This window comes from Ornithodoros turicata, unplaced genomic scaffold (assembly GCF_037126465.1).
Source record: "Ornithodoros turicata isolate Travis unplaced genomic scaffold, ASM3712646v1 ctg00001378.1, whole genome shotgun sequence".
Classification (NCBI taxonomy): Eukaryota; Metazoa; Arthropoda; class Arachnida; order Ixodida; family Argasidae; genus Ornithodoros; species Ornithodoros turicata.
The window spans coordinates 1-57,602 of record NW_026999576.1 but is presented as its reverse complement, the minus strand read 5'-3'; the positions used below and the strand labels follow the sequence as shown (position 1 = coordinate 57,602).

Genomic DNA, 57,602 nt, shown 5'->3' with positions numbered 1-57,602 from the left:
TGATGTTGATATCCAGTCTGTCTAGTAGTTTGCGGGACCAATACCCCAGCACCAGCCGATGATAGAGTCTCGGCAGCAGGTAGTACCGTAGCACGACCAGACGCTGCTGGGGCTTGAGAGGAGACTTCTGGATCCGCAAAAGTAGGTTGGACACTTCCTGGGTCGGTGGTGTTGGGCGGCCAGTCAAGGTGAAAGGGACTCCCAAATACTTCCATGTATACTCCGGGCCAGCAGCTGCTACGTTCTGCCCGGCAACTTTGAACAGGGATGTTGAGTCGACTTTCATTTTCTTGTCTCTCCCGGAGTATACCATGGCGACTGTAAATGTCTTGGCGGGGTTGATGTTGAGTCCCCGCGCTGCCAGGAAGGTAGTGGCCTGGTCTAGGCGATGTTGGAGCCCGACGGGGGAGGACGCGACGAGGATGAGGTCGTCAGCAAAAGCCATCGAGTCGAGCGTCACCTCCCCCACTCTGAATCCCGTACCGTCGCCGCCCCGTTTCAGGAAACCATCCAGAACGAGGTTAAATAGCAGTGGCGACAGAGGGTCCCCTTGGCGGACTCCTGTTGTGGGGTGCACTAGACGAGAAGATGCTCCAATTCTTAGCAGTGTGGGCGCATCCCGGTATAAGTCCTTGATGTACTCGATGAAGTCCTGGGACAAGCCCGCCTCCGCCGCCGCTATGAAGATCGCCTCTCTCGTGACCCTGTCGAAGACCTTGGCCAGATCCGTGATGGCCACAAATAGGGATCTACCCTGAGATTTCGCCTCAGCAATAATGGTCTTCAACAGGGTCACGTTCTCTACACAACCGTCCACGGGGATGAATGCTCTGTGACGAAAGTCAAGGTCCAGATGTGCAGATAGTCTTCGGGCCAATATCCGATGGTAGAGCCTTAGAATCACTGATGTAATAGTGATAGGTCTGAAGTCAGTGGGCAGCGAGGCATTGGTCTTCTTGGGGACGAAGGTTGTTCTTGCATTCCTTAAACAGGTTGGAATGGTCCCCGCTACGGCCAGGAGGTTTAGCAGTACTCGGAGCACGGTCATTGGTACAGCTCGTAGACTTCTTGCTGTAAAGTTATCGGGGCCCGGAGCTGAGTTAAGTGAAGGCATGTTGCTCTTTATCTCCTGTGCTGTGATTAAATATAGTGGATGAAAGGTCGGGAGTCGAGGGGTCTGGGTGGGTTCAGGATGCGAGGCTGGCACACTCGTTAACGTCTCTTCCCAGGCGTCCAGGGAAGCCCGCTCGTCCTCGACTGCAGCTTTCGCGTAACCATCGAGGACCGAGCGGGCACAATCAGACTGGCGGCGTCGGAACAGGTTCTGAATTCTATAGAACTCGAGCCGCTTAGCTTTTCTTCGGCTCAAAGGGCGCTGCTGCCGCTGTAGAGGAACGGCCCCTGGGACACGTTGTGGGGGTTCTCGCCTGTCCGGGACGATGAAGACGTCTGTGATGTAGTTGTTCAGTTCCGTAGCCACATCGCTACCGGTCGCCGCCTGACGGGCAATATCAAATAGGCGGGCCGCTTGAAACCCGTTCGGCGCTGGGCGACTAGCCAGTTTTCCCAGTTCTGTCAGGATCACGTGACTGCGACTTCGGTCAGGAACAATCGGGATGTTCTGGGGTGCCGGGACCTGCAGGACCACGTTAGTACTAGCATCTTCCGGATGATCTGCGGCTCCCGTCGTCAGGTCAGGATCAGGAGCGTCCCGTCGTGGATCAAGGTCGACTGCTTCAGAAGGGGCCCCAGCTTGGGCCACGTCATCGCTAGTTCTTCTTTGGGTTTGCTGGTCCTCCAGAAGGCTGTGGACCAAGTGACGGTATTCTTGCCTCTTCCTATGACACTTGATCGCTTCTAAGGTCCTGTCCGGGAACAGAATTTGATCTACCGAAGGCAGATTATTCTTACTTCCGCCTATCACTCGTCTTTGAACGGATTGTATTTCAGAAACATGGTGGGTGTCATACTTGGCAGTGCTTTTTGTCATTTAGCTACCGAAAGCAGATTATTCTTACTGCCGCCTATCACTCGTCTTTGAACGGATTGTATTTCAGAAACATGGTGGGTGTCATACTTGGCAGTGCTTTTTGTCATTTAGCTACCGAAAGCAGATTATTCTTACTGCCGCCTATCACTCGTCTTTGAACGGATTGTATTTCAGAAATATGGTGGGTGTCATACTTGGCAGTGCTTTGTGTCATTTAGCTACCGAAAGCAGATTATTCTTACTTCCGCCTATCACTCGTCTTTGAACGGATTGCATTTCAAAAACATGGTGGGTGTCATACTTGGCAGTGCTTTTTGTCATTTAGCTACCGAAAGCAGATTATTCTTACTGCCGCCTATCACTCGTCTTTGAACGGATTGTATTTCAGAAACATGGTGGGTGTCATACTTGGCAGTGCTCTGTGTCATTTAGCTATGAAAATGTTTATTGACCCTAGTCCATAAAACACATTCCTCCCGTTAGGCCGGAGTCCACCTTACATAAGTGGCCGTTAGCCGCGACAGACCACGCTTACAAGAAACCTTCGTCCCTGTGGGCTCCAACAGTTTTAGCTCCTACTGGCGGGAGCTCGCCGTACATATTTTCTTCGTCCCGACCGGGCTCAGACAATAATTAAACTCCTACCGGGCGGGAGCTCGCCGCACAGAATCTTCGACCCACTGGGGCTCGTACAATGCTATAAAAGCTAAGAGCGACCGGAGCGCATTCTTCAAAGATTTCGCAGGGCTAAGCCGGGCAAAGAGCTGCAGAGGTGGTACGCGCGGTGGAACTCTTGAACGTTCGCCAAGCGAAAACTGTGCCTTCTAGGGCCATAACGGCCGCAAGCTTCAACGCCGACATGGAAAGGCCCAGGTAGCGCAGATCCGCAGCTGACTCCGAAGACCAGATCCCTCTGAAGTTCATGGTTGCAGATGTAAACATGACGGCCGTGGTAGGCAGGGCAGAGGCACGAAGCCTGTCAGCAATTTCCTCGACATTATAAACAGAAGCCTTCTGTCGGTGAAGGGCGTTCAACACCCTGCCACATCCCACAACCTGAACATCAATGACCCAGATGGCGTCGGGTCGGGAGGCCACAATGTCAGGCTTACGTAAACCCATAGTAGTTGGGATGTGCCGCTCCCTCTGAACAAACCAGCCCTTGGCACGTAGGCTGGTGGCTATATGTCTAGCAACTTTGTCGTGCCTGCGATGCCTTGCTGCATTAGTAGCAGGGCAGTGTTGTACCGCGTGCGCTAGTGTTTCAGAAAGCAGATTATTCTTACTGCCGCCTATCACTCGTCTTTGAACGGATTGCATTTCAAAAACATGGTGGGTGTCATACTTGGCAGTGCTTTGTGTCATTTAGCTACCGAAAGCAGATTATTCTTACTGCCGCCTATCACTCGTCTTTGAACGGATTGTATTTCATAAACATGGTGGGTGTCATACTTGGCAGTGCTCTGTGTCATTTAGCTACCGAAAGCAGATTATTCTTACTGCCGCCTATCACTCGTCTTTGAACGGATTGTATTTCAGAAACATGGTGGGTGTCATACTTGGCAGTGCTTTTTGTCATTTAGCTACCGAAAGCAGATTATTCTTACTGCCGCCTATCACTCGTCTTTGAACGGATTGTATTTCAGAAACATGGTGGGTGTCATACTTGGCAGTGCCCTGTGTCATTTAGCTACCGAAAGCAGATTATTCTTACTGCCGCCTATCACTCGTCTTTGAACGGATTGTATTTCAGAAACATGGTGGGTGTCATACTTGGCAGTGCTTTTTGTCATTTAGCTACCGAAAGCAGATTATTCTTACTGCCGCCTATCACTCGTCTTTGAACGGATTGTATTTCATAAACATGGTGGGTGTCATACTTGGCAGTGCTCTGTGTCATTTAGCTACCGAAAGCAGATTATTCTTACTGCCGCCTATCACTCGTCTTTGAACGGATTGTATTTCAGAAACATGGTGGGTGTCATACTTGGCAGTGCTTTTTGTCATTTAGCTACCGAAAGCAGATTATTCTTACTGCCGCCTATCACTCGTCTTTGAACGCATTGCATTTCAAAAACATGGTGGGTGTCATACTTGGCAGTGCTTTGTGTCATTTAGCTACCGAAAGCAGATTATTCTTACTGCCGCCTATCACTCGTCTTTGAACGGATTGTATTTCAGAAACATGGTGGGTGTCATACTTGGCAGTGCTTTGTGTCATTTAGCTACCGAAAGCAGATTATTCTTACTGCCGCCTATCACTCGTCTTTGAACGGATTGTATGTCAGAAACATGGTGGGTGTCATACTTGGCAGTGCTTTGTGTCATTTAGCTACCGAAAGCAGATTATTCTTACTTCCGCCTATCACTCGTCTTTGAACGGATTGTATTTCAGAAACATGGTGGGTGTCATACTTGGCAGTGCTCTGTGTCATTTAGCTACCGAAAGCAGATTATTCTTACTGCCGCCTATCTTTGAATCGTCTTTGAACGGATTGCATTTCAAAAACATGGTGGGTGTCATACTTGGCAGTGCTTTTTGTCATTTAGCTACCGAAATCAGATTATTCTTACTGCCGCCTATCACTCGTCTTTGAACGGATTGTATTTCAAAAACATGGTGGGTGTCATACTTGGCAGTGCTTTGTGTCATTTAGCTAGCGAAAGCAGATTATTCTTACTGCCGCCTATCACTCGTCTTTGAACGGATTGTATTTCAGAAACATGGTGGGTGTCATACTTGGCAGTGCTCTGTGTCATTTAGCTACCGAAAGCAGATTATTCTTACTGCCGCCTATCACTCGTCTTTGAACGGATTGTATTTCAGAAACATGGTGGGTGTCATACTTGGCAGTGCTTTTTGTCATTTAGCTACCGAAAGCAGATTATTCTTACTGCCGCCTATCACTCGTCTTTGAACGGATTGTATTTCAGAAACATGGTGGGTGTCATACTTGGCAGTGCCCTGTGTCATTTAACTACCGAAAGCAGATTATTCTTACTGCCGCCTATCACTCGTCTTTGAACGGATTGCATTTCAGAAACATGGTGGGTGTCATACTTGGCAGTGCTTTGTGTCATTTAGCTACCGAAAGCAGATTATTCTTACTGCCGCCTATCACTCGTCTTTGAACGGATTGTATTTCAGAAACATGGTGGGTGTCATACTTGGCAGTGCTCCGTGTCATTTAGCTACCGAAAGCAGATTATTCTTACTGCCGCCTATCACTCGTCTTTGAACGGATTGTATTTCAGAAACATGGTGGGTGTCATACTTGGCAGTGCTTTGTGTCATTTAGCTACCGAAAGCAGATTATTCTTACTGCCGCCTATCACTCGTCTTTGAACGGATTGTATTTCAGAAACATGGTGGGTGTCATACTTGGCAGTGCTCTGTGTCATTTAGCTACCGAAAGCAGATTATTCTTACTGCCGCCTATCACTCGTCTTTGAACGGATTGTATTTCAGAAACATGGTGGGTGTCATACTTGGCAGTGCTTTGTGTCATTTAGCTACCGAAAGCAGATTATTCTTACTGCCGCCTATCACTCGTCTTTGAACGGATTGTATTTCAGAAACATGGTGGGTGTCATACTTGGCAGTGCTCTGTGTCATTTAGCTACCGAAAGCAGATTATTCTTACTGCCGCCTATCACTCCTCTTTGAACGGATTGTATTTCAGAAACATGGTGGGTGTCATACTTGGCAGTGCTTTGTGTCATTTAGCTACCGAAAGCAGATTATTCTTACTTCCGCCTATCACTCGTCTTTGAACGGATTGTATTTCAGAAACATGGTGGGTGTCATACTTGGCAGTGCTCTGTGTCATTTAGCTACCGAAAGCAGATTATTCTTACTGCCGCCTATCTTTGAATCGTCTTTGAACGGATTGCATTTCAAAAACATGGTGGGTGTCATACTTGGCAGTGCTTTTTGTCATTTAGCTACCGAAAGCAGATTACTCTTACTGCCGCCTATCACTCGTCTTTGAACGGATTGTATTTCAAAAACATGGTGGGTGTCATACTTGGCAGTGCTTTGTGTCATTTAGCTACCGAAAGCAGATTATTCTTACTGCCGCCTATCACTCGTCTTTGAACGGATTGTATTTCAGAAACATGGTGGGTGTCATACTTGGCAGTGCTCTGTGTCATTTAGCTACCGAAAGCAGATTATTCTTACTGCCGCCTATCACTCGTCTTTGAACGGATTGTATTTCAGAAACATGGTGGGTGTCATACTTGGCAGTGCTTTGTGTCATTTAGCTACCGAAAGCAGATTATTCTTACTGCCGCCTATCACTCGTCTTTGAACGGACTGCATTTCAAAAATATGGTGGGTGTCATACTTGGCAGTGCTTTGTGTCATTTAGCTACCGAAAGCAGATTATTCTTACTGCCGCCTATCACTCGTCTTTGAACGGATAGTACTTCAGAAACATGGTGGGGTGTCATACTTGGCAGTGCTTTGTGTCATTTAGCTACCGAAAGCAGATTATTCTTACTGCCGCCTATCACTCGTCTTTGAACGGATTGCATTTCAAAAATATGGTGGGTGTCATACTTGGCAGTGCTTTGTGTCATTTAGCTACCGAAAGCAGATTATTCTTACTGCCGCCTATCACTCGTCTTTGAACGGATAGCATTTCAAAAACATGGTGGGTGTCATACTTGGCAGTGCTTTGTGTCATTTAGCTACCGAAAGCAGATTATTCTTACTGCCGCCTATCACTCGTCTTTGAACGGATTGCATTTCAAAAACATGGTGGGTGTCATACTTGGCAGTGCTTTGTGTCATTTAGCTACCGAAAGCAGATTATTCTTACTGCCGCCTATCACTCGTCTTTGAACGGATTGCATTTCAAAAACATGGTGGGTGTCATACTTGGCAGTGCGTTGTGTCATTTAGCTATTGAAAACTTTATTGAAAAAGCATTCCCCCGAGAGGGCGGGGGTCCCCAAAATACAGACGACGTTCCTGTGGCCACAGGGAATGCAAGAGAACTACAAACAATAAGTGCGCGCTACAGAGAACACACGCGACGGTAGAACGCGATACAGGCGTCTTCAGAACGCGATACAAGCGTTCTTGTTCATCCAGGATCTTGATGGTTGCAATCTTTAGCTGTCCCTTGGTCACACCCAGGCTCAGGAGAGAGGAGGCAGACTCGGATGCCCAGAGACAGGCCTCCCCAGCTCCCCGCATTTGCGGCAGTAGAAAAATAAAATCACGTCACAGTCACGTGGTATTACACCGTCAGGCATCATAGTTGATACCCATTGGCCGAAGGACATTGCGCGCTCCGCTATTGGTTGGCAAAGTTTCAAAGGAGCATTCTTTCGCGGGCTGCCTGTCTGGCGGGCAGTTACGAGAAGAGAACGGAGAGAAGTGGCAGCGGCGTCTCGCGTCACGACGATGTCAGTTGACACCACGGTATGATGGCATTGTTCAAAGAGAAGTCCCAGATTTGTTCGTGTGTCAAAGTGACTCAGCGCATGTTGTGATGTTTCCCAACACAAGTATCCTACGTACGAACAGTCTCTCGAGTTCAGAATGCAGCTCACGCCTGAGGAACACTTGTGAGCGCCGTCGCATTTTCAAATGCAGTCACAACGGAGACAGGATTCGGTGTCCGTGCGACAAGCATTGCCCGCTTCGTTGAAACCTTCGCACTGCAGCCAACGAAAGGAGATGCTAACCGTGAAATCGCGTGCACTCCTGTGATCGTCGCTTACTTCTGGGAGTAGTGTGTGTGTTTTCGTGTTCGAACTTGGTCAACGAACGTAACGATTTGGACTCTGTAGGCACGGTGAATATTTGTGTCAGATTATTGAATCAGTACGATGTTTCAAATAAATGTGTATTTTGTCAAAAATTTGCCTAGTTGTTCTGGAATACTGAATAACAAGCGTCGGGCATGAAAACCAGTAAAAGTAAAAGCCGATGGTAGCCAGTACTGGCCAGTACCGGGCCGAAAGGCGAGCCAAACTGAGAGACTCCTGATTGGCCGAAAGGTAGGCATCATAGTTCATTTTCATTGGTTGCATGTCCAGTGTTGCCTGAATTATCTCAAACTATGGGCTCTATGGAGAGCTGTGGGAGCCTGCCCAGAGACCCCGAAAGGAGGCCGTCGCAGAGGTGAAGTGGACGGGCGTCTCGGGAGGAGAGGAGGCCCTCAGCAGGTCAGCGATCTCGGCGGTGTCGTATACAGCTGCCTTCTCCCGATGTAAGGTGTTGAGTGCTCGTCCACAACCGACGATCTGGACATCAACAACGTGGACCTCATTGCGACCATACAGAATGAGGTCGGGTTTGCGTAGGCCTCGAGAGGTGGCAAGGTGGCGCTCACGTTGGACGTGCCAACCTTTCTTTCTTAGGCAGGAGGCGAGGTAAATGGCCACCCCATCGTGGCGACGATGCCTGGAGCCGTTGGACATCGGACAGTGCTGGACTGCGTGAGCCAGGGTCTCAATGGCTGCGCAGCCCGCACGGCACCGGCGGTCTTCCTCAGGGCGACCTCTCGATGACCGGGACCTGGTGGGGACCACATTGCCACGGACTTTCATGATGTCTATGTAGTCTCTGCCGGTCACCAGGAAAGATCCGTCAGTCACCCAACCGTGGACGAAGGGGACGGCTGCGGCACCTCGAAGACCTCTGCCGTCCACACAGGTGCTGAGTTTCCTCGCCCAGTACGAGCGAACCTGAGCGCCGGTCCTCAGCAAGATGCCATCCCAGGTTGTAGCTCGACGAGCCCAGGCACACTCGGAGCGGATAGGAGGAAGGTGAAACGCCCGAGCAGCGGCCTCCCAGGTGGAAAGGGACAGGCTCTCCAAGCGCGCCAGTCGAAGACGAGGTACCTGGGTGATGAGCGCTGGAACGCCAAGGCCACCGTCCCGGTGAGAAGCATGGTAAAACGGGACAGGTGTGTCGAGGGGGAGTTTGAGCCAACGCCGCACTGCTGCCCGGGTGAGGACATCAAGCTCGTAGAGTAGGCGAAGTGAACAGCCTCCCAAGACCAACCGATGGAGCAGGCGCGGTTGGATGAAGCTCCGCAGAAGAACGAGCCGCTGTTGAGGTTTCAAAGGGGCGCTGGTGGTCCTTGTTAGCAGCGTCCGGAGCTCCTCCACAGGTGCAGAGGGTCGGTGACCAGAGGTATTAAACGCCACCCCCAAATACTGCCATTCAGCCGAGGTTGTGGAGGCCGGTAGAACCTGGTCGTGGAGCCGGAACGGCACGGAACGGACCACGCACTTTTTATCCTTTCCGGATGCCACCAGAGAGAGGGTCCTACACTTCGTGATGTTGAATAAAAGTCCACGTGGTGCCAAGTATGCCTCAGCTTGGTTGAGGAGCTGCTGGAGGCCTGGCTCGGACGAGGCTAACAGCACTAAGTCGTCTGCAAAAGCCATGCAGTTGATGCTGACGGATCCTAGGGGCACACCCACATGCTGAGGAAGACTCTGGATGAGGCCATCCAATACAAAGTTGAAAAGGGCCGGGCTTAAAGGGTCGCCCTGGCGCACTCCACATGTGGGCGAGATGGCTCTCTTGAAGGCGCCGATCCTCATGGTCGTCCGAGAACCCAGGTAGAGTCGCTCCAGGTACGAGACCAGGAGAGCCGGAAGCCCCGTTCTCCTAGCGGCTCCAAGTAGTGCTCCGAAGGTGACGGAATCGAATGCCTTGCGCAGGTCCAAGGTCGCCATATACAGGGAGCGGCAGCGACGGTGAGCTTCTTTGATGATGGTGTGGAGAATGAAGATATTCTCCGCGCACCGGTCCACTGCTGAGAAAGCTCTCTGCTGCTCCGTGAAGGGGCAGGCCAATCGCAGGCGGCTAGCGAGGACCCGGTGGAAGAGCCGCAGGAGGACCGGGGGGATGGTGATAGGCCGAAACTCGCCTGGGCTGTTGGGCAAGGGTACCTTGGGAATAAAAACAGTCCTTGCTTCGTGGAGGTAACAGGGCACATCACCAGCCACAAGGAAAAGGTTCAAGATGACCACTAAGAAGGGCCTTGGGACGGCCCTGAGGTCAGTGAGAGAGACACCGTCAGGCCCAGGAGCAGTTGATCCCTTAGGAAAAGCCGCAGCGATTTCATCAGCGACAATGGGCTCGACGAGGTCGGTGATCTCGGGCTTGGCAGGAGGTTCCACAGGTTCTTGCAGGTCGGGTGGTGCAGGGGCCATGAGCCCAGACCAAAAGTCCAGGAAGGAAACGGGGTCACCCGGAGGCTCGGCGGGGGGCCCATCAAGTACGTTCCGGGCGCAGGCGCGCCGATTCTTGCGAAAAAGGTCCTGGGTTTTCGCATATTCCATGCGCCGTCGGCCCTTCCGGGTGGTGCGGGCAATCGGGCGAGGCCGAGGTCCAGTGGCGCTCACTGGCTTGTGTGGGAGCAGATCCCGTAAGAAGGAGTCGAGTTCGCGTAGAAACCCGCATCCCTCGGCCGCCAGCTGGACAATGGCTCGAAGAGAAGCCTGTCGCGGACCAATGCCAAGCTCCGGGAGGTAGTTGACCAGAAAACCTTTCAGAAGCCCCAGAGGTGAGGGGGGGGGTGCTGCGCAGGAGGCGGGTAGTCGTCCGACAGCTCGGAGACGGCAGAAGTAAGGGCGGCCACGGTGGAGGCCCCAAGGGGGGACGCCACGGGAGAAGATCTTGCTTGAGAGGCCACTGCTTCGGGAGAAGATGCTGCCTGCGAGGCGGCAGCTCCGGACAAGAGGCTCGCAGGAGAGTCCGCGTGGAGAGGAATAGCCAAGGGAGACCGGCGCGGCAGAGCATCAGTCCCCGGAGATCCCAGAGGGATATGACGAGACGTTATCGGAGAGGCCGCGCGCAGCATCTCCAGGGCCGCAGAAACCCTGGCACGGTGGTTGGCTGTTCTGCGGATGCCCTTTATTCCTTCCAGGGTACGCTGAGGGAAGGCGTCGACGAGGCCCATGTTGACAAAGCGGGAGCCCGCCAGGGTGAGCTCGGCCTCTTTGAAGGCCAGAAGTTGCAGTTCCTCTTCACTCCAACGCGGGCGCGTCCTTGTGGTGTCGACCGCCAAATCCGCCTCCCGAGGGTGGGTGCGCCGCATGTGCTGTCCAAGACCGTTGGATGTCCGGAAGACTCTGAGACATCCTGGAACCAAACACTGGTGCTCCGCGGCTCCTGGGAGTTGCATGTCGCTCGATGTCCTGGCACTAGAAGAAGACGATGTCCTGGCACCAGAAGAAGGAACATCCTCTGCTACTGGTAGACTTCCCGATGAGGAGGGAAGCACTAAGTCCATTCCGGGGTGTCGCCAATTGTGATGGGCCCGTAAGCCTTGTAACGAGGCGCAGCGTCGGCCACAAATAGAACACACGAAGAAGATCACTGGGTTAGTCACGTGATCAGCACTCGGATCACCCATGGCATTAGTAGGAGGGGGTACAGATTCAGCTTGAACCTGCCTGCGGTGGGTAAGTCTCTCATGCTGCGACCGACCGCGCTCAGTCCGGAAAGATCTCTCACAGATCACACATAAGGCCATGATGGCCCAGGTCCGTCGCCAACTAGGCTGTTGGGCCCACAACCGCGGCGGCGGCGGAGCAAAAACCACACTTGTTGAAAACCGCGCCAACAGAGAGGCACCGAGGGCAAAACTTCGGCGCTGAGCACGTCACCACCTGATTACCTGAACCGACTTTAGCCACCTGATATGCGAGATATCAGGGCCCGGGGGACACCACGTGGAGGTATCGGTCAGGATTGGCCCCCCAAAGCAGATAGCAGATTATTCTTACTGCCGCCTATCACTCGTCTTTGAACGGATTGTATTTCAAAAACATGGTGGGGTGTCATACTTGGCAGTGCTTTGTGTCATTTAGCTACCGAAAGCAGATTATTCTTACTGCCGCCTATCACTCGTCTTTGAACGGATTGCATTTCAAAAACATGGTGGGTGTCATACTTGGCAGTGCTTTGTGTCATTTAGCTACCGAAAGCAGATTATTCTTACTGCCGCCTATCACTCGTCTTTGAACGGATAGTACTTCAGAAACATGGTGGGTGTCATACTTGGCAGTGCTTTGTGTCATTTAGCTACCGAAAGCAGATTATTCTTACTGCCGCCTATCACTCGTCTTTGAACGGATTGTATTTCAGAAACATGGTGGGTGTCATACTTGGCAATGCTTTGTGTCATTTAGCTAGTTCTGTAGGCACAGGGACTCGCTACGCGGCATTTTAACCACGAAGCTTCCGCCCCCGGCCATGATTCGTGCACTTGATGGTGGGGAAGTACTCAACCCTGAACTAACCGGGACCCCCGAAGGAGATAAACTCCAGGAGGATCCCAGCACCCCAGTCACGGGCCGGCCACAGCCAGCAGGTCAGCAATGCTGTCTTACACCTTATCTCCAGTGGGTAATGCCAGAGGGCGCCCTCCGCAAGGCTAACCCTCCAACATCGCCAGCGCCCAAGAAGCTGGGTTACAGGAGTCCGCCACCACTCCTTGCTATAGGAGCCATACGGTCCTAGTTGAGGACATTTCCCCGGCTTTAGTTTCCAAGGCTACCGCCACAGGGGCCTACCATCAAATCCGCACGAGGCGGGAGCCACCCGGTACTTGTCCAAAGCGTGCCTGTATGGAATAATCCCAATAGAGCATGGCAAGGATTCAACCCCGCCTCCCGCACTACCGCCTGTCACTTGTCTTTGCTGGGATTGTATTTCAGAAACATGGTGGGTGTTATACATGGCCGTGCTTTGTGTCATGTAGCTATTTTTTTAATAACTTCTATCTTACAGGGAAGATATACCCGACACATAATAATGCACATAGCGACATAACTCGCTATCGAACAGTGAGCACCCAACCGCGCCACCCTCTTCACCCGTTTATCACGGCGGTCATACGGTGGAAGACTTTGTATGACCGAACTTCACCTTGCATCGCGGTGACAGTCAACATTTTTAAATCGTCGTCCTTTAGTCCCATTTGTCGAAGGGTCTCCGCACTCTTCTTGGCCCACACTCCTCTAAATGAAAGCGTTACACCAGCAACCGTTGGCACCTCCGCAGGGTAATGCGGCTCAATCTGCGATAGCAAATCGTCTCTGGTATACTTCAGTATCTTGTGTTCGTTAGCCAGATCAAGCGCAGTACCGGTGCCAACTATTTGGCCGTCCAACACCATAGTCTCGTTACCACGCCGCGCCACCAGGTCAGGCTTGAGGCTGCCCTCCACCAAGCTGTAAAGTCCTTCTCTTGCTGTCTGCCACCCGACCTCTTGTAGACTTTTATTTATATAAGCCATTACGCTATCATGGCGTCGGCATCGGGTTCCGTGAGTTCTATGGCAGACTTGCAGGATGTGGGAGAGAATTTCATTCGCCCTGCACCCCGCACGGCACAGGACGGTTGGTTCGCTCTGGCCTCTAGTTGATCTTGTGCGGCATGGCAAAGCATTTATCCTAAGTTTCACCATGTCGATGAATTGCCGACCGGGCACTAGTCTCGTCCCTTCACTTAGTCAGGTATGTGCCTGGGGGACATCGCTTGCAGTTCTCATGGCCCGTCCGTCGTTGGAATTGTGGAGCTGAGAGGCCCAAAACTGCTCGAGTCTGCTTTTAGTCGCAAGGAGATAGCCATGGTAACGGGAGGCCCCCTTTGCTCTTGCCAGCGTCTCCTTCATGTGATGGGATGATGGCTACGCGAACAAGTGGGGTCGTGGAGGTCGTCAGTCCCTGGAGCCTTCGACACTGCAGGACAGGAATGCCAGTCCGGAGGTTAGGTATTCCAAGTCCCCCTTGCGAGATGGGCGCGTAATAGAAGCACATAGGCACATCGTGGGGGAGCTTCAACCACTCGCGCACTGCAGATCTCACTCTAAGATCAACCTTTTTAAGCAGCCCCAACGTCCAGGCGCCTAGGACCAATCGATGATAGAGCCTTGGCAATAGATAATGTCTCAGCAGGATTAACCTCTGTTGCGGTTTCAATGGTGCCTTAGTAATCCTGTGTAGCATGGCGTCAATATCATTCGTTACAGGTGCTGCCCGACCGCTGGCCCTGAATGATACCCCAGGATATCTCCACATGCATGATGGACCTTGAGAAGGGATCGCCACATTTCCCGCCATGAACCTCGTCTCCATGTCAATCTCGAGTTTCTTTTCTCGTTCTGATTTCTGAAAGCAGATTATTCTTACTGTCGCTTTTCACTCGTCTTTGAACAGATTGCATTTCAAAAACATGGTGGGTGTCATACTTGGCCGTGATTTGTGTCATTTAGCCACCGAAAGCAAATTATTTTTACTGCCGCTTTGTCGGCGTGGGCCAGGCGAAGGTTCCGCGACCCAGAAATAATCTGGACATCAATGATGATGGAGTCCTCAGCACGAAATGCGACCACGTCCGACTTCCGAATTCCCTCTGTTGTGGCTCTCTAGTTACGTCCCATCCTGCCTGCCGGAGACGACCACATAAGTATCCTATTACATTATCGTGGCGTTGCACCCGCAGTCCGTGGGTTCGGTGACACTTTTGCAACACGTGCCCAAGGCTTTCCGAAACTGGTGTCCTTGACCCTAGTAGTAGACATCCCGCCCGGCAGTCCCGAACGTAACCCCGGCCCCTGGCCGTACGGGCCCTTGTGGGTATCGCATTGGCTCTGATTCTCACTGCGTCCACAAACGCCGATCCACGCATTAACCTCGTATCATCAGACACCCAGGAATGTGCCATCGGAACCTTCGAAGCATCACGGAGAGCTGCTCCGTCGCAGGACTCTCTGAGTCGACGACTCCAGTATTTCTTCATATCGTTTCTCGTGCGTATCTCCATACCATCGTGCCTGACTAGGTTCCGGACTCTTTGAAGCTCCATTTGCAGTCGTGATGTCGCTACGGCTTCTCGGATCGCTGGAATGTCCGATGACTGCATACGTTCGAGCCGTTGTAGGCGTAGTCGAGGGATTAGCAGTTCCATCGCTGGGACACCTAGACCCCCATCCGAGACTGCCGCATGAAAGAACGGTACTGGTGTATCGTGAGGTAGCTTTAACCAAGACCTCACCGCCGCTCGGATGCGTAGGTGCATGTCTCTCAAAAGTCCTTTGGATAGGCGGCCGAAGGTGAGGGGGTGGTAGAGCCTAGGCAGTAGGTACTGCTTCAGTAGTAGAAGTCTTTGTTGAGGCTTTAGTGGTGCTGATGTAAGCCTTTGGACCATCAAACCGAGGCCACGATCCGGTTGAACTCCAATACCTTTCACGCTAAATCGAACGCCCAGGTATCCCCATTGATCGTTCCAGTCAGAGACGGGGATGCTCGCCCCATCCAGCGAGAAGGCGATGGGCGCGACCTTGATCATCTTTTCCCTCCCAGAGGGTACCAATGATAACGTCTGACAGTTGGCCAAGCCAAAGTGGGGCCCCCTGGGATGGAAATACTCCACCGCCCTGTCCAATAGAAGCTGTATCCCTTGGGGAGTGGAGGCAACGAGGACAAGATCGTCTGCAAAGGCGAGTGCATTTCAACGCGCCTCCCTCAGCTGGTATCCAACGGCCTCAGGTAGCGATCTCAGGAACCCATCCACGACGATGTTGAAGAGATGGGGCGAAAGGGAGTCACCTTGGCGGACCCCCCGTGATTGTACTACTGTTGCTTCGATGGCTCCTGAGGTTAAGGTCACCTCACCCTGATATGCTCGATGCAGATAGTTCTGCATTAGAGGCGGGATACCCACTGCTCGCATGGCATGTTGGATTGCTGAGAAGAAGACGCTGTCAAAAGCCTTCCTCAAGTCGAGCGTCGCCAGGTATAGAGGACGCAGACGCTGACGGGCCTCCATAATAAGAGCGTTTAGTAGTGTAACATTTTCAGCACAGCCATCAACGCTAATAAACCCAGTAAACCATAAATGTCCCTGGGATGACTGCAAGACATCCTTACCAGGATATGTGGACTACCTGTGGACGTCCACAATCATCCCGATAATGTCAGGGTGGACATCCCATGGATGGTAAAACAAGCATCCATATCATGTCACTGGGATGTCTTTCAGAGACATGATCTGGTACCTTGTTGGGACGTTTTTTATGTTATGCTAGGTGTATATACTTTGAGCAATACCATGATGCAAATATGTGGTTCGGCTTCAACGTTTATTGGTGCACTGGCTGAGTACATTAAGACAGCTTTTCATAAAAATACTCTCGAGTAGAATGAATCAAAAGAAAGATAGGAAACTACAATAGTACCACAGCAGCGAGGAGCTTATACATATGCTGGGTTTATAAGCACTTTTTGCAGAATGCAGACAAAAATATGCAGGTTGTGTAGAGAACAAGGTTAAGCCACATTGTACTACATAGCATGTAACCAGAGTAGCAGAGGCACAGCCGTGGTAACACACGTTTATGGGTGTGTTCCCTATTGACGAGTGATATCAGGTTTGATGTGACTGGGGACACTGTCTTGATGCTCATGTTAACACGTGGAGCTGCTCTGATACTAATATTAACAGAGCTGTTCAGGCTCATGTTAACACTAGAGCCTCTCTGACGCTGATGCTAGCATGAGGGCTGCCTTAATGCTGATGTGGCATTAAGGCAGCATGTGGCTGAGTTACATTGATGCTGGTTATGGCAATCTTGAAAATGCTGCTGTGTGGCCAGCAACGGCAAGCTATTCACCGCCCCACCCCCTCGCTCTCTACATGCTTTCTGAAATGTTTTGCGAAGTATGCCACTCATGTCTGGGGGAGATGATAACCCGCAAAAACCCACCCGAAACAGTAGTACAGTTGTAGATATAGCAGCAAGAAATCAGTTTATTCACCACTCACGAGTACGTACCTCTGAAAGCATCCCCATTCATCATCAACACACCTGAGCATTCGTCTCACACAGGCACAAAATTCGCAATGATCGGACGATGAACAACAATGAAAAAAAGAACACAGATTCTCACTTCCGGTCCAACTTGTCTTTCTCAAAGCATTTGGAAATCTTGTAATGACGTGCATGAGTCTCCGCCACATTAAACGCAATGCTTGCGGCTTTCTTCCTGGTGCACGTTGCGCCATACACGCCTAATATGCAAGAAATATCTTTTCAGAAAACACGATGACAGCATAGCCATGTGTAGTAGGTGTCAAGACATATACACACCGTCTGCACAAAGTCGCACACATGCAGTTTCATCTTGCGTTCCATCTCCCTGTCGTTGGTCGCCTGCAAATGAAGTGAAACCTACAATGACAATGCATGGCACAGCCGAACATATTATTTCACAGTTATATTGATTACACATCTTACACGGCGAAAATCCTGATGGCGAAGAGCGATTTTGGCTTCAGATACAGGGCCGCGTCCTCACGTGACATTTCAAACGAGCCTGACTGGTCTGCTGTGGGTTGGCAGAAACATTTCCCCTTACGGGCTGTTTCACAGACGTGTTGCTAGAACGATGGCATAAACTGGGAACGACAGTACAAACCCTCTAATAGCTGCAGACTTAGCGGAACAATAATACGCTCGAGATCATGGGTATCACTCGCCACGATGAGAAACGTCCGTTAGAGCGAAAGCAAAGCGAACCAGCGTCAAGCGAACAAAACTGCGCATGTGCGACTGACAGCGCTGGCTGGTTGCATGGTGAACAGACAAGGACGTGGGAGTTCGTGTTGGCATGCAGCCAATGCAACCATCGCGGCCCAAGAAGCAAAAATAGTAAACTGTACACAATAATTTTTGTCAGTTTACACTGAAAAATATCGTATCGCGCACGTACCTGGTGTCATGCATATCTAATTCCACTGAAGTGACACTCACCCCATATTACGTCCAGAGCAGAATGTCAAGATACAATTCTCAGGATGTCATGCAATTGACAGCCTTTGCGACACTACCTATAGATGTCCTAATGATGTTTAAATTGGACGAGGACGTCTGGAACAGATGAGGACGTCCCTGGACTTTTTATGGTTTATTGGGAACCCTCGCTGGCGGGCATCTAACTGTAGTTCCACAGCTAGCCGTTTTCCCAGGATTCTGTGCAGGAGGCGTAAGAGTACCGGAGCCACCGCTATAGGCCTGGAGTCTCCATGTCCCGTTGGGGCTTGCGTTTTCGGGATAAGCATCACCCGAGCTCTATTTAGGTAATCTGACGCTTCTTCTGTTGCCATAACCAGGTTACAGATTATGGCCAACGTCCCCGGGTGACAACGCCTCAACGCCATTGGTGTAAATCCGTCAGGGGCGGGTGAAGAACCTCTATCTGGAAGAGCTGCACTCACATCTGCACAGGATATGGGGGTCTAGATGTTCATTAAGGGCGATGTTTCCTGGGACAAGTCCATAGAAGGTGGTGTGGGAGAGGTGAAGACTGCGACCCAATATCCTAAAAAGGATGCATCATCTCTTGGCGGTACCTTTACATCACCATCCAATATACGATGCGGCAGGTGCGTCGGTTCTTGTGGTAGAAAGAGCTTTTGCAAACTCGCGTCGCCGCCTTTGCTTCTTTCTCTTTGCTGTTGCTGGTCCTGGATTGCCGCTGTGACCCCGTCGTGGAGTAGGTCTTGGTGGTAGAGCAAAATACCTTGTCAGCAAATGGTTCAGGATATCCATATAGGGCTCCCCTTGCAACAAGAAGGCAACCACAATACGGAGATCCGCCGTCATGGGGTCCGATGGAGGCAATTCATCGACCAAGTCACGGATGGCTCCCACGAAAATGTTGTCAGGAGTAGAGGGTACAGTATCCTGCTCGTCGCCAGACCATTGTTGCAGATCTTCATTTCCGGGCAGGGGGGGGGGGCACTCATCTCCAGAGGAGACGGAGTAACTCCGTCCTCTTGGGCGACCAGGTCCAGTTCCTGGGCCTGGTCCTCTTGGTGCTGGCTTCTGTACCTCTGCTCAACCTCTTGCACCAGTTCCCGATGAGCCGCAAACCGTCGTCGTCCCTTGATCTCCCCTAGGGTCCTGGGCACACCCCTCCCGCGGAGGACGTCGTAGATAGCTTGATTTATGCTGGCCAAGGAGGCCCGATTACGCAGGAGGGAAACCTCCGTTCCGCAAGCAATCGACATTCCTCCGGTGTCCACCGTGCTTTTTTCCTGTCTACGGTGATAGCCCTATTGTAGTAGTCTGGGTGTCCTCGACGAATATGCTGTCCTAAACCATTGCTGGTTGTGAAGCTTCTTGTGCAGTCCTGCACCGGACAGTAATGCATATCTGGAGCCGCTGTGGGGTGCAGGGCAGTCGGGCATTCAACCTCCTCTGGAGGCGGAGGGGGTTCCCTAGAGCAGCCGGGAATTTGCTCAGTTGAGACGGCTTGAAGAGTTGTAGATCCATGTGTTAATCGCTGTCGGGTTTGAGATGTCGCAGCCATAAGGAGGCTATCATCTTCATCCGCACCCTTCCTTGAGAGTCTCTGAGACCTGGGTTCTTCCTGTCTGTCCTCTGTGTAATAGGTTGTGGCAGATGTTCCTGGGTTAACTGTAGTCTCAAAATCTGGTTCGCCCTGCTGGGACGGTGGGGCTATGACCCCACGGAGTGGGCACCAACGCCGATGCTGGGCCAAGCTCCTCTTGGATGGAAACACTCTGGTGCATCCTTGGTTGTCGCAACGATGGCCCTGAAAAGGGCCGCGAGCAACAGCACCCCTCTGGGTAGCAACAGGAGCATGCTCAATAGCAACAGAATCAACGTGAGGCAAATTTCGTGTGTGGGCAGCTGGGACCCCAACTGCAGCGGCAGCGGGGTCTTGCTCTCTAACATTCTTCTGACTTTTCGTGCCAACTGAAAGCAGATTATTCTTACTGCCGCTTTTCACTCGTCTTTGAACGGAATGCATTTCAAAAACATGGTGGGTGTCATACTTGGCCGTGCTTTGTGTCATTTAGCAACCGAAAGCAGATTATTCTTGCTGCCGCCTATCACTCGTTTTTGAACGGATTGTATTTCAGAAATATGGTGGGTGTCATACTTGGCCGTGCTTTGTGTCATATAGCTACCGAAAGCAGATTATTCTTACTGCCGCTTTTCACTCGTCTTTGAACAGATTGCATTTCAAAAACATGGTGGGTGTCATACTTGGCCGTGCTTTGTGCCATTTAGCTACCGAAAGCAGATTATTCTTACTGCCGCTTATCACTCGTCTTTGAACAGATTGCATTTCAAAAACATGGTGGGTGTCATACTTGGCCGTGCTTTGTGTCATATAGCTACCGAAAGCAGATTGTTCTTACTGCCGCTTTTCACTTGTCTTTGAACGGATTGTATTTCAGAAACATGGTGGGTGTCATACTTGGCCGTGCTTTGTGTCATTTAGCTACCGAAAGCAGATTATTCTTACTGCCGCTTATCACTCGTCTTTGAACAGATTGCATTTCAAAAACATGGTGGGTGTCACACTTGTCCGTGCTTTGTGTCATTTAGCAACCGAAAGCAGATTATTCTTACTGCCGCCTATCACTCGTTTTTGAACGGATTGTATTTCAGAAACATGGTGGGTGTCATACTTGGCCGTGCTTTGTGTCATATAGCTACCGAAAGCAGATTATTCTTACTGCCGCTTTTCACTCGTCTTTGAACAGATTGCGTTTCAAAAACATGGTGGGTGTCATACTTGGCTGTGCTTTGTGCCATTTAGCTACCGAAAGCAGATTATTCTTACTGCCGCCTATCACTCGTCTTTGAACGAATTGCATCTCAAAAGTATGGTGGGTGTCACACTTGGCCGTGCTTTGTGTCATTTAGCTACTACCTGGATTTGTCACGAAAGCGAACCTTCGGGCTGAAGGTGAGAGAACACACACCCTACTATCGCCACAGTCGGTCTCCTCCAGTAGGCCGCCAACTCATAGTCGTTTCCTTCGCCTTTTGCCAGGAACCAGTACCCCACCCAGTGGAAAGCAGGGCCAGTTCACTAGGACAATACCGAGGGTACTCCGACTTGGTCAAGGCGCCATCGCATACCCGGACATCCGCATGTATGAGGCCACACCGGCTTCGCCAACTACACCGCTCTCCGCATTCAGCGGCCAGCACCAGAGCTCCCGCCCAGAGAAAGGATGGTCCACTGGTTTTGGAGGATGTACTTCGACTTCGACAGCTTCCGTTCCAACCCTTAAGGTGTACTCTGATGCGTCCAGCCGGTTCCAACTCTCCGCAACCGGGCCCGTATCCATACTCGGGGAACCATGGTCTGTGCCCCTTCGTGGCATCGAGACTGTGTTTCCATCGTTTCCCACAGCAATGGAGCTAAGGACGCAGAACCATCGTGATGGAGACGTCCCTCCATAGGTCCGCACCCAGGCGAAAATTTGAGCTGGGAAGTCAACTGGTACCAGCTCGTTCCCAGTTCGCGCCAACTGGTGGTCAACTGGAACCAACTGGTACCAAACTGGTGGCAGCTGGAAAGTGAACTGGTACCAGTTCAAGCTGGGCTGGTGGCAACTGGGCACTTCGTGGTACCAGTTCAAATTGGACTGGTAGCAACTGGGAAGTGAACAGGTACCAGTTCAAGCTGGGCTGGCGGCAACTGGAAACTGAACTGGTACCTGTTTAAGCTGGGCTGGTGGCAAGTGGGCAGTGTGTGCAACCAGTTCAAGGTGGAATGGTGTCAACTGGAAAGTGAACTGGTACCAGTTCAAGCTGGACTGGTAGCAACTGGAAGTCAGGCGGTGCCAGTTCGAACTGGACCAGTTTACATATTTGGGGGAAGTTTCGGTTTCAGTGCCAGGACAGGTTAATATGAAGATTGCAAGATGAAGTTATAAAAACGATCAGAAAGTAACTTTATTAGTAGAAATAATCATATTTCAATTTTTGGTAAAGTTCGTTAGTGTTAACGAAAGTTATTTTGGACCTCTTATAGTTGTATTTTGTGCGTTCCTGCTCGCGCGATGAATCATGCGTTTAATGTGCAACGGTCGCTTGCTTAGCAGCATGCTTGTACAGCGATTTTTGCCCGTTATGTTCTTAGCGTGATGTGTGGCATAGGCGTTGGTTTTATAATCTAAAGGATTTGTCTGCAAGTCCCGCAGGGGGCACCGGCTTCTGCTGGTGTTTGGTGAGTGGCGCCACCACGGACCCCAGCCCCCAGTCCTAAGGTGTTATCCGTACCGTGCCGAGGGGATGAAAGGCGAAGGGTAGAAGCCTTGAACGGTGGCGGTCGGGGTCTTGGTCAAACCCCGGCCGATGGGTTTCCTTAGAACTCCGGGAGCTTCCCATGTGTATAGGTATGAAGCATGGGTGACAGTATCGGAATACCTATTACCTAAATATTCCATGGGTAAAAATTCATTAAACTCTTTGATCGGGGGTGGTAAACGCCCCCGGACCGATGTTCCAGTACTGACATTCAATGTCTTTCAAGGCAAATACATTGTCCTTCATCGTGAAACATCTGAGAACGAAGAAGCTGTGCCACTTGGAAAAATGTCACCGTTCTATATTGAGAAGGCAGTGGCAAGTGTGTCAAAGAATGTAACAGAAATCAAACGCCTCAGATCAGGTGACTTGCTGCTTAAATGCACCTCTGAAAGTGACTGCAAACGAATAATAAACGCCAGTGAAATGATGGGTACGAAAATATCAGCAAGTTTGCACAAGAGCCTCAACAGTAGCCGAGGTGTGGTGTCACTAAGGGAACCGATTGATGTTCCACCAGAGGAAATTCTCGAAAACCTGAAAGATCAGAACGTGATAGATGTGAGGAAAATAAAAATAAGGAAAAACAATGAATACATCACAACGCGTAACATTGTTCTAACATTCGACTCTCCTACTTTACCTGAAAGGCTAAAGGTGGGATATCTGACAACCGAAGTGCGGCCATATATTCCCAACCCACTCAGGTGCTTTAAGTGCAACCGCTATGGCCACCCTTCAGATGCATGTAGAGGGTCGGCATGCTGCGCCCGCTGCAGCAAGCAGGACCATGACTCTAAACAGTGCGAGGGGCCGGATCACTGCGTCAATTGCGCAGGTGATCACCCTTCGTACTCTAGATCTTGTCCCAAGTGGAAATTTGAGAAAGAGGTAATGCATATTAAAGTAACACAAAAGCTGAGCTACCCAGAAGCCAGAAAGAGAGCTTCACCTGTATCCTTCCAGAAATCTTTTGCAACAGTGCTCAAAGAAAAACCACGAATGGTCTCATGTTCAACACAAACATGTATCGAACAATTAGCTCTTTCTCACATACCAGCTTCTCCTGCAGTAATAGCTGCAGCCTCTCAAACCTCTTCGGTGGCGTCTTCCTCGCAGGCGCCACCTTCGTCATCACTAGCCTTGGAGCCTAGGTCCATGGATTGTGATGACGACTTGAGCTCGCAAGGCTCTGTCACGAGCGCGAGCCCCAAGCCCCAAAGGAAACTCAAGGGCAATCTTTATGGGAGCAATATTTCCCTCCCCGATATATCGCCACAAGAATTGGCTGCCGTTCGGAAAAAAGTTCCGAAGCAGCCAATAACGGGCCCAAAGAAGAAATAAGTACTTCTTTGAGCAGCCCCAAACAAATGGATAATGCTGCATAATTCTACCGCTCAAGAGAAGTTTGCTGTGCACATCTTTTTTCTCCTTGTTATTGCCATAATTATGGGAGATAAGCTTCTACAATGGAACTGCCGTGGGCTAATTTCGAACCTAGATGATGTGAACGATCTTTTTGACAAGTACAGTGCAGCATGTTTCTGTCTTCAAGAAACATATCTAAATACAAACACACCGAATCCACTGCGCCGACATAACATTTTCCGAAAAGATCGATCACATGCATCCCGATCATCTGGGGGTGTAGCAGTCATAACACGAGCTTCTTTTCCGACAAAAGAAATTCACCTGACTACAAACTTGGAGGCTGTAGCTGTGCAGATGTGTCTAGACAAAATCGTCACCATCTGCTCAGTTTACCTTCCACCATCAGAAACATTCACACAAAGAGACATTGAAGATTTGTGCGCCCAGCTACCAAATCCTTTTAATCTTGCAGGTGACTTTAATGCCCACAACCCGCTTTGGGGCAGTACCAGAACTGACACAAGAGGAAAAATGATAGAGAGATTTCTGTTGACGTCCTCGATATGTCTCTTGAATACGGGAAGATCCACGTACATGCATTCATCTACTCAATCCTTCTCAACCCTAGATCTCACTTTTTGCACTCCATCTCTATTTCAAGATATGAAATGGACTGTACACGAAAACCCACTTGGGAGTGACCACTTCCCAGTGGTGCTAACATATAAACATGCCGTCACAAGCCTAATGACACGTCCTCCCAAGTGGAAACTTGAACAAGCTGACTGGAAGCACTTCTCAGAAAAGTGTGACCTATCACTGATTGCTTTCGATAGAATGACGATTGAGGTAACCAATGATCTTGTCACCAGCGTAATCCTTGAGACAGCAGAGCAATCGATACCACGATACCAGGTCGCCTTGGTGGAATGATAACTGCGAGGAAACTCGCAAGCTCCAAAATCGGGCATGGGGTACATTTCGGAGGTACCCCACGGCACAAAATCTGTTAGCCTTTAAAAAGGCAAGAGCGAAGGCCAGATGGACGAGGAAGCAAGCTAAACGATCCTCCTGGCAGAGCTTTGTAACGTCTCTATCTCGTAATACCCCAACTAAAGTGGTTTGGGATAGGCTTCGGAAGATAAGAGGCGACCATATCAGTCGATCTGTCCCTCTTTTACATGTAAATGGAAAAGCCTGTGACAGCCTGGAGGAACAGGCTAATGCTCTCGGGCATCACTTCCAAAGCGTATCCAGTTCTTCCCATTCTACTAGCGAATTTCTTAAACTTAAACAAATGGCTGAAAAACAAAAAAATACCGCTGCACGGGGTGATGCTTATGCATATAATCAGCCTTTCACCATTGTAGAACTCTCACGCTCCTTACTGTCTGCAAAAGCAACTGCTCCAGGTCCAGACCGGATCACATACTCAATGCTTGACCACCTGTCTGAGAAGTCGAAGTCATGCTTGCTTGGATTCTTCAATTAGGTTTGGGCACAAGGAGTACTACCTGCACAATGGAAAATTGCCACCATAATTCCTCTTTTGAAACCAGGAAAGGAATCCTCGAATCCATCAAGTTACCGGCCTATTGCTCTTACAAGTTGTATTAGCAAGACGTTTGAGCGAATGGTCGGTAGCCGTCTCATTCATATCCTAGAAGAAAATAATTTAATATGTCAATTTCAGTGTGGTTTCCGAGCGGGGCACTCCACTACGGATCACCTCGTTCGTTTAGAAACAGCTATCCGGGAAGCTTTCGTGAGAAGACAACACTGTTTATCGGTATTCTTTGACTTAGAGAAGGCTTATGACACTGCTTGGCGTTACGGCATTCTACAAGATTTATATTCCTTTGGCATTAGGGGTCGTATTCTCAAGTGCATTTCAAACTTCCTTGAGAATCGAACATTTAGAGTTCAACTGGGCACAATACTATCCCATGATTTTGTGCAGGAGAACGGCGTCCCACAGGGATCCGTACTGAGTGTTATCCTATTCCTGGTTAAAATAAACTCTGTAGCCAGTGTAATGCCACCATCTATAACATACTCTGTTTACGTAGATGATATACAAATCTCTTATTCGTCTACGAACCTGACAATATGTGAGAGACAGATGCAGTTGGCTATAAATAAGTTGGTGAAATGGTCTACAGAGAATGGCTTTAAGTTCTCACCAGAGAAAACTGTATGTGTTCCTTTCTCAAGAGTTAGGGGTGTTTTTCCTCCACCAACACTGAAACTGAATGGGCATGACATTCACGTAAGAGATGAACACAAATTCCTTGGTGTTACATTTGACAAAAAGCTCACCTTTTTGCCACATCTTAAAAACTTGAAGGTCAAATGTGTGAAATCAAATAATATCCTTAAAATCCTTTCTCACAAGTCTTGGGGTGCAGATCGAGAGACGCTGCGTAAGGTCTATATTTCGACAGTACGTTCGAAACTAGACTATGGGAGTATAGTTTATGGATCAGCTCGCCCATCTGTTTTAAAAATACTGGATCCTGTACATCATCAAGGACTTCGGCTGATAACTGGCGCTTTTAGAACGTCACCAGTTGAAAGTTTATATGTTGAAACTTATGAATATTCCTTGACAAGACGGAGATTTTACCTCGGGGCATTTTACGCATTAAGAATACGAAGTCATCCACAACACCCTGCACTGCCGTGTGTTACAAGCACACGGTTTGAACAGCTCTTTATAAACAAACGTTCAATTGTTCCACCCCTCTGTATGCAACTTAGGGATGAGAGTGAGTCTCACAATTTCCCTTATTATAATTGCCTGGTTGTAGGACGTAGTAAGAGGATCCCACCATGGGAACCACCCCTAAGGTCTGACATTACACTGACCAAGTACAGGACACATTACACTGCCACGCCTGTACTACAACAAGAGTTTGAACATTTGAAGCGAAGCTTTGGGCATCATGTTGAGGTGTACACTGATGCGTCAAAGTCTAGCGCAGGAGTGACATGTGCCATGGTTTCGGATACATGCACAAGGTCCCACCGTATAAAAAACACTGCATCCATTTTTACAGCTGAAGTATATGCTATTATTCTTGCACTGAACTATATTCTTGAAGGCTGCATAAAATCAGCAGTTGTGTACACGGATTCCCTCAGTTCCCTTAATGCTATCTGTAGCATACACAAGCAGAATAATTTTCTTATGCAGCGAGCGCAATACATAGCCCACACGATAAACAAGAAGGAATATTCTGTAATCTTATGCTGGGTGCCCAGCCACATTGGCATACAGGGCAATTAATTGGCAGACAAGGCTGCTGTAGCTGCAGTTTCTACTGATGTTACTCCATTTGAATTACCCTTACAGGACATTGCATCTGCATTAATGAAATCAATTTATACAAACTGGCCAAACTTCTGGGACAGCCAAACACATAACAAGCTCCATCTCGTTAAACCGAACATCCAAAGACACGAAGAAGGTTCAGAAAATCGCCTGCTGAGTGTTGTACTATCAAGGCTGCGCATAGGACATACATTCATCACTTATGGGTTTTTACTTCGTGGAGAGGAGCCACCCCAGTGCAAGCACTGTGGTGAACTTCTCTCTGTCATACACATTCTCATTTCATGTCCTCATTATGAGGCCCACCGTCAACATCACTTTAGAGGTTTTTATGCATATCATTTGCCTCTTCACCCAGCCCTATTGCTTGGTGATGAAGCAATAATCCCTTTTAAAAGGGTTTTTCAGTTTTTAACAGACATTGGAATTTTAAACGTTCTGTAGTTTTATATTGGCAGTATCGGACATCGTCATATTTTATCTCACTTGTTGTATTTAATTTTATGTAATCATATTACTGTCATCGTTTCGGCGCATTATGACCTTTGTTGTCGATGCGCCAGTAAAACTGGAATCATCATCATGTCTGCAAGTTACGACAGTGCGACAGTACAATGAGCGCCAGCGGCCGGGCGGGTGGGTGTTATAGGATTACAGTTCGACTATAACTGTGGAGACCGCTTTATATCGTGAGTACTATATGCTTAAGTGCTTTTCCCTTGTGCACCATTTAGAAATATTACTTCCACTACAACCGCTTCTCTTTGTTCTACGTCACATTCGTGGCACCTGCAAGTGTATGCCGTTTTACGAGTAACATCCGGTTTATGTTAACGTTACCAGCAACTTTTTTCATTCATGTTTTTTTTTTCGTTCATTCTCGTGTTTTAGATCATTCGCACCACGGATGTTGTCGAACTAGCGTAGTGCGCAGAGTACTCATTGCCCCCGAAAGCCGGCGAATCTCTTAGTTGAAAGGTCCAACTACTGCACAACGGAAATGTTGAGAGATTCGCGTACTTTCCCGTGCTCTCAACGGGACTGCTCAAATTGAGTGACTGTTCAGGCACACACCACAATTACATGTTGCAATTGAATGCATATTCACTTGTGCCTTTTCAACTTTCCAGAAACCTTAGCTGCTGGGGCTCAAAGGAAAATATCGATCCATCGTGTGCTATTAAGAACATCTCAAATACTTTGTTGAATGATTCAAGATGTCCACAAGGCAGTCAAGCAAGGGACCAATCAATCATGAAGTATTATCTATTCCATGTAACTCTGTAGTTCATCCAGTGCTATAATTTAATTATGTTATAGTTACGCTATATGTACATTAGAATGTGTGTAATGTTTGACTACAAATAAAATGCAATTTTGCATTGCAGTTCTTTGGATCTGCTGTTGCTGGGAACAGCGATTCTGCAAAGGGGCACCAGTTACATACAAGCTAACCTCTGTCCGAACAGTCCGCTCTAAGTGAAGCCACTTCAACCAGTCCCAGCTCAACAATGAGGTTTGCAACCAGTTCCAGTCGGGACTGCGACCGGTTAGAAACCAGTTGGGCCAACTGGTACCAGTTGAGACTGGGACCAGCCAGAAACCAGTTGGGCCAACTGGTACCAGTTGATCGAACTGGTCCCTGTTCGATAACACAGTTCGCCCAGTCCCATTTGCAACTGGACCAGTTCAACTGGGACTGGATGAGCTGTGTTATCGAACAGGGACCAGTTCGATCAACTGGTACCAGTTGGCCCAACTGGTTTCTGGCCGGTCCCAGTCTCAACTGGTGCCAGTTGGCCCAACTGGTTTCTAACCGGTCGCAGTCTCAAATGGGACCGGTTGCAACTGGGACTGGGTGAACTGTGTTATCGAACAGGGACCAGTTGTCGCAACTGGTAGCAGTTGATCTGGGGCCAGTTGAACTGGTCCCTGTTCGATAACACAGTTCAACTGGTACCAGTTCAAAAAAATTTCGCCTGGGCAGTGAGTGTACTCCGCCTCGACCGTGCCTGTTCCTACCCGAAGGCGTACTGAGACATAGTGTCAACATTTCCTGCTCACCGCAACCTGGACGGCCATACAACCAACCGGACCGGCCCGCTCCAAAAGCTCACCGAGAGTACTGTGACGGAAGTGACTGTCCTTGTGTTTCCCCAATCTCCACGCGCACCTGATGCTGTTTTTGGAGTGGGAAAAGGGTGCACCCCGGCCCCGGCGAACCGGGACTTCCCAGCAGTGCTGGTAGACCAAGGCCAAGCCAGGGTCCTTGTCAAGGGTCCTTGGGACCCCGTCTAACGGCATTTGGGGCAGCTCTCACTGCGGCCTGGGCCGACTTATCGGTAGGTGGGCCTGCATCCGCATATTACAGCCTGGGGAACCCAGGAAAACCCCAGGCGGCTCCACCAGTGCTCGTGCGCCTAGCGCCACGTAACACAAGTCCTCAAACGGCTCAGGATGATCAGGCTCCCTATAAGAGCACTCGCCGACAGATATGCAACATCACCTTTGCTTAGTCCAAGTTGCTTGGCTAAGGCCCGCGCGCCCTCTGACGTCATCGAACGAGCGCCCGGAGCGAATCCATAGGACTCAAGCTCTTTGCCCGGGAAACATTCCTCCAGTACACTGTACTTTTCAGCCTTCTCCCGATTACGATCGGCGAGAGTCTGAGGGTTAGAGTCCCAGGCAATGGCAACGTCAATGATACGGACCAGGTCTTTCTCTACCATCACAATGTCTGGCCTAAGGCGTTGCCCTTTGGCCTGGTACACCTTTTCCGTAGTTATAACGGCTTCCGGGTTCCTCTTTTCGATCAAGCGAACGAGCTGGCGTTCGATGTAGTTGTGTCTCTTTACCCTTGACAAGTGTGCACTTGGGCAGATCTGCAGAATGTGCTGGGGCGTTTCCTCCTCCTTTCCACACCTTTGGCACAGACGGGCCGTTGGGTCTTGCGAGTGTTTGTTGCTAAGCACTCGCGTGGGATAGAGGTTAGATCGTAGTCGCAGGCCGCGGATGCGATCACCATCCGAGAGATACGGAGTATCCAGTACGGAGCCACCCGTTGCCGAGTGTATCCCGTCGTTGGGCGAACAGACCCGAAGTCTTGTATTGTCCGAGCACCCTCTCTGTGCGGTCTGCTTTGGCTTGCACAACTGTGGAGTTGAGACTCTTGGCGGCAGTGATGCCGTGAGGAACCCCTAGCTTCTCATGGAGTTGGAGGGGGATCACCCTATTTGATTCCTTGTCGGACGTGCACCCTTTTCCCGCCCGTTTTCCCATTGACGGAGAAGGCAGTCAGTGTACATATCCTCGAGCAAGCGCATGATATGCTCTGGGATGCCCTTTCCCCTGAGGGCTGCGAATAGGGCTTTGTGACTCACTGAGTCAAATGCCTTGCTGATGTCGAGCGCAATGGCATACAGGCTCTTCCTCTGCTTTACGCCGCTACCATAATATCCTGAAGGAGCAGCAGGTTCGTAGACGTACTACGGTCTTCAGAGAAGCCCGCCTGCAGATCATGGAACCGCGTGCCCCGGGTTAACCTCGACAGCACGAGTTTGAAAAACAGACGATAGATCAGGGAAGCTACGGTAATCGACCTGTAGCCTCCTCCTTTCTTAGGGCAGGGCCCTTTAGAGATGAAGACCGTCCTGGAAGTCTTGAACTCGGCTGGTACCTTCTGGTCTCGCAGCCAGGAGTTGAACACCATAGCCCACACTCCTGCTGGGACGCGTATGATGTCGTCCAGGGTGACTTTGTCCGGACCACTCGCGGACTTAGCGTTCATGAACCTGATAGCCGACTCCACCTCTACCTCGGTCAGTTGGCAGAAGTCAACCAGAGCAATTTGCACCGAGAACAGGTCTCTGTCCACCGGTCGAGATTCCGCCGAAAAGATGGGGTCGTAGACCTCATGCAACTCGTCAAGCGAAACTGCCTGGCCCTCGGTAGTTTGTTCGGCCAGTAAGCTATCCCGCAGGACCCCCGGGCCTAGGGAATAGAGCTTTTCGTGCAGCCGGTAGCGCGCGCGCCGCCGCTGCGATGCTTTTTGGACTCTTGTCTGCATGATCGTTTTGGGTTTTGCGCTCCTGTTTCCCCTTCTTTCTGGGTTCCCACCCATGACGTTTCAGTATGTCAAGTACATCTTCTGCCCCAATGGGGCCGAGAAGTACGTCTCAAGCAGTTGCTGGTCAAGACCAGCGTTATTCAGGACGTCCAGGATTTCTTCTCGCGGGAGGTCTGCCCTCACCTCTTGCATGGCATGTGCAATCGGGTCGGATACTTCCGGAGCCCGGAGGGCTTTTTCAGCCTGTTCCCGGAGTTCTTTCAGTTTGGCTTTGTACCTGGGATGCTTGCGGGCACAAGCAATAGCTGCATGACTACGGGTGGTGAAGTGCTCGGCGAGACACTTGGTGGGAAACTGAACCCCTTGCAGATCGAGCTCTAAACTTGCTAGGGCAGCTACCTCCGAATCTTTCCAGACCGTTTTCCTTGAGATTGGGGTGGTGTCCCTCAGCGCTTCGAATGTCGGATCCATGATCTCGAGTGAGGGATCCAAGATCTCCTAATATGGTGTGGGTTCCTGTGTTGCCGTTCGAGCCGTTGCCCCCTCAGGTACCGACGTCGTGGTTATAGGATCATTGATCCCACCGGGCCTACGCTGCAGGCTTGTTCCGGTGACCATCCCCGAGTTGGGTACACTCAGACTGGGTGCTGCAAAGACTGCCGTAGGGATAGAGACATATTCGGCATCTTGAGATGACTGGCTTCCACTTGGTGTGACGCCGGCGGACTGCATCCCAGGAGTACTCGCTGTTGCGAGAAGTGACCATTCCGAGACCTCCTTAACTGTACCCGTTAGGGCAGCCGGGCCTAGGTCTCTGGGAGGCTTTGGCGCAGGCAGGGCGTCTAGAGGCGCGGATGGTCTGACCTGGTTCCTGGGATTACCGGACGTTTGGTTGCAAGCTAGCCCCGTGCTTGTCCATGGGCTGTTGAGACCGGCCGCTTTAAACCAATCTGGGACCCTCTCTTTCCCTGGTTCTCCGGACGGAGCCCCTGGGGCGCCTCTCGACGCAGAGGATTCCTCTGGTAATCACGGTACACATCTCGACTTCCCGCACGCACCTTTCGGTGTTTTCGAGGAGGGCTGCTGTCACCAAAGGGCACAAGTCTACCCCTAGACTGGAGCCCAGCACTCGGTAGTTCTCCTGGGGTAGGGCGGCTACGCCGACCCTCCTTGATGACACGACCCGTGCATGTACCAGGGCTGTTGGGTCCCACCAAAAGAGTAGAGACCCGACTACCCGCACGCGCCTTTCGACGTCGTAGAGGTTCGTGTCGTCCAGGGTGTGGCTGTACAGGGGCCACTGAACTCGTTGTACTGGGACAGTCTGAAGGTTCCCTTACGGGCACCACCGGCTTCACACCCAGTTCCACCGGTTTCGCTTTGTTGAGGGAGATCCTTCCAGGTGTGGGTGAGCATTCACGGGCACTCACAAGTGAGGCCCCCCATAGTGAGGCTCCCCAGTCAAAATCATCAGACAATCCTCGATCTTCAGACATGAGCGTTACTTGGATCCTTGGGCTCGTTGGTGGCCTTCCCGCGAGGGGACTACTAGGCCCCCTAATGTGTGTAGTGCAGTCCGTGCTTGTACTTGGGTTGTCCGGATGGGCTGTTTTGAACCAATCTGGGTCTTCCCTGGACTCTGGCTCCCACAAAGGAGTGCCCGAGGCGTCTCTCGACGCAGGAGATCCCTCTTGGCAGTCGCAGCCAGATGTCAAGACATCCAGATTCCCCGCACGCGCCTTTCGACGTCTAGGAGATCTGCACTCAGCAGGGTAGGGTTCCACGACCGGGACTCCAAGTATTAGACATGGGGAGGCCCCGTAGGCACCTCGAAGAGGCGCCCCATATAACGAGGCTCCCCAGTCATCTTCAGCGGCATCGTGTAGCATTCTAGGATGCTTCGGGGGGACGCGGTCCCGTCCTTGGGGACGCTCGAGAATTGGCAGGTAAGAGATTGCAGTGGTCGGTGATCGGAGAGACCGAGACGTGGCAGCCTCAGCGGCTTGACTCATGGGCGTAGTATTGGTAGTGCCTTCAAATCCATACTGCTTCTCCCACTCTGCATCAAGCAGCTCCTTCATCATTCGGGTGACTGGTGTCCAGTCATTGGTATCCCAATGAGTTGCTTCGGAAGGGGAGTAGGGGGTCCCTGACATCACAGCGGATCGCCCCTTGATTGTGTGATCGCCCCTTGTGACTCGCCCAGTGATCATCCAGTATACACTTCACAACCCGGGTCGTGCGGGACCAGAAGTCCTCGTACACGCCCCATCTGTCGGGTGGAGGGGTTTGTGGGGAACTGCCCGTCTCAACCTGGGTCTTACCGCTGGGTGAACACCGCGGACGCCCTCGGCTTCCTTTCTCCGCCAGCTCCTCGCTTGTTTGGGTAGGGCGCTTTTTCGATTTCTGATGCACCCTTCGATGATGTCCCCTCACCATCTCGAGCGAACGGAACTGCTCGTTGCACACGGCACATTTCCAGCTGATAGCCTTCTTATTGTGCCTCACTTTGAGATGCATGTACACCTCCGGTGCCCTCAAGGGGGATGCGCACAAAGGACAACGTATCGTCCCGAGAATGGGAAAAGAAATGGGTCAGAGACGGGCGCTAACCGTTCTCGGCCCCGCACCATCGTGTGTATGAGGGGTTAGGTGCCTTTTGCACATGGCATGACGACCGCTGTGCTTTATCGGTATCTTTTGGCACTTGGCATGGCGACCATTGTGCTCATCAGGCATTTCCTTGCACATGGCATGACGACCACTGTGCGCATCAGAGTCGAGTTTGACATAATCAGTGGTTCCCACATTCTACAGTTCAAGTGGGTTTTCCTCTGTCATATCCGGTGTTGTGTCACAATCAGAAGCAACCGGTACGGAGACGGCTTTCTTTCGCCGAACTCCTGTCTGGTGTGGCGGGTTACCAGAATGTTCCCGGAGCTTATGGGTATCGGAATCCCCATTGGGTAGGTGGCCTTTGGCCAGCCGGACACCAGAAGAACTCTGGATTTTACGTCCGCTGTTTCCGGCGGGAACCTCGCGGAGGCGGCTACCCGGTGTAACTATGTGATCCATTCCTTGCTCTATCGCTCACCAACGGTCCCAGCCCGAAGCCGAAGCTACAGGAGGGCCAATATATGGTTCGCACAAGAACGAAAGATAGTCATAGTTACTCCCTCATACTAGATTATTCTTACTGCCACTTATCACTCGTCTTTGAACAGATTGCATTTGAAATACATGGTGGGAGTCATACTTGGCCGTGCTTTGTGTCATTTAGCTATTTTTTTACACAAATTTCTCTTTATTGGAAGAGATACCATAGAGCCTGGGTAATAACTAACATTACGAGGCAGCTTCACCGATGGGGGTAACCACCGAGGTCATTCTGCCAAAGACCCAATAGGATCTTACACTTCCTTGAACTGCGATAACTGATATGGTGCTTATATCCCGCTTGGAGAGACCCATTTGGAGCAGCTGGTCCGCACTTTCCCTAGACCAAATTCCTTTGAAATTTAACGTAATGCTACTTGCTGATATTGCAGAAGGGTTATCAGCCCCACGTTGGACTTCCTGAAAGACATCTTCTCTTCCGTACTTGAGAGCCTTGTGGCCATGTGCAAGGTCCAGGGTGATGCCTGTACCCACCACTTGGGCATCGAGAATTACAGTCTTGTCGTCTCTGCGTGCAACGATGTCTAGCTTAAGTCTCCCGTCATGGACATCGATGATGGGCTCGATGGTCGTAGTCCAGCCCAGATCTCTAAGTCGACGATCAACGAAGTGTACCACGTTGTCGTGTCTGCGGACCATGGGTGCGATGGCAAACTTGTACTATATGCGCCAGCGTTTCTTGGGAACGGCACCCAGCTCTGCAACTTCTTTCTGTGGACAGGCCTCTTCCACAGCGCACCTTGCAGGGTAAAGCATTAATTCTAACTTTAATGGCGTCAACGTATTGCCTTCCCTGCATCAGTCGTGTGGCTTCTCCAACCCATGTATGGGCAAAGGGAACTGAAGCTGCTTCGTTGAGGGCTTTGCCGTCATTGCTGGCGTAAAGGCGGGAGGCCCAATACTTCTTGGTTTGGTAGGGTGTACGAATATGTCTCCCTTGAAAAGTGGAAGCTTCTTCAGCTCGACGCAGAAGATCCTGCACAGAAGACCATTTAACTGCTTCCCGCTCAGCTGGGTGAGATGACATAGAAAGCCATAGAAGCCTTGTTCTTTGATTGACGGGGACATCGATACGGAGGGAGGGGACACCAAGACCTCCCATTTTTGTGGGTGTATAGAAGAATCCTATCGGTGTATCATGTGGTAAAAATAACATCTTCCTTACTGCATTCCGAACGGAGAGATCAAGTTTCTCTAGTAGTTTCAGATTCCATCGTCCTAATACAAGTCGGTGTTGAATTCTAGGCAGCAGGTAAAAACGAAGAAGAACCATCCTCTGCTGCGGTTTTAAAGGTGCTTTTTGTATTATTTTCAGACCCTCTACGAGGTCAGTGAACTGTGGTGGAGCACGATCAAAAGGGTCGAACTGTACTCCCAAGTACCTCCATACAAATTGAGGACCGGCCGCAGGTACTGGTGTGTTCATGACTGCAAATTTCCTCTGGTCATCCACCTTAATTTTCTTTTCACGTCCTGAGGCAACCAGCGAAACAGTAAAGGTCTTGTTTATGTTCACCTGTAGTCCTCGCTCTTGCAAAAACGTTACAACTTTGTCTAATCGATGCTGTAAGCCCGCAGGTGATGAGGCAGCGACGACTAAATCATCGGCAAAAGCCATGGTATCCAGAGGCTCCTCACCAATAGGGAATCCGATGCCAGCATCCGTCTCACTCAGCATCTTGTCTCACAGCACAATGTTGAATAGTATTGGAGATAAAGGATCTCCCTGTCGAACTCCTATGGTGGGCTGAATAAGGCGGTGACTACCCTGGACGCAAAGCAGCGTAGGAGAATCTTGCAATAAATACGCGAGGTAGTCAAGAAAATCTTGTGCAATTCCTCCTTGACTCGCTCCTTGCAGTATCGCATCCCTGGAGACCCGATCGAATGCCTTGGTTAGGTCGAGGATACCCAAGAAGAGGGATTTCTTCTTAAAGCGAGCCTCTGCGATTGCAGTACGAAGCAGGAGAACATTATCGGCACATCCGTCGAGAGGCAGGAAGGGACGCTGTCTATAGTTAAAGTCCAGGAAGCTCGTCAGACGTTTTGCCAGTATCCAGTGGAATAGTCGTAGAAGAACAGATGAAATAGTTATAGGACGAAATTCAGAAGGCTGCTTGGCGTGGGTGGTCTTGGGGATGAAAATAGTTCTTGCGTTACGAAGACTAGTAGGTAGTCTTCCTAGTATCATAATCATGTTGAGTATCAGGCGTAATACTGTGACGGGAACTGCTCGTAGTTGTCGCGCTGGAAAATTGTCGGGTCCTGGAGATGAATTCTTGGGTGGCATGTTATTCTTTATGTCCTGTGCCGTGATAATGTAGAATGGTTTAACTGACACATCTGTGTTAGATGTCGGGAGGACTGGAAGGTCTCTTGAACTTGTGAACGTCTGCACCCAACTATCCAGGAACGCCCGTTCGTCCTCGACTGCAGCCGGAGCGTAACCATCGAGGACGAGACGGGCGCATTTTAGCTGGTTGCAGCGAAACAGATCCTGGGTTCTCGCATACAGGATTCTATTCTGGCGGCGTCTGCTTAGGGGAGGCGTCCGTTGTGGTCCTTGTCGGGGGGGGGGGGGGAGGCCTATCCGGGGGCGTTGGCAGGACAAACACATCCCTGATGTAATCATTGAAGGAAGCGGTGATATCAGCTCCTGCTAGAAGCCGGTGACCAAGGTCATACAGTCATTTCGTGTCACCATTCCTCTAACATCTGCAAGCAAAGCCTCGTGTCTTGTGGGACCAGGCCGTTCTTGAGTTGGTGCAGCAGGTCGTCGGGAAGACTGTAGAGAAGGTTCCATTACCTCAGGAATCACCGAGAGGGATTGAAGGAGGGCTCTGTAGGAAGCTTGTTTCCGATGCGATTTGATACCTTCCAGTGAACGCTCAGAAAGAACTTCATGCAAAGCCAGATTCATGAATCGAGGAGGCCTTTCCATTCGGAGAAGGCGCACTTCTGCTTGCAGATTGTTCTTACTGCCGCCTACCACTCGACTTTGAACGGATTGTATTTCAAAAACATGGTGGGTGTCATACTTGGCCGTGCTTTGTGTCATATAGCTACCGAAAGCAGATTATTCTTACTGCCACCTATCACTCGTCTTTGAACGGATTGTATTTCAAAAACATGGTGGGTGTCATACTTGGCCGTGCTTTGTGTCATATAGCTACCGAAAGCAGATTATTCTTACTGCCACCTATCACTCGTCTTTGAACGGATTGTATTTCAAAAACATGGTGGGTGTCATACTCGGCCGTGCTTTGTGTCATATAGCTATTCAATGTTTATTCAAACACATTGCTCCGACAGGAGTGGGCGGAGGAACCACTAAAGCAAAATTTGCCCCCCCCCCCCCTTAACGGGGCCCTAACACGCGACTCCTAAAGGCGGGAGCACGCCGTACAACAAAGTCTTCAGGGCAAGGCCAGACAGGGCAACGTAGATATTGCCGTGGCGCTCTTGAAGACTCTCCAGGCCGCCACGGTACCCTCCAGGGCCATCACACTGGCGAGTCGCAGGGTGGACAGCGATAGGCCCAGGTGACGCATGGCCTCCGCAGACTCCGACGCCCACACGCCTCTGATGTTCAAAGTAGCGGGCGTAAACAGGACTGGAGTAGAAGGGGTTGCCGCCGCCCGGAGAAGGTCCGCCATCTCTGGGGTATCATAGACTCTGCTCTTCTCCCTGTGCAGCACGTTGAGGGGCCGGCCGCACCCTACCACCTGCACATCAATAACCCAGATGGCCTCGGGGCGCTGCGCTATAATATCAGGTTTTCGCAGGCCCCAGGAGGTAGGCATGTGGCGCTCCCGTTGGACATGCCACCCTTTACTACGGAGGCTCCTCGCCAGATGAACTGCGATACGGTCATGCCTCCGATGCCTCGCTGCGTTGGTCACAGGGCAGTGTTGCGTTGCGTGGGCAAGTGTTTCTGTAGCACGACAGCCCAGCCTGCAACCGGTCTCCACCCCCGCTCGTCCACGGGAGGACCATGCTCTAGTAGGGATGGCATTTATCCTGGCCTTGATGATGTCAACGAACTTCCGGCCCTCGATCAGTAGGGAGCCACTGGAGATCCAGGCATGGGTCCCAGGTACAGCGGAGGCCTCCCTCAGTCCACGGCCGTCAATGGTGGTAGCCAGCTTCCTAGCCCAGAATAGACGGGCCTGCGTCGGAGATGCTAGAAGGCGGCCCTCCCAGGTGGCTGCTCTAGTGGCCCAGGAGATCTCCGCTCGCAGCAGAGGAAGAGAGGTAGCGGCCACCACCGCATCCCAGGAAGAACCGGCAAGGTTCAGCAGTCTTGCCAGGCGGAGACGAGGCACCTGGGTGACCATGGCTGGGACCCCGAGACAACCATCGCGCTGAGAGGCATGGAAGAAGGCCGTCGGAACGTCCAGGGGGAGACGCAACCAGTTTCGAATCCCAGCTCGGATGATAACGTCGAGCTCGTGGAGGACGCTGAGCCGGGCGCCCCCAAGCACCAACTCGTGCAGCAGTCGGGGGAGGACGAACACTCACAGGATAAACAGACGCTGCTGGGGCTTGAGAGAGGCACCACGCAGGCGTCCCACCATGGTGCGAAGGAGCTGAGCCGGGGATGGAGGACGGAGACCAAAGGTGTTAACGGTGATGCAGATTATTCTTACTGCCGCCTGTCACTCGTCTCTGAACGGATTGTATTTCAAAAACATGGTGGGTGTCATACTTGGCCGTGCTTTGTGTCATATAGCTACCGAAAGCAGATTATTCTTACTGCCACCTATCACTCGTCTTTGAACGGATTGTATTTCAAAAACATGGTGAGTGTCATACTTGGCCGTGCTTTGTGTCATATAGCTACCGAAAGCAGATTATTCTTACTGCCGCCTATCACTCGTCTTTGAACGGATTGTATTTCAAAAACATGGTGGGTGTCATACTTGGCCGTGCTTTGTGTCATATAGCTACCGAAAGCAGATTATTCTTACTGCCGCCTTTCACTCGTCTTTGAACAGATTGCATTTCAAAAACATTGTGGATGTCATACTTGGCCGTGCTTTGTGTCATATAGCTACCGAAAGCAGATTATTCTTACTGCCACCTATCACTCGTCTTTGAAAGGATTGTATTTCAAAAACATGGTGAGTGTCATACTTGGCCGTGCTTTGTGTCATATAGCTACCGAAAGCAGATTATTCTTACTGCCACCTATCACTCGTCTTTGAACGGATTGTATTTCAAAAACATGGTGAGTGTCATACTTGGCCGTGCTTTGTGTCATATAGCTACCGAAAGCAGATTATTCTTACTGCCACCTATTACTCGTCTTTGAACGGATTGTATTTCAAAAACATGGTGGGTGTCATACTTGGCCGTGCTTTGTGTCATATAGCTACCGAAAGCAGATTATTCTTACTGCCACCTATCACTCGTCTTTGAACGGATTGTATTTCAAAAACATGGTGGGTGTCATACTTGGCCGTGCTTTGTGTCATATAGCTACCGAAAGCAGATTATTCTTACTGCCACCTATCACTCGTCTTTGAACGGATTGTATTTCAAAAACATGGTGAGTGTCATACTTGGCCGTGCTTTGTGTCATATAGCTACCGAAAGCAGATTACTCTTACTGCCACCTATTACTCGTCTTTGAACGGATTGTATTTCAAAAACATGGTGGGTGTCATACTTGGCCGTGCTTTGTGTCATATAGCTACCGAAAGCAGATTATTCTTACTGCCGCGTATCACTCGTCTTTGAACAGATTGTATTTCAAAAACATGGTGGGTGTCATACTTGGCCGTGCTTTGTGTCATATAGCTATGAAAATGTTTATTGACCCTAGTCTATAAAACACATTCCTCCCGTTAGGCCGGAGTACACCTTACAAAAGTGGCCGTTAGCCGCGACAGACCACGCGTCTTACAGAAACCTTCGTCCCTGTGGGCTCAAACAGTTCTAGCTCATACTGAAAGCAGATTATTCTTACTGCCGCCTATCACTCGTCTTTGAACAGATTGCATTTCAAAAACATGGTGAGTGTCATACTTGGCCGTGCTTTGTGTCATATAGCTACCGAAATCAAATTATTCTTACTGCCACCTATCACTCGTCTTTGAACGGATTGTATTTCAAAAACATGGTGAGTGTCATACTTGGCCGTGCTTTGTGTTATATAGCTACCGAAAGCAGATTATTCTTACTGCCGCCTATCACTCGTCTTTGAACAGATTGCATTTCAAAAACATGGTGGATGTCATACTTGGCCGTGCTTTGTGTCATTTAGCCGCCGAAAGCAGATTATTCTTACTGCCGCCTATCACTCGTCTTTGAACGGATTGTATTTCAAAAACATGGTGGGTGTCATACTTGGCCGTGCTTTGTGTCATATAGCTACCGAAAGCAGATTATTCTTACTGCCGCTTTTCACTCGTCTTTGAACAGATTGCATTTCAGAAACATGGTGGATGTCATACTTGGCCGTACTTTGTGTCATATAGCTATTGAGAACGTTTATTCACCCGAAAACGACGGGGGGATACACACATTCCTCCCTGAGATGGCAGGGAGTCACCATTACATGCATTCACCGAGTCCGCAGTTATGCAGGACACAAAACATTAGCTTGGCGCGTGGTAGTGGCCGCACTTGTAGTCGCGCTTTTAAAGGCGCGCCATGCGTAGACCGTCCCTTCAATGGTCTTCACAGAGGCCAACTTCATGTGCCGGAGACCAAGGCCCAGATGCTTGAGGGCCACCAGTGACTCCGAGGCCCAGACGCCCCGGAAATTGAGGGTTGCGGATGTAAACATCACCGGTGTCCAGGGCTCAGCCGAAGCTCGAAGAAGTTCGGCAATTTCCGGGGAGTCGTAGACGGCGGCCTTGGACCGGTGCAGGGTGTTGAGGCTACGTCCGCAACCCACCACCTGGACATCGATGACCCAGATGAAAGCAGATTATTCTTACTGCCGCTTTTCACTCGTCTTTGAACGGATTGCATTTTAAAAACATGGTGGGTGTCATACTTGGCCGTGCTTTGTGTCATTTAGCCGCCGAAAGCAGATTATTCTTACTGCCACCTATCACTCGTCTTTGAACGGATTGTATTTCAAAAACATGGTGGGTGTCATACTTGGCCGTGCTTTGCGTCATATAGCTACCGAAAGCAGATTATTCTTACTACCGCTTTTCACTCGTCTTTGAACAGATTGCATTTCAAAAACATGGTGGATGTCATACTTGGCCGTGCTTTGTGTTATTTAGCCGCCTATCACTCGTCTTCGAACGGATTGTATTTCAAAAACATGGTGGGTGTCATACTTGGCCGTGCTTTGTGTCATATAGCTACCGAAAGCAGATTATTCTTACTGCCGCCTATCACTCGTCTTTCAACAGATTGCATTTTAAAAACATGGTGGGTGTCATACTTGGCCATGCTTTGTGTCATATAGCTACCGAAAGCAGATTATTCTTACTGCCGCTTTTCACTCGTCTTTGAACAGATTGCATTTCAAAAACATGGTGGATGTCATACTTGGCCGTGCTTGGTGTCATTTAGCCGCCGAAAGGAGATTATTCTTACTGCCGCCTATCACTCGTCTTTGAACAGATTGCATTTCAAAAACATGGTAGATGTCATACTTGGCCGTGCTTTGTGTCATTAACCCGCCGAAAGCAGATTATTCTTACTGCCGCCTATCACTCGTCTTTGAACGGATTGTATTTCAAAAACATAGTGGGTGTCATACTTGGCCGTGCTTTGTGTCATATAGCTACCGAAAGCAGATTATTCTTACTGCCACCTATCACTCGTCTTTGAACGGATTGTATTTCAAAAACATGGTGGGTGTCACACTTGGCCGTGCTTTGTGTCATATAGCTACCGAAAGCAGATTATTCTTACTGCCACCTATCACCCGTCTTTGAACGGATTGTATTTCAAAAACATGGTGGGTGTCACACTTGGCCGTGCTTTGTGTCATATAGCTACCGAAAGCAGATTATTCTTACTGCCACCTATCACCCGTCTTTGAACGGATTGTATTTCAAAAACATGGTGGGTGTCATACTTGGCCGTGCTTTGTGTCATATAGCTATCAAAATGTTTATTCATGAGACATGAAAAAACACATTTCTCCACTAGGCGGGAGTGCACCAAAAAATACAGGCAACCAGCAAACATGACACTGAAATAACTACAACGCCTCTTCAGGCCCGACATAAATGCTGCGGGTTTAACATTCTAGAACATCGCGTACAGCTTTTAAAAACGCGCCACGCACAGAGTGTCCCTTGCAATGCTTTGATGGTGCACCTTTTAAAACAGCTTTTGCTTACACCAAGATCCGGAGTTCCTTGGCCGATGTTGGAGACCACACTCCACGGAAGTTGACCGCAGCTGAAGTGAAGATGGCAGGATTTGGAATTTCCTGTCCAGCTGTCAGAAGATCTTCGATTTCTTTGTATCTGTAGGTGTCCGCCTTCTCCTGGTGTAGCTGATTGAGATCCCTGCTGCACCCGACGACCTGGACGTCGATGACCGCAACTCCCTCGGTGGCGTAGACGATGATATCTGGTTTCCGTAGGCCCATGCCGGTAGCCAGGTGCCGTTCACGCTGAACGTGATATCCTTTGGCTCTCAAGGAGCGAGCCAAGGTAATTGCAACAGCATCATGTCTCTTGCACCTTGCACTGTGTGTATTAGGGCAGTGCTGAACCACATGTGCAATCGTTTCAGTTGCTTTACATCCTGCTCCGCAGGATGTCTCCATTTCAGGTCGACCCCTATAGAGTCTTGACCTTGTTGGAATAGCATTGGCCCTTAATTTGATAGAATCAATGAAATCACCACCAGAGAAGGGTCCGGTGCTATCGGTCACCCAAGCCGAGGAGGAGGGTACCGCTGATGTAGCTTTTAAGCCACGGCCACCAAAGGTTTGATGTAACCGGTCTGCCCAGTATTGTCTGGTAAGTACTGCAGTTGTCAGCTTCGTATTGTTATAAGTCACGGCTCTTTCGGCCCACAGTCGATCACATCTTAATGGTGGAAGATAGTAAGCTTCTGCACACGCAGGTAACGAGGGATCGGCCAGGTTCTGAAGTCTCGCAAGTCGAAGTCGGGGAATCGCCGTCATGAAAGCGGGAATGCCCAGGCCACCATCTCTTGCTGCCGCATGATAAAAGGGAGTTGGGGTGTCCATTGGTAAGTGGAGCCACCGCCGTACGGAAGCCCTTGAGATACAATCCATTTTATGTAAAATTCTTAGGTTGAGCCCACCTAGGACTAGGCGGTGCAGCACACGGGGAACCACGCAGGAACGTAAAAATACCAAACGTTGCTGTGGTCGCAGTGGTGCCTTTGTAAGTTTGATGAGCAAGGTCCGAAGTTCCTCGACCGGAGCCACCATAGAGGTCCCACTGGAATCCAACAGGACTCCCAGGCACCTCCACTGCTGACTGGAGGAGGAAGCAGGTATGGGTTGATTATCCAGGGTGAAAACTGTTTCCTTTACCAGGGTGTTCTTCTCTTTGCCAGATGCCATGAGTGCCAGGGTCTGACATTTCTGTATGTTGAAGGTTAGGCCAAGAGGGGTTAGATAATCCGTAGCTTTGTTGAGCATTTCCTGCAGGCCCTTCTGCAAAGAGGCAAACAAGATCAGGTCATCCGCATAGGCCATAGCATTTAGGGAGGCCTTTCCGACCTCAACCCCTATGTAATCCGGTAGAGACTGCAAAAGTCCATCTATCACAAAGTTAAATAAAATAGGACTTAGAGGATCACCCTGCTTAACGCCACCGGTTGTCTGAAAACTTCCAGCAAATCCGCCGGCCATCATAGACACTGAGGAAGACTGATAGAGCCGCTTCAGATAGGTTAGCAAGAGGTCAGGCAAACCTACGCGTCTGACCGCAGCCAAGATCGCGCCAAAAGATACAGAATCAAATGCCTTTTTCAGGTCAAGTGATGCCATAAAGAGGGAACGGATACGCCGTTTCGCCTCCTTCAAAATTGTCGACAAAAGCATCACATTCTCTCCGCAACCATCAATAGGAGCAAAAGCTCGCTGGCGAACATCGAAAGAACAGGCTCTGGAGACCCGTGCGGCGATAACCTTATGAAAAAGCCGGAGAACTACTGAAGCCACAGCAATCGGGCGAAAATTTGCAGGGTCCTCTGGGCTACCTGCCTTAGGCAGGAAAACCACTCTGGACCCTTTCAGATAATTTGGCACATCACCTTCGAGAAGAAATAGATTCAGAACCACCGTCATCCATAGCACCGGTATATTCTTTAAATCTCTGACCGTGGCTCCATCTGGGTCCGGAGCAGTGGAAGACCTTGGATAGGCTGCCATTACCTCCTCAGAAGTGATTGGATTTACAAGTTCAGTCAGTGTAGGCCTTGTCGGTTCTTCCCAGTAATCAATCATGCTTGGAGGACCAGGCGCCATAATATCCTTCCAGTAGTCGAGAAACTTAACTGGATCTCCTTTATAAAAACGCTGCGGACCATCAAAGATAAACTGGGCACAATGCTTCCTCGATTTCCTGTAAAGGTAAAGGTACCGAAAGCAGATTATTCTTACTGCCGCCTATCACTCGTCTTTGAACGGATTGTATTTCAAAAACATGGTGGGTGTCATACTTGGCCGTGCTTTGTGTCATATAGCTATTGAAATGCTTTATTGTCTCAAAAACACATTCCGCCACTAAAACAGGCGACAGCATCCTAAACCTGGGCCCAGGCTATACACTATACAATAACAATGCTATACACAATCAAACTCGCAATATCACTAATAATGCCTAAAGCAGAGGAACAGAACTGTATACACAACAAACATTTGAAAAACGCCGGCGAAATACCGCAACGTGAAAATAAATACACGTAGGAATACATGCAATCAGATATAGGCCGGCATGCAACCCCCACCGCGACACAATACTCGTGACATATTTTGTCCTGCAGTGTATCAACAAAGATCTTATGTATGATACGATAGAGCACATCTCACCCGCCGACACACACCTCACCCGCCGACACATCACTCACCAACCGACGCACACCACTCCCTACACACTGATGCACCCACTCACGCTGGACACAGGTTCGCTGCTGACCTCACAGTAGCACTTTTAAAAGTTCCCCATGCACGGACCGTGCCCTGCATTAGCCCCAACCGAGTAAGGGATTGTGCTGACGCAGCCGACCAAAGTCCACGCAGACTGATCGTGGCCGATGTGAAGGTCACGGAAGCACCCGGATCCATATTGCTGGTGAGAATGGCGACCATCTCAGGCGTTCGGTAGATGGCCGCCTTATCCGAGTGCGCCGCATCCAGAGGGCGGCTACACCCAACTATCTGAGTGTCGACCACGGCAACTCTGTCGTCCTTGTATGCGACGATATCAGGTTTTCGGAGGCCATGCGACGTGTAGATGTGGCGTTCCCTTTGCACAAACCATCCCTTGGACCGAAGACATTTTGAGATGTATATGGAGACACCGTCGTGCCGACGGTGCCGGGCTGCGTTGGTGACCGGGCAGTGCTGGACTGTGTGCGCAAGAGTCTCAGTCGCTGAACAACCATGGCGGCAGCCCCGATCCTGATTGGGGCGGCCTCTTGCTGCCCTAGACCTCGTGGGGATGGCATTGATTCTTAATTTCACGAGGTCGATAAAATCCCGACCAGTAAGCAGCTTTCTTCCATCCACCACCCAAGAGTGGACACTAGGGACAACTGCCGCCTCGCGAAGGCCTCATGCAGCCTTGCAGACCAAAATTTCCGCACCAAGAGTGATGTTGTCAAAGACCAGGATCCCCAAGTCGCCGCCCGACGGGCCCAGCATATGTCGGAACGCAGAGTAGGCGTTCGACTCGCTTCCACCGCTACCAGCCAATCCGAGCAGCCCAAATTCTCTAACCTCGCCAGGCGTAAACGGGGAATCTGGGTAATGAGTGCTGGAACCCCCAAGCCTCCATCAGAAGGGGCGGCATGATAGTATGGCACAGGAACGTCTTGCGGGAGCCTCAGCCATCTTCTCACTGAAGCTCGGACCAATATGTCCAATTCCTGTAAGAGCCCCATGGAACATCCGCCCAGGATCAAGTAATGGTGAAGTCTTGGAATAACCACAGTACGAAGAATTGCCATCCTTTGTTGAGGTTTTAGGGCAGCCTTGGTCAATTTTGCAAGCATGCTTCGCAGCTGGTCTTGAGGAGGAGGAGGTTTGGGACCCGTGGTGTCAAAGGTGACGCCCAAATACTTCCATAGAGTCACTGTGTGTGATGATGGTATTGGCTCCCCTTGAACAGTGAAAAGTGTGGGTTTTACCACCACTTTCTTATCCTTGCCAGGGGGTACCAGCGACAAGGTGCGACATTTAGCGATGTTAAATTTCAGGCCTCGCGGCCGGAGATAGTCGTCTGCTATGTTGAGTAGCTGTTGGAGACCAGTCTTGGACGACGCAAATAACAGAAGGTCGTCCGCTAAGGCCATACAGTTTACAGTCACATTGCCCAGTTGAGCCCCAAGGTATCCGGGCAGCGCGTTGAGCAGGCCATCAAGTACAAAGTTAAATAGGGGAGGGCTAAGAGGGTCACCCTGGCGAACCCCTCTTGAAGGAGTAACCGTTTTTCTACAACCTCCCATGGCCAGAGTGGTTGTGGAGTGTTCATATAGCCTTTCAAGATACGCAGTGAGCCTATCCGGCACTCCCGCTCTTCTGGCAGCTCCAAGCACTGCCCCGAAAGAAACGGAATCAAACGCCTTCCGTAAATCCAAGGCCGCAGAGTACACAGGCCGACAACGTCGTCGTGCTTCTACCAGGATCGCCTTAAGTGTAAATACATTCTCTGTACATCCATCAGCTTGGATAAAAGCTCTCTGGTGAGGATGGAAGGGGCAAGCTCTCGTGATACGGGCTGCGAGGACACGATGATATGTGCGCAACAAGATAGAGGATATAGCAATTGGCCGGTACTGGTCAGGACCTGTAGGCTCCATGGTATTCGGCAAAAACACCGTGCGGGCCTCCTTGAGAAAGTTGGGGACATCTCCCACCAGCAGGAATAGATTAAATACAATGGCCAAGATCCGTACATCGGTGGCCTTGAGGTCCTCCTGGGAGATACCATCTGGACCCGCTGCCGAAGAAGCTGTTGGCATGGCAAGCTTCGTCTCCTCGACGGTAATGGGATCCAGGAGACCTTGTAAGGGAGACAGCGGCAGGATTTCCACGGGTTCCTCAAAAGAGGGACGTTGTGCCGCCATAACCTCTTCCCAGAAATCAATGAAGGAGCCGGGATCCCCATCGTATTCCGCCGGGGAGCCATCGAGCACTAGCTGAGCACACCTACGACGATTTCTCCTGAAGAGGTCTTGAATACGTGCGTATTCCTGACGTCGCCTCTTACGGCAGCTAGCTGACGACGGAACATCTCTTTGCTTGAATTTGCCACCAGGAATAATCCTCGTCGGGAACAATTGTCGCAGAAAGGATGCCAATTGAGGAAGAAAGCCCCGTCCGGCCACGGCAATATCCACAATGCGCTGTAGGGCTGCTATTGTAGGGGTGACTTGAAGACGCCCCATCAACTCCGTGAGGGCCTCATACATAAGATTCTTACAGCAGAAAGCAGATTATTCTTACTGCCGCTTTTCACTCGTCTTTGAACAGATTGCATTTCAAAAACATGGTGGATGTCATACTTGGCCGTGCTTTGTGTCATTTGGCAGCCGAAAGCAGATTATTCTTACTGCCGCCTATCACTCGTCTTTGAACGGATTGTATTTCAAAAACATGGTGGGTGTCATACTTGGCCGTGCTTTGTGTCATATAGCTACCGAAAGCAGATTATTCTTACTGCCGCTTTTCACTCGTCTTTGAACAGATTGCATTTCAAAAACATGGTGGATGTCATACTTGGCCGTGCTTTGTGTCATTTGGCAGCCGAAAGCAGATTATTCTTACTGCCGCCTATCACTCGTCTTTGAACGGATTGTATTTCAAAAACATGGTGGGTGTCATACTTGGCCGTGCTTTGTGTCATATAGCTACCGAAAGCAGATTATTCTTACTGCCGCCTATCACTCGTCTTTGAACAGATTGCATTTCAAAAACATGGTGGGTGTCATACTTGGCCGTGCTTTGTGTCATATAGCTACCGAAAGCAGATTATTCTTACTGCCGCTTTTCACTCGTCTTTGAACAGATTGCATTTCGAAAACATGGTGGATGTCATACTTGGCCGTGCTTTGTGTCATTTGGCAGCCGAAAGCAGATTATTCTTACTGCCGCCTATCACTCGTCTTTGAACGGATTGTATTTCAAAAACATGGTGGGTGTCATACTTGGCCGTGCTTTGTGTCATATAGCTACCGAAAGCAGATTATTCTTACTGCCGCCTATCACTCGTCTTTGAACAGATTGCATTTCAAAAACATGGTGGGTGTCATACTTGGCCGTGCTTTGTGTCATATAGCTACCGAAAGCAGATTATTCTTACTGCCGCTTTTAACTCGTCTTTGAACAGATTGCATTTCAAAAACATGGTGGATGTCATAGTTGGCCGTGCTTTGTGTCATTTAGCCGCCGAAAGCAGATTATTCTTACTGCCGCCTATCACTCGTCTTTGAACGGATTGTATTTCAAAAACATGGTGGGTGTCATACTTGGCCGTGCTTTCTGTCATATAGCTACCGAAAGCAGATTATTCTTACTGCCGCTTTTCACTCGTCTTTGAACAGATTGCATTTCAAAAACATGGTGGATGTCATACTTGGCCGTGCTTTGTGTCATTTGGCAGCCGAAAGCAGATTATTCTTACTGCCGCCTATCACTCGTCTTTGAACGGATTGTATTTCAAAAACATGGTGGGTGTCATACTTGGCCGTGCTTTGTGTCATATAGCTACCGAAAGCAGATTATTCTTACTGCCGCTTTTCACTCGTCTTTGAACAGATTGCATTTCAAAAACATGGTGGATGTCATACTTGGCCGTGCTTTGTGTCATTTGGCAGCCGAAAGCAGATTATTCTTACTGCCGCCTATCACTCGTCTTTGAACGGATTGTATTTCAAAAACATGGTGGGTGTCATACTTGGCCGTGCTTTGTGTCATATAGCTACCGAAAGCAGATTATTCTTACTGCCGCTTTTCACTCGTCTTTGAACAGATTGCATTTCAAAAACATGGTGGATGTCATACTTGGCCGTGCTTTGTGTCATTTGGCAGCCGAAAGCAGATTATTCTTACTGCCGCCTATCACTCGTCTTTGAACGGATTGCATTTCAAAAACATGGTGGATGTCATAGTTGGCCGTGCTTTGTGTCATTTAGCCGCCGAAAGCAGATTATTCTTACTGCCGCCTATCACTCGTCTTTGAACGGATTGTATTTCAAAAAACATGGTGGGTGTCATACTTGGCCGTGCTTTCTGTCATATAGCTACCGAAAGCAGATTATTCTTACTGCCGCTTTTCACTCGTCTTTGAACAGATTGCATTTCATAAACATGGTGGATGTCATACTTGGCCGTGCTTTGTGTCATTTAGCCGCCGAAAGCAGATTATTCTTACTGCCGCCTATCACTCGTCTTTGAACAGATTGTATTTCAAAAACATGGTGGATGTCATACTTGGCCGTGCTTTGTGTCATTTAGCCGCCGAAAGCAGATTATTCTTACTGCCGCCTATCACTCGTCCTTGAACAGATTGCATTTCAAAAACACGGTGGATTCATACTTGGCCGTGCTTTGTGTCATTTAGCCGCTGAAAGCAGATTATTCTTACTGCCGCCTATCACTCGTCTTTGAACGGATTGTATTTCAAAAACATGGTGGGTGTCATACTTGGCCGTGCTTTGTGTCATATAGCTACCGAAAGCAGATTATTCTTACTGCCGCTTTTCACTCGTCTTTGAACAGATTGCATTTCAAAAACATGGTGGATGTCATACTTGGCCGTGCTTTGTGTCATTTAGCAGCCGAAAGCAGATTATTTTTACTGCCGCCTATCACTCGTCTTTGAACGGATTGTATTTCAAAAACATGGTGGGTGTCATACTTGGCCGTGCTTTGTGTCATATAGCTACCGAAAGCAGATTATTCTTACTGCCGCCTATCACTCGTCTTTGAACAGATTGCATTTCAAAAACATGGTGGATGTCATACTTGGCCGTGCTTTGTGTCATTTAGCAGCCGAAAGCAGATTATTCTTACTGCCGCTTTTCACTCGTCTTTCAACAGATTGCATTTCAAAAACATGGTGGATTCATACTTGGCCGTGCTTTGTGTCATTTAGCCGCCGAAAGCAGATTATTCTTACTGCCACCTATCACTCGTCTTTGAACGGATTGTATTTCAAAAACATGGTGGGTGTCATACTTGGCCGTGCTTTGTGTCATATAGCTACCGAAAGCAGATTATTCTTACTGCCGCTTTTCACTCGTCTTTGAACAGATTGCATGGTGGATGTCATACTTCGCCGTGCTTTGTGTCATTTGGCAGCCGAAAGCAGATTATTCTTACTGCCGCCTATCACTCGTCTTTGAACGGATTGTATTTCAAAAACATGGTGGGTGTCATACTTGGCCGTGCTTTGTGTCATATAGCTACCGAAAGCAGATTATTCTTACTGCCGCCTATCACTCGTCTTTGAACAGATTGCATTTCAAAAACATGGTGGGTGTCATACTTGGCCGTGCTTTGTGTCATATAGCCGCCGAAAGCAGATTATTCTTACTGCCGCCTATCACTCGTCTTTGAACGGATTGCATTTCAAAAACATGGTGGGTGTCATACTTGGCCGTGCTTTGTGTCATATAGCTACCGAAAGCAGATTATTCTTACTGCCACCTATCACTCGTCTTTGAACGGATTGTATTTCAAAAGCATGGTGGGTGTCATACTTGGCCGTGCTTTGTGTCATTTAGCCGCCGAAAGCAGATTATTCTTACTGCCGCCTATGACTCGTCTTTCAACAGATTGCATTTCAAAAACATGGTGGATTCATACTTGGCCGTGCTTTGTGTCATTTAGCCGCCGAAAGCAGATTATTCTTACTGCCACCTATCACTCGTCTTTGAACGGATTGTATTTCAAAAACATGGTGGGTGTCATACTTGGCCGTGCTTTGTGTCATATAGCTACCGAAAGCAGATTATTCTTACTGCCGCCTATCACTCGTCTTTGAACAGATTGCATTTCAAAAACATGGTGGGTGTCATACTTGGCCGTGCTTTGTGTCATATAGCTGCCGAAAGCAGATTATTCTTACTGCCGCCTATCACTCGTCTTTGAACGGATTGCATTTCAAAAACATGGTGGGTGTCATACTTGGCCGTGCTTTGTGTCATATAGCTATTCCGAATCTTTATTGCGTACAACACAAGCAAGACATTCCTTCTTGAAAAGGGCAAGAAGTAACCCAATACAATAATAGGGGCTCGCGGAGCCAACTAACCAACACAAGCGTGGTGAACTAGATACTAACATAAGAACAAAAAAGACGCGTTACAGAGAACACGATGAACGGGGTTACGCGTGACATAGGTGGTCGCCCCATGAGCGAACTGTGCAGCTCTTAAAAGTCCGCCAAGCACGAACTGTCCCCTGCACTGCCTTCACGGCCACAAGCTTCAGCTGGCTCTTCGTGATGCCCAACTCGATGAGAGAGGAGGCCGACTCAGAGGACCACACCCCCCTGAAGGAGACGGTGGCTGAGGTGAACAAGACAGGAGTTCCCGGGGAAGACGAGGCACTCAGCAACTGTGTCACCTCCATGGTATTGTAGACCGCGGCCTTGGTACGATGAAGGGCGTTCAGACTTCGACCAGCCCCCACCACTTGCACATCGATGACCTGGACTCGCTCCGGCTTAAAGATGACGAGGTCCGGCTTGCGGAGACCAAGAGATGTCGCCAGGTGACGTTCCCCTCTGGACGTGCCAGCCACGGCGACGAAGGGCAGAGCCCAGGAAGACCACAATGTCGTCGTGTCTGCGATGCCGAGCCCCGTTGGTGGATGGGCAGTGTTGTGCAGCATGAGCCAGAGTCTCCGACGCGTTACAGCCGGCTCTGCAGGTGTGGTCCATAGTTGGGCGTCCCCTCGCCACTCGGGAGCGAGTCGGGATAGCGTTGGCACGCACCTTGATGTTATCAATGAAGTCTCTGCCCGTCATGAGGGAGGAGCCATCGGTCACCCAGCCGTGGACCGAGGGCACAGCAGCCGACTCCTGGAGACCCCGCCCATCAACGGCCGCATGAAGTCTCCTAGCCCAAAAGACCCGGACCTGGGCAGCTGACCGCAAGAGCCTGAAGTTCCACGTCGCCGCCTGCCTAGCCCAGCAGAACTCGGACCGCAAAGCCGGAAGACGACAGGCCTCCCTCGCCGCGTCCCAGGTGGAAAAGGACAGTCGCTCAAGACGCGCCAGGCGCAGACGCGGCACCTGGGTGATCAGTGCAGGTATTCCCAGGCCCCCGTCCCTGTGTGAAGCGTGGTAGAAGGGCACCACCAGGTCCAGAGGCAGACGCAACCAGCGACGAACGGCAGCGCGAGTCAGGGTATCCAGTTCGTTCAGCAGGCGTATAGAGGCCGCACCCAAGACGAGGCGATGCAGGAGCCTTGGCAGCACAAACCCACGCAGCAAGAACACGCGCTGCTGAGGCTTCAGGGGAGCGTGGGTGAGCCGCCCGAGGAGGGACCGCAGCTCCTCCGCTGGTGCAGGTGGACGTTGACCCGAGGAATCAAAGGCCACCCCTAAGTAGCGCCACTCCAACGCAGATGAGGAAGTCGGGAGGGGCAATCCATCAAGGGTGAAGGACACCGGGCGAACCACAGTCTTCTTATCGTGCCCAGATGCGATGATGGACAGGGAGCGACACTTGGCCACATTGAATCTGAGCCCCCTTGGAGACAAGTACGCCACGGCACGCTGGAGGAGATCCTGGAGGCCGGTCTCGGACGAAGCGAAGAAGACCAAATCGTCCGCAAAGGCCATGGAGTTGATGGTGGTACTCCCAACCGGGACCCCGACAAAGGTGGGCAGCGAACGCAGGAGACCGTCTAAAACAAAGTTAAAGAGTGCTGGGCTCAAGGGGTCACCCTGCCGGACACCACAGGTAGGCGAGATGGTTCGCCTGAAGGGTCCCGCGGAGATAGTCGTACTCGAAGACCGGTACAGGCGATCCAAGTAGTCCAGGAGAAGAGCGGGCAGGCCAGCACACCTGGCCGCTGACAAGACGGCACCGAAGGTCACAGAATCGAAGGCCTTTTTAAGGTCTAAGGTGGCCATAAACAACGAGCGGCAGCGACGACGGGTTTCCTTGATCACCGTTTCTAGAAGGAAGACGTTTTCGGCACAGCCGTCAACTGCTGAGAAGGCTCGCTGTTGGACGCTGAAGGGGCACACATCACGCAGGCGGTCGGCCAGGACGCGATGGAAGAGCCGCAGAAGGACAGATGACACCGTAATCGGACGGTAATCCCCCGGGCTAGACGGCTGGGGCACCTTTGCGAGAAGACTGTCCTAGCATCACGCATGTAGCCAGGAACATCACCCGCCAGCAAAAACAGGTTGAGAACAATCATCAACATGATGCGGGGAACTGCTCTGAGGTCCGAGCTACGCACTCCATCGGGTCCAGGCGCTGAAGTGTCCTTAGGGTAAGATCTCGCCACTTCGTCCTCAGTGATTGGGCACACTAGTTGATGCAGCTCCGCCGTCATCCGGGGCTCAGAAGGCTCGTCCCAAGATGGGGGTCCCGGCACCATCACACCTGACCAAAAGTCCAAGAAAGTCACTGGGTCACCCACCAAAGGCGCAGGGGGCCCATCCAGCACGTTGCGGGCACAGAGACGTCTTGATCTGCGGTACATGTCCTGCACCTTGGCGAACTCCATCCTCCTACGCTGGCGGCGAGTAGTACGGGCGATAGGAGTTTGAGACGGCCTGGGACCGCCACCGCCCAAGGGACGCCCAGGAAGGAGATCCCTGAGGAAAGCAGCCAACTGTTGGAGGAAGGGCTCACCCCGGGTCGCACGGGATACCACGGCTCTAAGGGCCGCCTGACGGGGACCAAGACCAAGACGGCTCACACTGTCCTCCAGACACTTGCATAGGCGCTGCACTGGCGACAGCTGGACAAAGGGTTGTGAAGAAGAAATCCCCAAAGAGAACGGGGACAGACCACCTGACATCTGGGATGCATCCCGCTGGGTCAAGGGCGACGAGTTGTTGAGAGAGGCACCACCATCCGTCCTCGCTGATGGGGAACGTAGACCCAGTGGCTCAACCGTAGGAGAGGACGATTCCAGGGCATCACCCCCCAGCAGAGGGGCTGGACTAGGCGTGGAATGGAGGATAACCCTGGCGTCCGGGGCAGGGGAACCACGAGCATCCTCAGTATGGTCCGAAGGAGGTCCGACACGGAACCGTGCGCCGTCACGTAGTGTCACCCGAGCAGCAGCAACTCTAGCACGATGGTCAGCTGTCCTACGTAGGCCCTTAATAGCCTCCAGAGTTCGGTGAGGGATGTACCCCAGCAGGCTCTGGTTGACAAAACGTGTGCCCACCGACATCAATTCAGCCTCCCGGTAGGCCAGCAGCTGGCGCTCCTCCTCGGTCCATCTAGCACGGGAACGTTCCACAACCACAGCAGCCTCCGCTTCACTCGGATGGGTCCGATGCATGTGCTGCCCCAATCCACGGGCAGAGGTGAACACTCGAAGACAATCAGGAACCAGGCAGGGATGGACACCAGGACCCGGGACACCAGCAGGAACAGTAGATGGGCCAGGGACACCAGCAGGAACAGTAGATGGGCCAGGGACACCAGCAGGAACAGAAGATGGGCCAGGAATACCCACAGCAGCCCCAGGTGGGACACCAATAGGGGCGCTCGATGTAGATGGCAGCACCAGGTCTTCTCCAGGATGCCTCCAATTATGGTGAGCACGAAGTCCCTGAGCCGAGCCGAAGACTCTCCCACATATGGCACACAAGACGTCATTCCCATGTGATCTCACCGTCTGCCGGCCATCAGAGGTACAGTGAGCGACAGTGTCACCTTGTTCCGTCACAGTAGGGGCGCCACCATGAGCCAACCTAATATGTTGGCGCAAACCCCGCTCAGTCCTAAAGGACCTCGCACACACTTGGCACAACGCCATAGAAGGCTCCACAAGCACCCAGCTGGCTGCTGGTCCACAAACCGCAACGGCGGCAGTGGAAAAATGTCAGCTTTGATCAGTACGCGCCAACAGGAAAGGCGCCGAAAAAGCACGGCACCGACAACACTTCACCAAGCAGATTATTCTTACTGCCGCTTCAAAGCAGATTATTCTTACTGCCGCCTATCACTCGTCTTTGAACAGATTGCATTTCAAAAACATGGTGGGTGTCATACTTGGCCGTGCTTTGTGTCATATAGCTATTAAGAACTTTTATTTCAAAAAGCATTCCTCCTGAAGGGCGGAGTCCCCCAATACATGGTTGCGAGCCAGAGGCCATCGCATGGCATGCACTAATGTTACAGCAAGACAACGCGTACATCTTTTCTGTCTTCTATGTACATCTTCTTGTCGTTGTCTTCGTGCTTCCTGTCTTCACTTCGTCCTTGACGTCCTCCACTCCAGATGTCGAAGGGTCTTCTGTTCCTCAGGATACCGACATTACGGCATTTGAGATTCCTCTCAGTGATGTCCTGAGAGACCTCAGACATGTTATCAACAAAGAATGGCAAAGCTCTTGGGACATGCAAACTCTGAACAAATTGCACACTATCAAACCACGGATAAGACAGTGTGCACAACACTTCGAAAACCGATTAAATGAAGTTCTGTTCAGCCGTCTGAGAGCTGGACACACCTTCTTAACACACGGGTATCTTCTCCGAGGCGAGCAGATACCACAGTGCGAGCATTGCGGGACAGCCTTGTCCGTTGTGCATATACTCATAGTTTGCACTCATCACGAACACCATCGTCAACAACACTTCTCACTGTTTTACAAGTATAGGGTTCCTCTTCACCCAGCGCTTTTGCTGGGGGACGAACCTCTCATCAGTTTTAACCATGTGTACAACTTTTTTAGAGACATAGGTTACCTAAACGACCTGTGAATATGCAAATATTTTCACTACTTTTTACCTTTCCAATTTTGACTTTAAATGAAATCGATTATTTTTAACGAGCTTTAATTCATACCATTGTCGTGGCGCTCTATGGCCAAAGTTGCCTTTGCGCCATTAAAATCCTAATCATCATCATCATCATCATCTTCTGTTCCGCTCCACCGACGCTGTCAGCATTGGTCCCCCTCATCGACGCGACGAGTGGTGGCGTTTTTGAAGGACCGCCACGCCCTGACCGTCCCCTCCAGCGCTTTAATGGTGGCGATCCTCAGCTGACCTTTTGTAAGGCCGAGGGCAAACAGGGAGGCAGCAGATTCAGAGGACCAGACTCCCCGGAAAGGACCAGACAGAAAGCAGATTATTCTTACTGCCGCCTATCACTCGTCTTTGAACAGATTGCATTTCAAAAACATGGTGGGTGTCATACTTGGCCGTGCTTTGTGTCATATAGCCGCCGAAAGCAGATTATTCTTACTGCCGCCTATCACTCGTCTTTGAACGGATTGCATTTCAAAAACATGGTGGGTGTCATACTTGGCCGTGCTTTGTGTGATATAGCTACCGAAAGCAGATTATTCTTACTGCCACCTATCACTCGTCTTTGAACGGATTGTATTTCAAAAGCATGGTGGGTGTCATACTTGGCCGTGCTTTGTGTCATTTAGCCGCCGAAAGCAGATTATTCTTACTGCCGCCTATGACTCGTCTTTGAACAGATTGTATTTCAAAAACATGGTGGATGTCATACTTGGCCGTGCTTTGTGTCATTTAGCCGCCGAAAGCAGATTATTCTTACTGCCGCCTATCACTCGTCTTTGAACGGATTGTATTTCAAAAACATGGTGGGTGTCATACTTGGCCGTGCTTTGTGTCATATAGGTACCGAAAGCAGATTATTCTTACTGCCGCCTATCACTCGTCTTTGAACGGATTGTATTTCAAAAACATGGTGGGTGTCATACTTGGCCGTGCTTTGTGTCATTTAGCCGCCGAAAGCAGATTATTCTTACTGCCGCCTATCACTCGTCTTTGAACGGATTGTATTTCAAAAACATGGTGGGTGTCATACTTGGCCGTGCTTTGTGTCATTTAGCCGCCGAAAGCAGATTATTCTTACTGCCGCCTATCACTCGTCTTTGAACGGATTGTATTTCAAAAACATGGTGGGTGTCATACTTGGCCGTGCTTTGTGTCATTTAGCCGCCGAAAGCAGATTATTCTTACTGCCGCCTATCACTCGTCTTTGAACGGATTGTATTTCAAAAACATGGTGGGTGTCATACTTGGCCGTGCTTTGTGTCATATAGCTACCGAAAGCAGATTATTCTTACTGCCGCCTATCACTCGTCTTTGAACAGATTGCATTTCAAAAACATGGTGGATTCATACTTGGCCGTGCTTTGTGTCATTTAGCCGCCGAAAGCAGAT

At 50.3% G+C, this 57,602-nt stretch overlaps 1 protein-coding gene across 1 annotated transcript; it reads left to right on the top strand.

The window, feature by feature from the left end:
- The first annotated feature begins 22,542 nt into the window (after window positions 1-22,542).
- LOC135376915 (uncharacterized) lies at window positions 22,543-23,457 on the top strand. The gene has a single exon (XM_064609346.1). It carries the CDS (start codon window positions 22,543-22,545, stop codon window positions 23,455-23,457), a length of 915 nt encoding a protein of 304 aa, XP_064465416.1.
- The last annotated feature ends 34,145 nt before the right edge of the window (window positions 23,458-57,602 follow it).

Excerpts from the sequence above, each read along its gene's own strand:
- LOC135376915 (XM_064609346.1), top strand. The coding sequence starts at position 22,543 with ATGGGTACGAAAATATCAGCAAGTTTGCACAAGAGCCTCAACAGTAGC.